Source organism: Dioscorea cayenensis, chromosome 19 (assembly GCF_009730915.1).
Source record: "Dioscorea cayenensis subsp. rotundata cultivar TDr96_F1 chromosome 19, TDr96_F1_v2_PseudoChromosome.rev07_lg8_w22 25.fasta, whole genome shotgun sequence".
NCBI lineage: Eukaryota > Viridiplantae > Streptophyta > Magnoliopsida > Dioscoreales > Dioscoreaceae > Dioscorea > Dioscorea cayenensis.
In genome coordinates this window covers 17,390,991-17,463,079 of record NC_052489.1, presented here as the reverse complement: position 1 = coordinate 17,463,079, position 72,089 = coordinate 17,390,991, and the positions used below count along the sequence as shown (strand labels likewise).

Here is a 72,089-nt window from a genome sequence, read left to right as displayed (position 1 = left end):
TGCCGAATGTGCCAAAGGAGTGCCAAAGGAGGAGGTGAAGAATGTGCCGAATGACGGATTTCTCCAAATGATGCTTCCTCTAGATCTCCACTTGAATGATGTTGCCTTCTTGCCTTGAGAGTCTTGGACCTTGGGCTTGAATGATCTTCTAGCTTCCTTGTCCTTCTTCTCCTTGCCAAGGTCGTCCAAAATCTCCCAAGTGATCTCCCCAAAATCGGCCAAGAAAAGGTCCAGCCAAAAAGTCCCCTTTTTCTGCCCTAAAAGTTGGTATTTATACCCCACGAGGCATACGGGTCGTATGAAGGTCGTATGGGGGTCGTATAGCACCCAAAAACCCTAGACTCATGATCTATACGGGGTGCATACGACCCCCATACTGGGTAGTATAGAAATCTGGGCAGACACTCCAAATCAATCCGCTGCTACAGTGCATACGGCCCCCATACTGGGTAGTATGGGGGTAGTATGAAATTCTTGTTTTCTTCTCTTTTCGCCCAAATTATATCTTCTTGTTCTCCATGGCTTCCTTATGCCCTACAAAGCAAATAATAGATGATTAAGCGCAAGTCGGGCATCAAACCTCACAAAATACATGCAAAGTGAATACGATATATGCATGAAAACATCTACATTTAGACACTCATCAACAAGCACATCTTCAATGATGCCTCTCGGATGTCGCACTGTTCGGTTCTCTAGTTGCAAAGTTATCCGAGTAGGCCTAGGCTCCCCCAAGCCTAGCTTTTGAAAGAAAGTGTATGGCATGACGTTAATACTAGCCCCTGAGTCCGTCAATGCCATTTCTTCACCTAGATTGCCAATATTACACGGAATGATGAAGCTTCCCGGGTCTTTCTTCTTGTTCGGCATGTTCTTTTGCAACACCGCCGAGCATGAAGCATCTAGAATCACAGAAGCACTTTCCTCCAACTTCCTCTAGTTAGTCAACAAGTCTTTCAAGAACTTCGCATACTTAGGCATTTGGGCCAATGCCTCAACAAAAGGAATATTGATGAGGAGTTGCTTGAACAAACTCAGGAACTTGCTACCTAAGGAATATTGATGTGGAGACCGACCACTTTCTTCTTCTCCCTAGCATTCCATTGGTAGCTGTTTAACCCCATTTCTTCAATCAACTGATGGGCCTCATCAGGGGTCTTGCTACCTAAGGTACCTCCTACTGCCGCATCCAAGAGTTGCCTTGTACTCGGGTTCAAACCATTGTAAATGGTTTGAACAATCATCCACTCCGGGAATCCGTGTTGTGGGCACTTTCTCAGGAGCTCCTTCAACCTTTCCCATGTCTCGAATAGAGACTCCAATTCCAACTGAACAAAGGCTGAGATCTCGTTTCTAAGCTTTGTTGATGTTCCGGGAGGGAAATAATGAGCTAGAAAAGCTTCCACCATCTCCTCCCACGTGGTAATTGATGCTCTAGGTAATGAGTGTAGCCATTGCTTCGCTCTCCCCTTCAGGGAAAATGGGAAGGCTCTCAATTTGATGGCATCATCCATCACCTCATTTATCTTCAGCATATCACACACCTCGAGAAAGCTCTCTATGTGACTGTTTGGATCCTCATCGGCCAAACCATTGAATTGTGCGGATTCCTGCAACATGTAGATGAATGCCGGCTTCAACTCAAAGTTCTGAGCTGTAATCGGGGGACGCACAATACTCGATTGTGTCGCCAATACTGAAGGTCTGGCATAATCGGATAATGTTCGCTGTTGTTCATTTTGTTCTGCCATGTTTTCAGATTCTTCTACTTCGAAATCAGCCGGATTAGACTATTCTTGTACAGGATCTTTCCCTTTTCTTCTAAGTGTACGTTCAAGCTCAGGATCTCCTTCAATCAATGTTGAGGGATTCCCTCGAGTCATAACCTGGAGCTGCACCAAAAAAGAAGGAAAAAGAAATCAGAACGATGATAGAATAAGAAGATAGGAAACAGAAAGTATGGTGAAATAGCTAAGAAAACAAAGTGCAAAGTATCTCTAAACGCTTATTCCCCGGCAATGGCGCCAAAAACTTGACAAGGTCCCCTTGCGTATATCCCGCAAGTGCACGGGTTTGTCGAAGTAATAATCCCGGATGAGCGGGTATCGAATCCACAGGGAATAGGGAATAAAAATACTTAATTCGATTCTTAGCTATATGAAAGATCAATGATGATAAGTGTGACAATGATTCAATTCTCAACAATAAAAACAACAAGTAAGAGAGTAAAAGTAAAGAACGGGGTAAGGCAATCGATAAAGATGGGGTACCCAGATAATGCTCCGCCTAGGATAATTGTTTCAAGTGCAAGAACAATCTATTATGCTTCCTAATCAATGCAATGGTGAGTCGTGGAAATCCTTAATTACATAGTCCCAAATCTAAGGTCAACTATACCTAACTCTATACATGTCCCAGAGGAGAGATTGGATAACCTCTCAACCTCACACTCGCATAGAGTTGCAATGAGCTCTAGGGATTCCAAGTGATAAATCTCTTCCTAATTATAGACCTAACCATTTGGTCCAGGTGGAAGGTCCCTAACCACGATTAAGCCCTAAATACTATGATCACCTAAACGCTTCACTCCGTTGCACGCGCAACTAAGCCCCAGCGAAAGTTCATCCCTTAGACATTCACTCTATTATGGCCGCAAAGAACTCGAGGAACGGAGGTAGAATCTATCACGTCGGAGGGGAAAGGGGACGCTCCTGTACCTCTCGACTCACCCTCTCAACCCTCTCCAACCTAGCTTTGTCTAACGCTCATGGTGTGTCACTCACTCACAATGTTACAAATGAGAACTCTCAACCCTAGTGTCACTCTAGGGGAAATGTTCATACAATCAAGCATTCAAGGTGGGAACTCACAATAAACATCAATTAATTGAAAGCATAATAAAGAGATTCAATGAAACGAATACATCCTAGGGTTCACAAATACCCAAGTACCCACTAGGGGTTTAGCTCTCCATGGAGCTAAGTACAATCAAAGAAATAGAATATAAAAGCAATGAATCCATAAAGAAACCCCCTCGATAGTTGTGTCGATGGTCTTGTGGAAAGTCCTCTACTCGTCGTCCAAGGATTCCCTCGTCCGGTATAGGATACGCCTCGACGGAAGCTCCCCTACCAACCTTCTTCCTAAGGAATGACGATGTCAGAGCCGTAGAACCTCTCCAAAACCTTGGCCAATACCCCTCAAAACCCTAGCCGAAGCCCTCTCTCAAGTTGGGGAAAGATGGAGAAAAGAATAGTAAAATCGGGGCTGATTCGGCTTTAAATATGGCTGGAATCGGGTGACTACACGGGAGTGGATGCTTCATGCGCCCATGCGGAATTTCCACACGGGCGTGGATAATTTCCACACGCCCGTGTGGATTCTCCGAACTGCTGTTTTCTCGGCTGGCTATGAACAGTGCTGCTACAGTACTAGCTACCGTATCGCTACGGTGCTCCGCTACAGTATTCGTCCTGAATAGCTTCCTGAATCCATACTTTCATCGGAGTAACGCAAACAGGCACATGTTCACGTCGTGGATCATTTGCTTCTTCAATGATAGGCAAGTTGGTGGAGCTCTTGTTCTATGTGCATAAGTCGGAATGCTCGAGTGTGACTGCCTTTGTGCCCCTCCAAATGGATGTGCCAAACTCGAATACGAGGAGGTTGGCACACACTCTAGCATCTCACATCCGACCTATGTCTTCGCGTTTGAACCTTAGCAAGATTTCCTCCAAAATCGGTGTATTGTGATCCACATTGGCTTCTTTCCTTCATACTCAGCCTCACAACCTTACCTGCACGAAAGTAACATAAAAACAAACATATTAGTGTAAAAACCTGAGAAAAGTAATGCTCAACATAAGGAATGAACGCTTTGCATTCATATCGCACAAGCACTTATCACACACCACGAGCGTTAGACAAACCTAGGTTGGAGAGGGTTGAGAGGGTGAGTCGTGAGGTACAGGAGCGTCCTCTTTCCCCTCCGATGTGATAGATTCTACCTCCGTTCCTCGATATCTTTGCAGCCATAATAGAGTGAATGGTCTAAGGGATGACCCTCGGCTGGGGCTTAGTTGCGTGTGCAACGGAGTGAAGCGTTGAGGTGATCTTAGTATCTACGGCTTAATCGTGGTTAGGGACCTTCCACCTGGACCAAAGGGTTAGGTTTATAATTAGGAAGAGATTTATCACTTGGAATCCCTAGAGCTCATTGCAACTCTATTCGAGTGTGAGGTTGAGAGGTTATCTAATCTCTCCTCCGGGACATGTACAGAATTATGCATAGTTGACCTTAGATTTGGGACTATGTATTTAAGGATTTCATGACTCACCATTGCATTGATTAGGAAGCATAATAGAGGGTTCTTGCACTTGAAACGATTGTCCTAGGCGGAGCATTATCCGAGTACTCCATCTTTATCGATTGCCTTACCTCCTCCTTTACTCGTGCTTTCTTACTTGTTGTTTTTACTTTTGAGAATTTAATCATTGTCACACTTATCACTACTGATCTTTCACATAGCTAAGAAGCGGATTAAGTGTTTTTATTCCCTACTCCATGTGGATTAAATACCCGCTCATCCGGGATTATTACTTCGACAAACCCGTGCACTTGCGGGATATATGCAAGGGGACCTTATCAAATTACTTCAACACTTCACTCTGTTGCTTGCACAACTAAGACCCAGTGACTTTTGTCTTTTAGCACTTCACTATATCATGACCGCAAAGAACTCTTGGAATGTGGAGGTAGGTTAAACTACATCGGAAGGGAAATGGGGTGTTTCGCTACCTCTCGACTCACACTCTCAACCCTCTCCAACCTTGCTTTGTTTGATCCTAGTGGAGTGTCAGTCATCCACAAGGATTACCTATATGGATTCTCAACTCTAATGTCACTCTAAGGGAAAATCAATACAACAAGTATTTAAAGATGGAACTCAATTAAAACATCAATTAAAGAAGCATAATAAAGGTCAATGAAACAAAATCATCCTAGGGTTTACAAGTCCAAGCACCCACTAGGGATTTAGCTCTTCATGGAGCAATACACAATCAACAATGAAATCAATAGTGAAATCATACAATCCATTTATAAAACCCCCTTGTAGTCTGTATCGATGGTCTTGTGGAGTCACCGCATCTTCTAAAAAAGTTCCCTTGCCGATGAAAGCTCCCTCAATAATGCGATGTCGAAAGCTATAGAACCACTCCAAAAACCCAGGCAAAGCCTCTCCAAACCCTAGCAGTGAGCGCCTCCCAAGATGGGCAAAAGATGGGAAAAAGATCCTTCAAAACGTCTCAAGTCGTGGTATTTATAGGGGCTGGAATCGGGTATCCACACGGGCGTGTGGAATTTCCACACAGCCATGCGGATTTCCAGAATTTGGTTTCCTGCGAGCTATGAATAGTAACCACTACAGTGATTTTACTACATCGATTTACTACAGAAAACTGCTACAGTGCTTCGCCAAAGTGCTCCTAAATCCACTCTTTTCACTAAGGCCATATGAATGGGCACACATCCACATAGTAGATCGCATCACATCTTTAATGAAACCACATTGACGAAGCTCTTGCTAATATTGCACAAGTCGAAATATATAAGTGTGACTACCTTTGTGCTCCTTCTTGTTATGTATTCACTTGAGCACAATAGAGGTTGGCACACACCCACATGTCGTTGTGCACAACTTGTGTCTTCACGTTTTTTCAACCATAGAACTTCATCAACAATTTCATCCACAATCTACTTTTGCTTTCTTTCATCCAACTTTGTCTCCACAACCCTGCATGCACAAAAAAACACAAATACACACGAATAAGAGATAAAATCTGATAAAAGTGATGCTCAATGTAAGAAAAAAATACTTCGTATTACTTATACACAAGTACTCGTCAAAAACATACATTGCTTTATAGGAAATATAGTTTATGAGAGTTATAAGGTCATAGATGAGGCCAAAAAGCACATCTAAAGGTTTTGAGAAGAGAGTAATCAGATTTAGTACCAAAAAGTTTCTCCAAAGGAGTAGAATTGTTGATGACACGACTTGGTAAATGGTTAATAAGGTAGCACGTTGTTTGAATGGTTTCATTCCAGAATTTGATAGGTATTAAGGCTTGAGCTAGTAGTGCTAGACCAACCTCAACTTTATGCATGTGTTTCCTTTTAGCAAAGTCATTTGGTTGATGTGTGTGTGGACAAGAGACCTTATGCTCAATACTATGATGTTGAAAAATTTGTGAAGATTTTGATATTTACCACCCCCATCAATTTGTATTCTTCTACTTTTCTTTCTAATAATACGTTCAACATGACTCACTACAAATACGAACATAAATAAAACCAAACCATTGCCATTGATCTTGGTAGGCACATAAGTACTCAAGGTGTTAGCATCTTCGTTTATTCTTTTTATGTGTTGAGTTCATTGAGGATATATAACTTTTTTTAAATATAATTTTTTTTTTTTTACATTACAAAGATTTTGTTTTGTGAGATTTGGTAAATATCTATTTAATTTTAATTTTAATTTTTAAAATTTTTCTCTAATAATAAAAATCTTAGGTATGATCTAAATTAAAGGCATTTTTCTAAGCATTATAATATAAATTTTGAGTATCTGATAAATTATAATTTCAAAAACCTTTAAATTTTATTGAAAATTACTTAAAACACATAATATTTTTTAAAATAAAATCCATCCACAAATCTTCGGATTGGGTAGGAAAAATAGACTTTTTTATATTTTATTAAGAATATAATGTTAACAACCACATATACTAATTTATAGAAGACAATATATGATTATTTATATTTTTATGACGGCAATCAGTAAACACTACATGTTTGGATTTTTTTTTTAAATCCAAAATTGTTGATACAAAAAAATAAGATACATATAATTGTGATAGATATTACATCGTCGCAATTGAAATTTTAATGGTGGAAAAATAATTAGACATCACAACTAATCCAAACTATAGTGATAATTAACTTTTTATCATAAAAAACCTAATAACATGGTTAAGAAACTTGATTTTTGTGATCATATTCAGAAGGCACTAAATGGTTAATTTTTTGTGACAAAATTGTTGTAATAAAAAAAAGATGTTGGGTGACGGAAAACGGTTTCACCACAACAAATGGAAAATTATAGTGATGACAATATATCTTATCACAATTACAAACCGTTCTCATCAAGAAATTTTTGACAGTAAAGTTTATATGCATTTGGTGACAAACATTAGACATAAAAGAAATTTTGCCACTATTAATACTTTAATAGTGATGACATAATTGTGACATATACTATATTGTCATAATTATTATTATAATAGTGACAAAAATATAAGTTATCGCAATTAATCTAAACAATAGTGTCAATTAACTTTTTTGACATAAAATACCTAATATTTGTGTCAAAATAACGTGGAGACACAAAAAAATTGTCACCAAAAGTCGTAACTCTTGTAGTGACTTTGAAACTGTATGGAAACATGGATAACATCTGATTTGCAAGTTAGAATATAAACCCATGTAAACTTGCTAAAGTTATCTATGAAACTAATATAATATTTGTATCCTCCAGCAAATTGAGGTGCTAGACTCCAAACATTGGAAAATATATGGGGGTGTTTGTTTGCAAGGAGTTGAATTGAGAAGGAATGAGATAGGAATGAGAATAAGTGGGAATGAATTATGAATGGAAGGAAAACCATATTTGGTTGGAGGGTATGAGAGAGTAATTCATTGGGAATGGGAAAAGTAAAAAGAAGAAATACGTGGGAAATGTCATTTATGCCCTTATAGAGTACATATTAAATAAATAAGTATATTAGCCAATAATATTATTTTATTTATAAATTGTTATCATTATTGTTATAATTTAATATTTTAATTTTTATAATTAATTTTAAAATTTTTACAAAAACTATCAAAAAATACTTATTATTATTATTATTCAGTTTTTCTTCCAATACAAAAATAAATGCTAATTATTATTATTATTATTATTATTATTATTATTATTATTATTATTATAAAAAGGAGAAAACCTGGATGGAAAAAAAACAATTTAAGCCAGGGGTAAAATGGTCATTTCAAGTTCAGGGTTTGCCCTCATCTCATTACTCAAAGAATTCTACCGTCTATGCCTACCAACCAAATAAGGACCCATTCCCAATCCATTCGTAGTCCACTCCTTGCAAACAAACAACGCTTAAGCCTAAAAGGTATAAGGAAATATGATTTGAAGTGGAATATGGCATTTGACGACTCTTTGCCTTTTGACAAGCATCACAAACAAAAGCATCTTTATTTTTGAAAGAGGGTAGTTTATTCAAATGAAGGACAAATTAAACTTTAGGATTGGAGGGAGGAGCAAGTCTTTTGTGCCACTAGTCTTAACTAACTTTCTTACTGAGCAATGCACCTTTTGAAGATGTAATGTTGGTAGGATTGATTAAATACATGACTCGTTCATATTTGCCTTGGAGGAGTTTTCTTTTTGTAGCTTGATCCTTAAAAATAGATCAATTTGAGTGAAATTCAATAATACAATATTGTCCATAGCAAGTTTATTGAAAGAGCTAAGATTTTTTATTTTTATTTTTGGAACATGTAGGACACTTTAAAGAATTAAAGAGTTTGTAGGTGTAATGATTATAGAGTGACCACATGGTGAATTGACAAACCTACACCATTGCCAACTTAAACCTATTTGCCACCATTATATTTCTCCTTGGCTATGTGTCTCTCAAGATCACTAGTGATATGATCAGTAGCACCAGTATTCGTGTACTGATTTGGATCAATTCGGTCTGATGGAGGTGTAGTAAGGGCAACAAAGTGATTTTCTTCAAGTTGACAAAAATGATCAAAATGATAGTTACACCTAAGAGTTGAATGTCCAAATTTTCCACATACTTGACAAACAGGACCTGATCTTTCATTTGAATAATTTGACCTCCCTCCATAAGAAAGATCACCTTGAGAGGGATTTCTTCTACTAGGATTTGTCCTACAACGCTCACAATTTCTTCCTTTTTGGCTAGAGTTTCCTCCTCAATTGTTTTTATTGCGTATTACAACATTGGCAGCATATCTTGTTGGAGAAACCTGAAAATTAGCATTATGGTGTTTCATTTATTGTTCATAACTCAACACATAGGCATACAAATCATTCAATGGAATAGGTTACATCTTTGTGAAGATGGACATGACAAGAGGATCATACTCTGATTCAAGTCCTAAGAGCATATAGGATACAACCTTTTCTTCTTGTAGTGGTTGGCCAGTTACAGATAGAGTATCTGCAAGGCCCTTGGTAATGGAAGTAGTTTATGATTAAAGATCCTTTTGTTTTTTGCAAAGTGGAGAATTGGAGATTAATATACATTGCTCTGGCTCTTGATCATTAGTAAAACATGCATTCCATGGCTAACCAAACTTCATAAGATGTCAAGAAGAACAAAACATGAGAAAATATCTCTTCAGAGAGCGAAAGTATGGCACTAAGAACTAATTGGTCATGCTAAACTAACTGAGATAAACTAGGTTGGACACTTGAACTACACTTGTCGAGGTAGCTTTAATAATTGTCTTTTGTGGGGGTGGGGGTGGGGGTGGGAGGGGGGAGGGAGCAATAGTTCCATCAACATATATAAGAAGTTGTGTTCAATTCTCAAATATGGTATGAACTATACCTTCCTAATTAGATAGTTCTTACCGGTGTCATTTAACATTGATCAAGTAGTTGAAAGGTGGTGTAGGAAGTAAAGCAAGAAAATAAAATGAGAATGCAGTAATGGTGGAGAAGGAAAACATTGTGAAGTTTGTCATTAGTCTTTGATACCATGTAAAAAAACAATGTAAATGGCGGAAAGAAAACCCTAAAAGTTATTATTTTTTTTATTAAAAAACAGAACACCATCAGAGATATACGAAAGTAAGAATAGAATTGCGAAATCAACTAATTATTTTCATAAACACTGATAAGTGCTTGTGTGTTAGTAATACGAAGTATTCTTTTTTTGCAATGAGCATTACTTTTCTCAGATTTTATCGCTCATACATGTGTATTTGTGTTATTTTTGTGCATGTAGGGTTGTGGAGATAAGTACAGAAGAAAGAAGAAAAAGCAGATCGTGAGTACACGTTGTTGATGAAATCTTGGGGTGAACAAATGTGAAAACACATGTTGTGCTCAAAAACATATGATTGTATGCCAACCTCGTTTGTGCTCGAGTGAACATGTAAATTGGAGGGGCACAAAGGCAGTCACACTTATGTGTTCCAACTTGTGTAATGCTAGCAAGATTGTTGTTAAATTTTATTTTATTGAAGATACAACGCGATCGACCGCATGGATGTGTGCTCATTCATGTGGCGTCGATGAAAGTGCGGATTCGAGAGTAGTTTGGCAGAGTGCTGTAGCAAGTTAATGTAGCAAATCACTATAGCAGTTACTGTTCATAGGCCGTTGAAAAATCAATTTCTCTAGATTCATACGAGTGTGTGAAAATTCCACAAGCCTGTGTGGATGCCCGATTCTAGCCTATTTAAAGCCGTGACTTCAACTCGTTTTGGAATCCTTTTCCCCATCTTTTTCTCATTTTTTTCTCCATCTTTGGAGGCACTCGTGGCTAGGATTTGGAGATGCTTTGGCAAGGTTTTTGGAGTGGTTCTACGGCCTTCAACATCGTGTTTCTTTGGAAGATAGTTATTGGGAGAGCTTTCGTAGGCATAGATTCGGTAAGGTGTGCCCTAGGCTTGAAGAGGGAACCTTTGGAGAAGACGCGGCCACTCCACAAGACCATCGGCACGAATACAAAGGGGGTTTTACTTATGAATTGCATGTTCTTACTTTCGATTTCATTATTGATTGTATCTTACTTCATGGAGAGCTAAACCCCTAGTGGGTACTTGTACTTGTAAACCCTAGGATGATATTATTTCTTTGACCTTTCTATTATGTTTCTTTAATTGATGTCTTTAATTGAGTTCCACTCTTGAATGCTTATTGAATGGGTTTTCCCTTAGAGTGACACTAGGATTAAGTGCCTACATTGGTAATCTTTGTGAGTGAGTGACACATAATGAGGTTAGACAAAGCAAGATTAGAGAGGGTCGAGAGGGTGAGTCGAGAGGTAGCGGAACTCCCCTTTTCTCCTCTGGTGTGATTTATCCTACCTCCACATTCGAATACTTTTTTGCGGTCACAATAGAGTAAAGTGCTAAGAGACAAACTCCGCTGGGGCTTAGTTACACAAGCAACAGAGTAAAACGTTGAAGTAAACCTCAGTATCTGGGGCTTAATTATTACTAGGGATCTTTCGCCTAGACCAAAGGGTTAGATCTTTGTTAGGGAATAGGGTTTATCACTTGGAGTCCCTAGAGCTTTAAGCAACTATGCACAGCGTGACGTGTTGAGACTGAGCGATTTCTACATCGGAGCATAGTATACAGTTAGTCACGGTTGAACTTAGATTTGGGATGGTGTATTTTAGGATTTCCATGACTCATTAAGCATCAGTTAGGAGAGATAATAGTTGGTTTTGCACTTGAAGCAATAGTCCTAGTGGGAGCAATGTCCGAGTGCCCCACTTTCTATCGATTGCCATTCCTCTTATTTTTTATAGCGCCTCTCTTTCTTGTTCTTTTTATTTCTTTTCATATTGACATTGTTCACACCACTATCGATCCATCTTCACTATAGTTAAATAGCAATCCTTGTCTTTCTGATTACTATTCCCTGTGGATACGACTAGCCACTTACCAGGGTATTATTACTTCGACAAACCCATGCACTTGCGGTACATACGCAAAAGACGGTTTGTCAAACACACTAATTTATTTAAAACATCTAAAAGAATTACCTATAAATGTTCCAAAGCCTTTTCCATTGATGTGTTAAATTTGTCTCTTAGGTTATCGTAGATCTTCCAGTGCCAAACGAAAATCTCACGCCTCTAGATCACAAGTCAGAATTTTGAAATAGACTCCTCTTCTTTTCCAAACAGTAGTTAGGGTTAGAAATGGGAAGAGAGATTGGGGATTTATCTCACCATAGAATCAATTGATATCTTCTATGGTTAGAGAGGAGTCAAATTTTTAAAAATTTCACAAAACATGACAAATATTATCCTATTATGAAGTTTTATTAGAAATATGAGCCATAATGTAACTAAAACTACTTTTATCTTCAAGTCCTTAAAATTTTTTATTTATTATTTGACTCCATAAAACTTTAATCAAAATTTAAATTTAAGACAAAAACCCTAGACTAATTTACAATTTCATTCATCCTATGAACTAAAATTATAAATTGATAATTTTACCCCTACACTCAAAAAGAGACTGACTCTTAATTCTTTTAACCGTGACCCTCTAGGTTTGTTTTGATTGGCAATGGAGGATACCAAAGGATGTAGATGACACCTAGCCAACCCTATAGAAAATGTCATAACCCAATTGAACAAGAATGAGTAGATCATTGTGAACCTTTTTTATTATTATCATTATATGTGTATAAACCCTTCATTCTTGTATCAGAACTAAGTGAGATCCATGATATTAGTCAAACTCACTAAACTCGATCATATGCAAATAACCATAGTAGAGTAAGATTACCAAACTACCCTTCATTTCCCACGTTATTAGTTTGACTACTTGGCCAAGTTCTTCTAATCTCACATACTTATAATCTCCTTGGATACTAACTTATTTACTTCAGAGAGAACAAATTTCTTCTTTGTGATTAGTCACAATGGCTACTTGCCCAACATAGCCACACTTCAAGGCCAGCTCTACCAAAGGGTAAACTGAGCCTAACGACTCTAGTAACAGACTAGACATCACAAGTACATCGTGATGATGATACTTCAGGTCTAAATTCCACTCATATGATCATAACCAAAAAATCCCAATCATTGACAATCAAAGAGTATAACCCATGTGATTAGGTTATTGTGAGTTATGTTCGATTAACCAATACTCTCATTGATGTATTTCTGATATGTGCTCCCACTCTTCTATAATGTTCAAGTAGCATTTTTTTGTCAAAGTATATGTCTTACAAATCCTTATGAATATTTATTGCCTAATTAAAGGTTCTCTAATTTGTGAAGTATTCAAGAGCATAGGTAGTAATCCCTTCTAGTGACTTCCTCCTTATCCTATAAAGAGAAGATGATCTAACTTAATACTACACAGACTTGCCCATTTCTTTAAGGGGTCATGGGCTTCTCACTACTACACACATCTTGAACAAATGTCCCTCCAAGTCCATCCCTAAGACCCCGCATGAAATGTGGAGGAAAAGGAAACCAAGTTTTAAACACATTAAAATTTGGGAATGTCCGGCTTATGTCAAGAACACTAAGATGGAAAAGTTGGAGGCTAGATCCATAAAAAAATGTTTTGCTAGTTACCCAAAGAATTCGATGGGATACTCCTTCTACCTGCATAATGATCAATAGATACTTGTAGCTTTGTAAGCCCTTTACTTGGAAGATGAGTTTATTCGAGAAGATGAAGTGAGTAGGATGATTATTCTCAATGAACAAAACAAAACACCTGAGGAACCTACAGTTCAAGAAAAATGAACCCAACCTATTGTGACGCAACCACTATTGTGATGATCTAGCAGAGTATCTCAACCGCAAGAGAGATATGGTTATCTACCACAAGAAAAGCATAATTTGTATGTTGTAATGGAAGGGAACCATGGAGAGGATCCCTCTACTTATGAAAAAGCAATAATGGATACGGACTATGCTATGTGGCAAGATGCTATGCAAGCAGAGATGGATTCGATGTATTCAAACTAATTTGGACTCTAGTAGATTGGCCCAAAGAGATAGTTCCTACTAGTTCAGGTGGATCTACAAGATAAAGATTGGTTCAGATGGCAACATGAATACCGATAAGGCCCGACTAGTGGCGAAGGGGCGTAGTAAAAAAAGACATTGACTATGATAAAACCTTTTCTCTAGTAGCTATGATCAAATCCATCAGAATTTTACTCTCGATAGCCATATATCTAGATTTTGAGATTTGGTAGATGGATGTGAAGACTACATTCCAAAATAGTACCTTAATCAGGAAATCTATATAGAATAGAGATAAGTAGTAAATTATAGTAAATTTTTAATGGATTTAGGTTTCATTTCTTAGTCAATTATGCATTTTTTCTTGTACTTTTAATTGAATTTTACTCTTCTAGTTCAAGTTATGACTCTTTATCAATTTACATGCAGATAAGTGGAGTTTGGTCTTTATTTGAAATGTGGGTGACCTGTGAAAACTACCACACGCATGGATCATGGTGCAGAAATTCAAAAGACTAAAACTCTAAAAGAAGCATAACCTGCCAGTACTAGCTAACTATGCATGGAGGATCAAGAGTTTCTTCTTTGTTTTCTTTGATTTATGTCATGTTTTGATCTATGATTTATATGAACCTTTTAGCTTATAAATCAAACATGAGTGAGTAGATCTTTTCTTTAAGGATTGGGATTAGCCCAATATTTAGATAATTGATGATGTATTAACGTTTATTTTCTTACTAATGTTTATTTGCTTTTGATTCAATTTTATGGTGCTTAATGATTGTGAATGAGTTGGACCCCTCATATTTGCATGATTTTAGACACTAAAAGAAGGACTGCAAGGTGAACTAAGGTGTTGGAAACCCTGCATTTGAACAAGGAATCCTAGATTATGATTTTTTTAGGATTATTGGATGTTATAGAACTTAAAAGATCTAATTAAATTCAATTATCACAAAAGTAGAAGCTGTTCTCAGTTAGATATCTCACTATATTATGAAAGAAAATAGTGAGCATCCTAGGATCCACCTTTAAAGCAATTAAACATAACTAAAAAAGAGTCAATACAATGGCTTATATCTATCATTGTTGTGAATCTTAATCCTAGAAGCCCTTCCAATCTAAATTAATCACCAGAGCCACTGGTAGCCTTAATTTTATCAGTTTTAGTTTTCATTACTTATTATTCCTGCAATTTATATACATATCATCTTATACAAAGGACTTTTCTTTGGCTTTTTTCCAAGCTTTGGGTGTGCTCGGTAGGGTTTTGTTTGGTTTGGGAGTTCTTAGTTATAGAATAGACTTTGTAATATGCTTGCTACACAGATTGTTCAAATCCACATAGCCTATGCCATTTCTAGCATAGAATGCTTTTGTTGTGATAAAATCCACACAATCTATGCGAAACAGCATAGCCTGTGTGAATCGGCACAACTTGTGTCAATGCCAACCATAAACCTTTCATTGAGTCAAGCTCCACATGACTATGCAAAACAGGATAGCTGATGAGGAATCTTTCTAGCACATTTCTTTCTTGTTGTCACAAGGGCATTCTTATCATTTTCAAACCCTAAACCCTTTTTAATCCTTCTTCTTCTCTCCTTGGTCTCATTTTATTGGCACCTTCATCTCCATCTTTCCTTCTAGATTGAAGCTCCATTCCTCATCATTTTTTATCCTTTGAAGCTAGTAAGGTGAGTACTCCCATTACTTTGTTTTTGTCTTTGTTTTTCTTCTTGATGTTCCAACTTGGATGATAGAACTAAGGTTTTGATTGTTGTTGTTGTATCCTTAATTATGAGATGATAGGATTATTGAGGGAAGTTAGATCCTCCCAATCTTCTTGTTTTCTTCTTGCCATTAGCATTTGAATGATAGATCTAGGGTATTAATTGTTGAGCTAGGGAGCTTGCCCTTGGTTTCCATTCTTGTATATTTAGTGCTAGGAGTGGTTGGGAAGTGTGTAATCCTTTGTATCCTTCAATCTTGTTAAACTCTTGAGTAGCTTTCATCCTTGAGAAACCAAAAATTGTAAGGTTTGGTATTAAAACCACATTGGTCCTTGTTTTAGTTCAATTGGATGTCTTTTGATTCCAATCAAGCTACTTTCACGTGTGAAGATAGTAACACACGTATTAGTAGGTTTATTTTGTTTCATTGTGAATGTTTCTCCCAATTTTCCTTTCATGTGCCTGATAGGTGGTGAATTCTCTGAGACAGGGAAGGAAGAGGTGGGAGAGTAAACCCCGCCAAGAGGATTCTGTGTTGTACTGTGAGTGGTGCTTTTGTTAAATATATGAGTGCTAGAGTATTTTGTAACATAGTATGGCTTATATATATGTTAAATTTCTCTTTCTATCAAAAGTATTGAATGGTTTTCTTATGTAACTTAAAACTCGTATTATGGCCATTTATGCGTTATGTTTCATAAGTGATTATATGTCAATTTTCCTTTTGCTATTTATGAGTAAAATGCTTTCAAAGTATGTTTGTTTTTACTAAGACTTGAAGATGAAAGTGATCCTTTATCCTGAAAATAGTTTCATGAGCTTATTTGAATTTGATGGTGATAGCAGACTACAGCCAGCAACCATTAGACCCAAAAAAGTGGACAGGGTCCATCATTACCGTGTAGGGGTCTTCTTGGTCTAGCCTATGTAAAGGTGGCATGTTTGACACTGGGATTTTTTTATGCAAGAGGTGTTGTGGAGCTCATGATTAGTGTGATTGTGAGCGACCTAGAATCACTGCCAAGGGACCTCAACGGCTAATGGAAGGGGTTTTTCTTGTTCTATTTTCAAATCCATTACTTCCAAACACTAGTTGAGGCCATAACTAAAATGGGATAGTTTTTATGGCAAAAAATAAAACTACTATTTGTATTTCTAGCATTGATTGATTTACAAATGGATTTTTTTATAAAAAATGTTTTTTTTACTTGATGCTAAGTAAAATATTATTAATTTTTTTTTAATTTGTGAATTGCTTAAGTACTCTATTTATCTATGCAGTCACCCCTCACTAAGTAATCTTGTTACTCATCTTTTCATTTCTTCATCTTGGCAAAGGTCATGGTGTGATTGATCATCATGTTGTACGGGTTTAGTGTCGAGTTCAGCATCTTTTAGTCTGGGGTTGTCTGCATTTTGAGATTTAGACCAATCTATTGGTCTTTTTGTATATTTTATCTTTGGTTGTGTGTACTAGATCAACTTGTATTGTACGAACAATGGGTATCAAGGGAGTGTTATATGTACCCCAAATCTACTGTTATGAGCTTGTGATATGTGTGTTTTCATTTTCTTTTTTCTTTCTTTTTTGTTTATTTCAGTATTATTCAAAACCACGATGCCTTGCCTTAACTTGAGAGTGGGGTATGACTCATCCCTTCTCAAGTTATCATGGCGATTGTCATGGGCCTATCCTGTGGGATGGCGAGTGACATATCAGTTCCCCTAAATGACCCTAATTGAAAAAAAAATGGTAGTTGGCAACAAAGTCCTCATGGGAATGGGATTTTATTTACTACTTGAATCATCCATGCGATTGTGGGTTATGACATATCGGTTTCTCTAAATGACCCTAATTGCAAAAAATTGGTAGTTAGGAACAAAATCCTATTGGGAACGAGATTTTATTTACTATTTGAATAATCTGTGTGCTTGTGGTAGCATTAAGTTTTTAGCATCATTGTCGAGGACTTTGCTTGTTGATATTGATTAAAACTGTAATTTCGTCAGATTAGAAATCTATTTTTTTAGTTCTATTCTCTCTTATTAGTTGCATAATTTTACTTTATTTTTTTACTTTCAGATCAATAGTTTAGTTTATATGAAGATCTGAAGGTTTGGTAACACTTGCAAAACCAGACTTAGAAACATAAAAGCTTTTTGTATTCAGTATCAGAGAAAGAAGAAAGCTCAAGAATCACAACCCTTAATCATGGATGACAATAATAGAACTTTAAGGGACTTTACCACACCAAATCCATTTGAGTTGCATTTAAGTATTGCAAGACCCAGCATGGAGGGAAATAATTATGAATTTAAGCTATCCCTAGTCTCCATGGTTCAATAGAATCAATTTGGAGGATCACAATTAGAAAACCCAACTCTTCACCTTTTTATAAGTGCTTGTGTATATTTTTTTCTTACATTGAGCATCACTTTTATCAAATTTTGTCACTTATGCATGTGTATTTGTGTTCTTTTGTGCATTTAGGGTTGTGGAGATAATTTTGGAAGAAAAGGAAGCAAAAGTGGATCGTGGATGTGAATGTTGATGAAGTTCTTGGATTGAACAAAGGTGAAGACACAAGTTGTGTTCAAAGACATATGGGGGTGTGCCAACCTCCATTGTGCTCAAGAGAATATACAAAGTGGAGGGGCACAAAGGCAGTCAAACTCATTTGTTCCGTCTTGTGGAATACTAGCAAGAGCTTCGACAATGTGGCTTCTTTAAAGACACGACGCGATCTACAGCATGAATGTGTGCCCATTCATGCGGGCTCGATGAAAAGAGTAGAATCGGGAGCATTTTGGTGAAGTAGTGTAGCACTTTACTGTAGTAAAATCATTGTAACAGTTACTATTCATAGCTCACAGAAAACCAATTTCTGGAAATCCACACGCCTGTGTCAAAATTTCACATGCTCGTGTGGGTGCTCGTTTTTAGCCCCTATAAATAAAGCATTTTGAGAGTTATTAAAGTGCCTTTTTCCTATCTTTTGTCCATCTTTGGAGGCGTTCGCGGCTAGGGTTTTGAAAGGCTTTGCCTAGGTTTTTGACGTCGGCGTGGTGTGCCCTAGGCTTGAAAAGGGAACCCTTGTAGAAGACGAGGCGGCTCCACAAGACTATCGATACGGACTACAAGGGGTTTTTATCTATGGATAGCATGCTTTTACTTTTGATTATTGTTAATTGTGTATTGCTCCATGGAGAGCTAAACCCCATGTGGGTGCTTGGACTTGTAAACCCTAGGATGATTTTGTTTCATTGACTCGTGTTTTGCTTCTTTAATTGATGTTTTAATTGAGTTTCAATCTTGAATGCTTGTTGTATTGATTTTCACTTAGAGTGACACTAGGGTTGACAATCTATCTTGGTAATCCTTATGGATGAGTGACACTCCATTAGGGTTAGACAAAGCAAGGTTGGAGAGGGTCGAGAGGGTGAGTCAAGAGGTAGCGGAACATCCCCTTTTCCTTCCGACGTGATTTACCCTACCTCCATGTTCCAAGAGTTCTTTGCGGCCATGATAGAGTGAAGTGCTAAGAGACAAACTCCACTGGGGCTTAGTTGCGCAAGTAATAGAGTGAAGTGTTAAAGTAATCCTTAGTGTTGGGGCTTAATTGTGACTAGGGTTCTTTCGCCTGGACCAAAGGGTTAGATCTATACTAGGGAATAGGGTTTATCACTTGGAGTCCCTTAAGCATTATGGATCCCCGCACAGTGTGAGGTGTTGAGAACATCCCTTTCCGCTGAGGCATAGTGTAAGGGTTAGTCATGGTTGACCTTAGGTTTGGGACCTTGTGTCTTAGGATTTTCACGAGTCATTAAACTTCAATTAGGATGCATAATTAGTAGTCTTGCACTTGAAATAATAGTCCTAGGGTGAGCAATGTCTGGGTACCCCTTTTTCTTATTAATTACCTCTCCTTATCTCTATTGCGCTTCTTTTCTTTTCTTTACTTTTATTTGCATTGATATTGTTCACACAACTCCTCAATCGGTTTCACTATAGTTAAATAGAAATTCTTGTGTTCCTGAGCACTATTCCCTGTGGATATAACTACCCACTTACTGGGATACTCTATTACTTCGACAACCCATACACTTCTCCTGAGCCTTCTCCTGAGCCAGAGCACATGGAATTTGCCATCCCTGAACATCATGTTTGGTTTGAGCAGTTGTAAAAGTTGAAGTTTAGACAATCTCATTTCCTATATTTAAGCAGTTTGAGAGAGATACAGTGGGGAGATGAGATGGTGGACGAGGTAGAAGAGTTGCTTGCTGTGGGGAGTCGGCGATGTCGACTCTCTATCAAAGAGCTAGCCATTTGCATGCTGACTTTAGAGGTGCTTGCATCATTCGAGTTTGATCACTCATACAGTAGTTTCTCTGGCATCGATACTATACAATTTAGAGCATTTGGACAGTACCACAATATGAGCATCATACAGTTCTCGGTCAAACTTGGTTTGTATAACGAGGCCTACACCGATACTGAGGAGTACGAGCGGTTACCTACCGATTATCAGGGTAGTTTGACTTCTCAGCGAGCGTACAGGACATTATGAGGCCAGGGTCAGTATGAGCCAGGGGTCTCCAAGGCTACGTGCGTCTCTCATCTAGCTTACCGTTATATCTATGTCGTTCTGAGCAGACCAGTGAATGGACAAGGTGATAGTACTGGAGTCCTCAGTCGCAAGGAGTTACTGTATTTGTATTACATGGCAAAGCGTGAGCCAATCAATCCAGGGCACATCATGGTAGAGTACTTGAGGCAATAAGGTTAGTATGACAGGGGTTGGAGTGCTCTTCTCAGGCCCGTACATCACTCGGCTTATCATCGAGATGGGTTTACTAGATGCTATTAGAGGAGCCGAGAAGATGATTGTACCATCTCTCCTCAGCTTGGAGACCATACGACTTATGGGGATGATCTGTAAATACAGAGACAGAGTCTACGTGATGATCATGCCCCCACTCGAGACAGTCGAGAGAGAGGGAGGGGCATCAGGGGGTTCTCAGCCCGCTCCCGAGCTGCAGTAGGAGCATATCAAGACCGACGCACCTCCCATAGCATAGGAGGCACATCTAGTGCATGTTTTCTCTACATCTCAAGCCCTTGATTGCTTTGAGAGGCTTAAGAGTGCTATGAGGGTACTCCAAACTGACTTCACTGAGGTTTGCGCTATATAGGCAACGAATCACACAGAGGTGCTGGCATGTCTCGATATTTACAGTAGTTACTCGAGCGAGGCACGACCTCTTCTTTGTGATAAGACCTTGAACTGCACCGACTCCTCCATCATCTCCTTTATCACCAGCATCACTTGGACGTTCTCATGTATTCTTAAGTTGAGGAGAATTTTTAACATTGGACGTTCTCATATTCTAGTTTTACTTGAATTTTTAGGAATTTTTTCTCGATTGACACTTGTTGCACTACTCATTCATTAAGCCTTGTGGAAACTCAAGTTCGATGTTTAAGGGACTGTTTTTAGTTTGTTCTTGTTTTAATTTCTGTGGGAAAAAATGTGTTTGCTTGTTTGTGCATTGGGGGTGGACAGAGCTACCACCTATTAAGTATGAAGCTACTCTCATAAGTCAGATACTAGTTATGCCCTAATGAGAGAACGAGCTATCTCATGGGATGAGTGAAAGCTACTACCCCAGTAGAAAGAGCTACCAGCTCAAAAGTGTGAAGCCACCTTGGCGACAGCCTAGGAAAAGGCTACCTTAGAGGATGTGTGAAGCTACTACCTTCTCTTTTTTTTGTACATAAATAAGTCTCTCTCAATTAGAGCTTTGAGGAGTATACGTTGGGTTGACTTGACTGAGTTACACACACTTCACAGTATCGGGTTTGTTGTCCTTTTTTATTCAAGTTTTTAGCTAGAGCATTAATTTTTCTTATTCGGTGTTGGAATTTTTTTTTTACTTGTAAAATGCTTCTTTTGCATGCTTTTGGTGAACCTAAGGCCAAGCACTTTCAATTTTCCTTATTATATGCTTCAATGTTTTATTTTTTGCTTAAGAACAAGCAAAGGCTTAAGTGTGGGGGAGTTTGATAAGGGCTTGTGTATAAGTAATATGAAGTATTCTTTTCTAACATTGAGCATCACATTTATCAGATTTTATCGCTTATGCATGTGTATTTGTGTTATTTTGTGCATTTAGGGTTGTGGGGATAATTTTTGAAGAAAATGAAGCGAAAGTAGATCTTGGATGTGAATGTTGATGAAGTTCTTGGATTGAACAAAGGTGAATACACAAGTTGTGCTCAAAGACATGTCTGTGTGTGCCAACCTCCATTGTCCTCAATAGAATATACAAAGTGGAGGGGCACAAAGGGAGTCACACTCTTTTGTTCCAAGTTGTTCAATATTAGCAAGAGCTTCGTCAATGTGGTTTCATTGAAAATGCGACGTGATCTACCATATGAATGTGTGCTCATTCATGTGGCCTCGATGAAAAGAGTGCAATCGAGCGCATTTTGGTGAAGTACTATCGTAATTTACTGTAGCAAAATCACTATAACAGTTACTGTTCATAGCTCACAGATAACCGATTTCTGAAAATCCACTCCGTCGTGTGGAAATTTGACACATCCCGAATTGCTAAGGTGGCTTTCACACTTTCAAGGTGGTATCTCTTTCTACCGGGGTAGTATCTTTCACTCATCCCATGAGATAGCTCTTTCTCTCATTAGGGCATAACTAGTATCTGACTTATGAGAGTAGCTTCATACTTCATAGGTGGTAGCTCTTTCCACCCCAAATGCACAACTAAAACAAGAATTTTTTTTTCTTTTCATTTTTTTCCATCAAAATTAACACAAGAAAACATAACTAACTAGTCCCTTAAACATCGAACTTGAGTTTCCAAGAAGGGGTTAATGAGCGAGTAATGCAACAATTGTTAATCAGGAAAAAAATCCTAGAAATTCAAGTAAAAACTACAGCATGCGAACATTCAATGTTAAAAATTCCCCTAAACTTAGGAAAACAATCAGTGCAACTAAGGTGAACCACTATTGGCTACGTGAGCATGTATTTCAGTCAAAACTTATGTAATGAACATGTGTAATGTGAACTCCCCCCCCCCTCCACACACACACACACACACACTTAAGATGTACATTGGCTTCAATGTACGCAAGCAAGCACAATAGGATATAAATCAAACAAAAGCATATGTGGAAGTGGGCAATTGAAACAATACTCCCTTAAACTCCGAATGGTACATTTGATGGAGCTAGAATCATTGAGAGTTGAGTCTCAATGGGTTGTGGAGCACACACGGCCATAAGACCGTGTCCATGACTAGGTCCTCAAATTCCACACTCACAAGACCATGTGCACGTATACACAAGGAGGCTCAATGAAGCTCAACAAAAACAAAAACAACTCGAGTATATAAGGATAAGGCAATGAAATACAACTCGAACAAAAATAGAAGATAAACTCAGAAGGAAGATTCTTTCTGAGGTGTACAAGTCCAAAATAAAATACACAAATGAAATACAAAAAATACGAAACGAAAAGAAAAGTAAAGACGCATCAAACGTCAGTATCGTGCTCTGTCGGCTCTACTGCTGCTGGTGCTAAGTCAAAAGGTGCCAGTGGATCTGGTGATGGTGATGCTTGTGGAACCTAAGGTGTATGTGGTCTCATAATAAATGGTGAGGCGGCGTCTCGCTCTAGTAGCTGCTGTAGGAAATCAAGATGCACCATAACTTCCGTGTCGTTGGCGGCCTGTATCACGCGAACCTTGGTAATCTCGGTCCAGAGCACCCCTACAGCACTGTCGAGCCTCTCAAAACGATCATAGGCTCGAGATGGAGAGAACATATGCATTGGTAGTGGCTCCTATACTGTAGGAGGTGCCTCGGTCTCTGTATGCTCTAGCGAAGGCTCCTGCACTAGCTGAGATCCCTTTGTAGTAACTCCCTCGGCCTCTAATGGCCCTAGTGGGAACATGTTCGACACATACACCCGTCTCTATACCTGTGGATCATGCCCATCAGTCGCATGGTCTCCAGGCCAAGGGGTGCAGGTATGATTGTCTTTTCAGCCTCTCTGATGGCTTCTAGTAGATCCATCCCGATGATGAGTCTAGTAATGTATGGGTCTGAGAAAATAACTCTAATCCTGGCGTACTTACCCTGGTACCTCAGGTACTCCACTACAATGTGCCAAAGATAGAGTAGCATGCTCTAAACCATTGAATAGAGGTATAACAGCTCCAGCCGGCTCAGGATGCCGGTACTATCACCAAGGTCGTTCACCGACATGCTCAGGATGGCATGAATGTAGTGGTACATAGGTCAGGAAAGGCACATGGCCTTAGACACCTCGGGCTCACACTGTCCCTGTCCACACAACGCTATGTATGCGCGCTGCGGCGTCAAGCTGCCGGGGTAGTCTGTAGGCAGCGACTTGTAATCCTCTATGTCAGTGAATGCATTGTCATAGAGTCTGAGTCTGATTGAAAACTGAGTGACACTCATACTATAATGATAGCCAAACGCTCTGAACTATATAGCGTTAATGCTATCAAATCAGTAATATGATCGATCGAAATCAAATGAAGCTAGCACCTCCAAAGTGAGAAGCTGAATAGCTGGCTCTCAAATCGATAATAACCTCCTCCAGCAACCCATAGAAAGCAGCTCCTCCACCTCGTCAGCCATATCATCAGCTAACTGCACCTCCCTGAGTGAACTCATGGCTAGGGCTCGCGTCTGCCCAAACTTGAGCATTAATAATTGCTCAAACCGAGCCAGGCGCTCGGGAATGGCGAACTCCATACTCTCCTGCTCAGGTGATGTCTCACGTGGGTGCTTCCCGGCAGCTTTCATAGTCCTGGGTGCTATATCTGCCAGTATTGAAAAGAAAATTGATCAAATAAACTTACAAAACAATACTGCAGGAATCCTAACGGTCGTGTGGAAATTCCACATGCCCGTGTGGATCCACGGGGCGTATAAGCCACACGGTTTCTATGTAATATACTCAAAAATACATCATAAACTCATTTTAGAATGCTTATAAAACATGAATCTATCATTTAGATATCAAAACGAAGCACATTCACTAAATTCAATTGAATAAAATAAAGTATGGCGAAGAAAAGAGATAAAAAGTGTTTACCAACAAGATGAAGATAGAAAACTTAAAATTGGCTAGCAAACTCGTGTAAAATCCCTCTAAAATGATGGTGTGAAGTCGGGAGAGTACGAGAGAGCATTCTTTCAATGTAGAGAAGTGTAAAAGTGAAAAGGAGAACAAGATTTATAAAAAAAAAACTCGCGCCCTTTGGCGTTCTGTTCGACACAGGCGTGTGAAAATTACACACGCCCTTGTGACTCCACAGGAAAGCCTCACAAGGGCAGACACACGCCCCTATGTGCTATTGGGATAGCACATTTTGTCTTTGAACGCATCCACATGGCCATGTGGAAATTTTCCACGCCCGTGTGCCAGACCCATATGGGCATCAACAAGCCCCTGTGGCTTCCCTATCTAATCGAGAAAAATTCTAAGTGTTCCACATGCCTCTCTAGAAATTCCACACGGGTGTGTGGATATTCACAGTGTACTCACAGGGGCATTCACACGCCCTTCTATGTTCTCGGGATGGCGAGGTCTTTTTTTCAGGAAATCACACGGGCGTGTCGAAAATACTCACACCCATGTGTAATGCACATGGTTAGACATAGGGGCAGATACACACCCTTGTGTCTTCTTGAGATAAAGCTCTGAACGTCTGTAGAGAAACACAAGCCCATGTTGAAGTTCCACATGGGCGTGTGACCGTCACAAGGTCGTTCATAGGGTCAGACACACGCCCCTGTGCCCTCTCGGGATGAGCTCTGAACAAAAACACATGCCCGTATTTAAACTCCACATGGCCGTGTGTTTTCTCTGGATAGCTAAGAAAAATCTGCAGGCTCGGCAGAAAATTTTCAAACATGTATACATACTCAGAGCCTGCCTCTACAATGCAAAATTAACTAGAGAATCATGAAAAACAAGCTCAAACGACCAAGAAACTTCGTCACACATAATTAAGCACATGATAACATCAATGATCCACAAGAAAAACACAACAATTTGCATGTATAAATCAAGACACCAACACTCAAAGCCTTATTCATGCAATTACTAACTAAAAGCTGGAAAAAAGTAAAGACTTGGGTTGACTCCCAAGAAGCGCTTGTTTAACGTCACTAAGCTTGACGTACCTCTTCTTACCTCACGGGATTCATAGATGAAGGTTTCCCTCTTACCTATAACCTGAAATCATGATGAACATAATCTTTTAATGGTAGAGGAAGAGTTATCGAGCATGTTACCACATGAGGGTTTATCACCCTCACTCCATTTTTGTACATCCCCATTAGCCTTGCGGCATTTCTTGTGGCATTTCCTTGCTTGTTTCATCTTTTGGAGCACCTTCTTCATGATCCTCGGGGTAGATGGCTCCTATTCCTCTAGACCAAAAATCAAGACTTCTGCATCCTCCACTCCTTGTTCTAGCAACCTTTCATACAGGTTCGGATTCATCATTTCCTGCACATATTCATCAATTAGTTCATCGGTAGTGTTAAGAAAGTAAAGAGTATCATCAAAATCAAGAGAATGTCGTACGGCTTCGGTAAGGCGGTAAGTCAACTTGTCATCGCCAAACCTCAGTGTCAACTTCATACCGTCCATGTCGATAACTGCAAAGTGTGTAAGAATGGCCTCCCAAGTATGAAAGGAATATCTACATCCTCGTCGACATCCAACACTACAAAGTCCACAGGAAACATGTACTTGTCAACTGATTACTTCCGTACAAGTGTACGGGATGGCCAAGTAATACCTCGTGTAAAGACACGAGGATCGTATTCCACAGGGCTAAGGATTTCTATTACTCATTCTCAGCTTATGATCTAGCCTAACATCTTAAATGAAGGGATTTACTCTACTAGATGCAATTAAAACTACATACAAGTTTAATAACAAATTAGAGAGAACAAGCAATGAGCAAGCAAGAATGTTGATAGGAAAGGCCTATGGATGCAGATCCCCTTGAGGGGTCATCATGACACATAGATGAAGAACAAAAGTTGCAAGGGTAATTTGGACTGAGAGATTTCAAGATTAGAAGAACCCCAATTTCTCAGCAAATGAACCCTAATCCCATACGAATGTTGATAGGAAGTTCTTCCAATTCCACATTCCTACGATTGCATAAGAACAAGGAAGTCTCAAAATAGGGACAAACTCATCCTAAGTTTACCGCTAAAACACGAAGGGCTACCAACACCCAATTTCTCGGCTTGTTGATACAAGTATCCCCATCTAATCCATTCACGATCTAATACATGCGAGTAGGTCACATCTACACGCATAACTCATAAAAGAACCATGGATTTCCCCTTAGTGTAGCTCTTACCATGAAAACAATGGATTAAATGTCAAAATAACCAAAGCATGGAATTAACAAACAATCATCCAAAATATATGATAAAACCCCCCAAGGTTCACCGGCATCCAGTGGGTCCAGTGTCTAATCATACCACAACAAGCAACAAAATCAAGTAAAACACAAAGCAAACTCATAAATGACACTCACTAGATGAAATGGTGAAAGAAGAGGTAGAAAATATGCCGAATGACGCTTCCCCAGACAAAAGAATGCTGAATAACACTTCCTATAGGCGCGGGTCTCCTTCCTTTAAATAGTTGTTGATTTCCCCTTTGAATGATGATGTCTTCTTGCCTTGAGAGCCCTTGACTTTGCCCTAGGATGATCTCCTCGTTCCCTTGCCCTTCTTCTTCTTCCCAAGGTCGCCCAAGGTCTTCCAAGAAGTCTCCAAGAAGCCCTCTCCAAATATGTCCAAAAAGTTACTCATTCTGCCCTAGAAATTTGGATTTATAACCTTCACAGCATACGGGCCGTATGGGGACCGTATGTCACTCAAAACCTTGATTTTTGCATCATGCGGGGGTGCATATGGCCTACATACGGCCTCCATACGGGCTGTATGGGGTCGGCATGAAGTTCGGGACAGGCTACTTCAAACAATCCCGCTACTACAGTGTTTGCTACAGTAACTCTGCTATAGTAATTTTTGGACTATATTTTTTATTTTTCACCCAAATGATATCCTCGTGTTCTCCATAGCTTCCCCGTACCCTACAAAGCAAATAGTATATGATTAAGCATAAAACAAGTATCAATCCTCAATAAAATTCATGCAAAGTGTATAAATTACATATAAGCAAATACCTACATTTAGACACTTATCATGAACCGTCACAAGTACATCTTCAATGATACCCCTCAGATGCCTAACCGTTTTTGGTATGCTGATAAGTGCGTGTATATTAGTAATATGACGTATTCTTTTCTTATGATGAGCATTACTTTTATCAGATTTTAGCGCTAATACATGTGTAATTGTGAACTTTCGTTGTTGAAGGGTTGTGGAGCCAAATAATGAAAGAAAGAAGCAAAAGTAGATTGCGATTGTACTTTATTGATGAAGTCTTGGAGTGAACAAATGTGAAGACACAAGTTATGATCGAAGATACGTGAATGTGTGCCAACCTCTATGCGCTCAAGCAATTACATGGTTTGCAGGAGCACAAAGGCAGTCGTGTTTGCGTATTCTGACTTGTGCAATGTTAGCAAGATCTTCACCAATATAGCATTTTATTGAAGAAGCAATGTGATCTACGACATAGACGTGTGCCCATTTATGTCGCCTCGATGAAAAGTGTGGATTCGGGAGTATTTTGTTTGGAGTGTTGTAGCAGGTAATGTAGCAAAATCACTGTAGCAATTTATGTAGTAGTTACTGTTCACAGCCCGTTGAAAATCAGATTTCGAGAAATCCACACGGGCATGTGGAAATTACCCATGCCCGTGTAGATGTCCGATTCCAGACCATTATAATGCCGCGACTTGTACCTATTTGGGGATCTATCTTTCATTCTTCTTTCCATCTTTTCTCCATCTTTTGAGAGGTTTGCGGCAAGGGTTTAGAGGGGCTTTTGCAATGGTTTTGGAGTGGTTCTTCAGCTTCGACACCGCATTTCTCTTGGAAGATAGTTATTGGGGGAGCTTTCATCGGCACCGATTCGGCAAGGTCTGCCCTAGGCTTGACAAGATGACCTTTGGAAAGGATGAGGCTACTCCACAGGACCATCGACACGAATACCGATGTGGTTTTCTTATAGATTACATGCTTTTACTTTCAATTTCATTATTGATTGTATTTTGCTCCATAGGGAGCTAAACCCCCTTGGACTTGTAAACCCTAGGATGTTATTATTTCATTGACCTTTTATTATGCTTTCCTTAAATTGATGTCTTTAATTGAGTTCCAATCTTGAATGCTTGTTGAATGATTTCTCTCTTAGATTGACACTAGGGTTGAGAGTCCATCTTGGTAGGCTTGGTGGATGAGTAACACACCATGAGTATTAGATAATGCTAGATTGGAGAGGGTTGAGAGGGTGAGTCGAGAGATAGCGGTGTGTCCCCTTTCCCCTCCGGTGCAATTTATCCTACCTCCATATTCCTGGAGATCTTTGCGGTCACAATAGAGTGAAGTGCTAAGAGAGAAACTCCGCTGGGGCTTAGTTGCATGAGCAAGAGACTAAAGCGTTGAAGTAATCCTTAGTATCTGAGGCTTAATTGTGACAAGGGATCTTTCTCTTGAGCCAAAGGGTTAGATCTATATACAGCCAATAAGCATAATAAAAATACCCTGTCTCACCCCTAACATGTCTGTGCTATGTAAGTAAATCTTTTATCTCATTTGCCCTGATCTAATCTAGCCTAAGGACATCAATCAGTACAGCTCTAGATGCTAATCACTCTACATACAAAGAATACTAAGTCTTAAACTACTAAGTGCTATTTCAATGGCCAGGTAAGATCCTTCTAATTCTTTAGCTTGAAACTGAATCCTCTTTCTTATCAAAACCTCTGGTAGGTACTCAAAAAGATCACTAGGGTTTTTATTTTCATTTCAACATTCATTTTTTTCACATTTATTTTTTTCATTTTTTTTTATTTTTTTCTCGAGTCCGACTAACGTAGACTACAACAAAATCATTTTGAAATCTTTTTGGAGGGTGCACATAATGGTTAGGCACAAGAGCCACCCAACTACTCTATTATAGTAGAATGATGATGGAGGGCTCACCAAGCTTCTTTAATGCCCTGCAAGGCATAAAGGGGACATCATCATTCTACAAAAATTTAAAAATACGAACACAAAGAAGAACCTAGGGAGTATTCAACAAAACAACATAGATGCAAAAGGGAGAAAGTTCTACACCATGGTTGGTAGGGCAAGAACCGTGCCAACTCATTAAAATAACAAGCACACAAAACAAAACAAACTAAAGAAAATAACAAGTGCCCATGCTCAGGAGGGCTGCTACTCATCACAGACAGGTGCAGTTGGTCTCAAAAGTACTCAAGACCTCCAAAGTTAGATGGCAAAAGGATGGTCCATCAATTACAAATAAATTTTTCCCAACAATTATGCGATAACCATCCTTTGACTTGGTTTTCCATCCCAAAACTTTCCACAAGACCCCAATCAATATAGCGCACCATTCCAAATGGTTGTCTTCAAAATATTGTATTTATCTTGATGATGTGCCAACTTGAAGACAGATTCCTCGAGTGTAGGTGACGGTGTGGTGTTTCTTAGATGTTTGGAGGCGAGCCTTCTAGTATTAGGCATCCCTAAAACAAAGATAAACCTTTATCAAGCCTAGAGGGATTAAAAAAAAATCAAATCATGATGCAAGAGATGGGGAAAATGGTGAAAATTCAAGGTTTAGTGGTCATAAGCCCGTATGCTCACTATTCATACAGCAAGAGTTTCCCCATATTCCTGAAATAGAAATTTTTTTACATAAATTCAAATGGAAATCCAACCATGAAATTCACATCATCCAAACCAAGCAAAATGTTTGAAAAATTCCACACAAAAGCCCCAAGAATGCAAAAATAATGAAAAAGAAAAAAAAAACTGGGGCATCAAAGAGCATACCGACGAAATCCTAAGAAAACTTGCGTTAAACTCGAGAAAAAACACTAGATCAACATCTCCAAAGGATGAGGAGAAGTTTTAAGAGAAAAAATGGGAAGATTTGACCAAGAAATGGGTGAGAACGAAGAGAAAAATTCTGTAGAAAAAGAGAGAAAAGAAGAGAATGGAAGAGAGAGAAGAGAGAGATGGTTAAATGGGCAAGAACCGGGCCATGCGTCTCCCATGCGGCCCATATGAGGGCCGCATGGCCCGAGAGGATTCTCTCGGTGTTCTGGATGAGGGGGCAGATGGCCCCTATGCGGCCCCGTATGAGGCTCACCCGAGCCTCTGTTTGGTGCACCAAATGGCACAGACGGCCTCCATACGGGTTGTGGATGGCCGTATGACTAAATTATGCTCTCTAAACCCTGAAATCCTGCTCCAAATGATGAAATAATGATGCAACAAGCTTGAAACTTCTCCAAAAATGAATGAAACGAATAAAACTATGATCTTGCGCATGAAATAACACAAAAACATGAGTTTCTCAAGAAGTTGCATGATTAATCCACAATAAAATCAATGAGAACAATGTGCAAAGTGTGTGAGCATGAACTTCTTCAAAAACAAACAAGCTTAAGATATACAAAAATAGAAATGAACTAAGCCCTAGAATACAAAAAAATGCAAGAAAATACCTCCGAATGCTTGAGTTCTCTCCCAAGAAGCGCTTGTTTGGCGTCACGAGCCTGACATACCTCATCACATACCTCACAGGGGTTCAAAGAGTTTCAAGCACCCCCGGTTGCCTTTGGAATGTTATTATTGAAGTATAATTTCAATCATTGCCCATTTACCTTAAAAGTGCTGCTTTTCGGGTGGGTTATCTCAACTACACCATGTGGGAAGACTTATGTAACCGTGTATGGACCTGACCAACGTGATTTGAGCTTCCTTGGAAATAATTTCAACCTGGAGTTGAACAATAGCACTTGATCTCCCTCGTGAAATTGTTTAGGGTGCTTGATATGCCTGTCATGATACTTCTTAACTTTTTCTTTGTAAAGCTTCGAGTTCTCATATGCTGAGGAGTGCCACTAATCAAGCTCATTCAGTTGGAGCTTTCTCTTGTTACCTGCAAGAGTAGAATCAAGATTTAGAAACTTAATAGCCCAATAAGCTTTATGCTCAAGTTCAACAGGTAAGTGGCAAGCTTTTCCATGGACTAGCCTATACGGGGTAATTCTAATAGGAGTCTTGTAGGCAGATCTGTACGCCCATAGGGCGTCATCTAGATGTTGTGCCCAATATTTTCTGCTTTGGGACACTGTTTTCTCCAAAATTTGCTTTAAGTCACTGTTGGACACTTCCACTTGCCCGTTAGTTTGTGTATAGTACGGTGTTGCCATTTTGTGTGACACGCCATAGAGCTTCAAAATTTTTGCAAACTGGGCGTTACAAAAATGAGTGCCTCTATTGCTAATGATTACATGTGGCGCTCCAAATCTAGAAAACAATTTCTTTAAGAATTTTACCACCGCTCTCGGATCATTTGTTTGTAAGGCCTGGGCCTCCACCCATTTAGATACATAGTCGACTGCTATGAGTATGAACCTGTATCCACGGGAGCATGGGAAGGGTCCCATAAAATAAATCCCCCAAATATAAAAAACTTCTCAAGCTTGGTTCTAGTTATAGGGCATCTCATCCTGGCGAGAAATGTTCCCTACCCGCTGACATCTATCACAAGCTTGAATGAATTTCTGTGTGTCTTGGAATAATGATGGCCAATAGAAACCTGCACCAAGAATCTTCTTTGTTGTTCTATTTGCATCATAATGTCCTCCAGTGGGTTCTGAGTGGTAGTGCTCCAAAATACTTAGATCCTCTACCCTAGAAACACATCTTCGAGCAACCTGATAAGAATAAACTTGGCATAAGTACGGATTCTCCCATATTTAGTGCTTAAGGTCAGAAAAAAATTTCTTCCTTTGTTTATATGTAAACCATTTTGGGATGACCCTTCCAACCAAATAGTTGGCATAATCGGCAAATAATGGTGGCTTCTTCTCTTCTACTACCTGGATGTTATACAAGTGTTCTTCAGGGAATGAGTCATTAATGTCCTTCTCTCTCAGAACTTTAGTACCAAGGCTCTCTAAAAGGACAAATGATCTGCTTAAAGATTCTCTCCTCCCCACTTGTCCTTGATCCCAAGATCAAACTCTTGAAGCAATAAGACCAACCTAATCAGTCACGGTTTGGCATCTGATTTGCTAAATAAGTACCGCAAAGCTGAATGATCCATATACACCACTACTTTGGAAAGAACCAAATATGACCTGAATTTATCAAAGGCAAATACCATGGCAAGTAGTTCTTTTTCGGTTGTAGTGTAATATATAGGATGGAAATGTTTGTCTCGCCGCTGACCAAGCACTGCTCCTACTGCAAAATCACTTGCATCACACATCAATTCGAATGGGGAGTCTTTGTCTGGAGCTACCATGATAGGTGCTTGAATTAATTTCTCCTTGAGTGTAATAAAGGCATCCATGCAATCCTTATCGAACTCGAATGGGACATCCTTCTCTAACAACCTTGTTATGGGTCTAGCTATTTTAGAAAAATCTTTGATAAACCTTCTATAGAACCTCTTATGTCCCAAAAAACTTCTAATGGGCTTTACTTAATTTGGAGGTTGTAATTTTTATATGGTGTAGATCTTTGCCTTGTCCACCTCAATTCCCTCTTTTGAGATTTTGTGACACAAGACTGTTCCCTCTTGGACCATGAAATGGCATTTATCCCAACTTAGCACAAGGTTATTTTCTTCACATTGGGTGAAGACCCGTTCTAGATTCTTGAGGCATACTTTGAATGAGTCACCAAAGATGGAGAAGTCATACATAAACACTTCCATAAAATCTTCTACCATGTCCTCAAAAATTACTGTCATGCATCTCTGAAAGGTAGCCGGGGCGTTGCATAACTCGAAAGGCATATGGCAATACGCAAATGTGCCATATGGACAAGTGAACGTGGTCTTCTCCTGATCTTCTAGTGCAATAGGAATTTGGAAATAACCGGAGAACCCATCGAAAAAACAATAGTAAGTATGTCCTGCTAGTCGCTCAAGCATATAATTGATGAATGGTAGAGGAAATTGATCCTTTCGGGTGGCATCATTCAATTTTCTATGGTCAATGCATACCCTCCACCCGGTAGTTGTTCGAGTTGGGATAAACTCATTTTTGTCATTGGTGATCACAGTCATCCCCCCTTCTTTCGAACTATTTGAATAGGGCTTACCCATTGCGTATGTCACACAAGTGCACGGGTTTATCGAAGTAATAAATCCCAGATGAGTGGGTATCGTATCTATAGAGAGTAGGGAATAAAAAAACTTAAATTGTTTCTTAACTAAACGAAAATTGAATAGTGATTTGTGTGACAAAATGTGATGTAACAAAAGTAAATGAAATAAAAGAAAGAGTGCAAGTAAATGGGAGGTAAGGCAATCGATATAAGTGGGGTACTCGGATATTGTTCCGCCTAGGATAATCGTTTCAAGTGCCAAATCCCTCTATTATGCTTTCTAACTAATGCATTAATGAGTCATGGAGATCCTTAAATGCATGGTCCCAAATCTAAGGTCAACCATGCCTAACTCTATTCATGTCCTGGAGGAGAAATTGAATAACCTCTCAACCTCGCACTCGTATAGAATCGCAATGAGTTCTATGGATTCCAAGTGATAAATCCTCTTCCTAGATGTAGACCTAACCCTTTGGTCCAGGTGGAAGGTCCCTAGCCACAATTAAGCCCTAGGTGCTAAAATCACTACAACACTTCACTCCATTGCCCCTGCAACTAAACACCAGCGGAAGGTCATCCCTTAGCCCATTCACTCTACTATCACTGCAAAGAGCTCGAGGAAATAGAGGTAGAATAAATCACACTGGAGGGGAAAGGGGACGCTCTGCTACCTCTCCACTCACCCTCTCAACCCTCTCCAATCTAGCTCTGTCAAACTCTCGTGGTGTGTCACTCACTCACAAAAGTTACCTTCAAGAACTCTCAACCATAGTGTCACTCTAAGGGAGTATTCACACAATCAAGCATACAAGATTGGAACTCAAATAAAGCATCAATTAATTGAAAGCATAATGAAAAGGTTCAATGAAATGAATACATCCTAGGGTTCACCAATATCCAAGTACCAACTAGGGGTTTAGCTCTCCATAGAGCTAATTACAATCAATGATATCAAATGTAAAAGCAAAGAATCCATAGAAAACCCCATCGATAGTTGTGGCGATGGTCTTGTGGAGAGTCCTCTACTCGTCTAAGGGTCCCTTTGTCCGGCCTAGGATATACCTCGCCTGATCGGTGCCGATGAAAGCTCTCCCACTAACCTTCTTTCAAATGGAGCATGATGTCATAGCTGTAAAACCTCTAAAAATCCCTAGCCAATACTACTCAAAACCCTAGCCGCGGCACTCTCTCAAGAGGGGGAAAAGATGAAGAAAAGAATGCTGAAATCGGGGCTGAAATCAACCCTAAATAGGGCTGGAATCGGGAATCCACACGCCCATGTGGGCGCCCTTGTGGATTTTTTGCTCGGCGTGTGGAATTTCCCACACGCCCTTGTGGATTCTCTGTTTTACTCCTTCTTTGGCCGGCTATGAACAATACCTACAATAGTGTTTGCTACAGTGTTTGTTACAGTACCGGTCGAAAACACTCCCGAATCCATGTTTTCATCGAGGTAACATAAAACGGGCACGCATTCACACCGTAGATAGCTTTGCTTCTTCAATAAATGGACACGTTGGTGGGGATCTTGCTATACATGCACAAGCCAGAATGCATGAAGGTGACTGCCCTTGTGCCCCTCCAAATCGTTGTGCTAACTTGAATACAAGGAGGTTGGCACGCATTCTCGCATCTTGAACCCGACTTATATCTTCGCGTTTGAACCTTCTTGAGACTTCCTCCAAATGGTGTATTCATGATCTACATTGGCTTCTTTCTCTAACATTCTGTTTCACAACCCTATATGCATGAAAGTAACATAAATACACACATATTGGCGTTAAAACCCGACAAAAGTAATGCTTATCATAAGGAAAGAACACTTCGCATACTCACTTGATAAGCTAGAATCCCTTGATAGCTGAAACGTGTATAAATGATTGTCTGGAGGCTGTGAAAAATGCTGCTGAGTTTGCCAATTAATCCAACCTTCTAATCTGTGTATAGAGCTTTCTAACAAAAAGTTCAGATTTGCCATGTTGCACTCTCAAGATGAACTGTACAAGAAGAAATAGAAAGTGAATTAAATTAATGCTAATATACTACAAAAGAAATGAGTAGAAAAGTAAATGAATGGTAGCAAGTTAAGATCAAGAGAAAAGAAAAGAAAAGAAACAATAAAATGAGTAAATAATGAAATGGCTAGAGTAATAATCTAAAAGTTTCCTAGAATTCCTTAAAGGTCCCCGGCAATGACGCCAAAAACTTGATTGCTTCCGCGCAAGTGTACAGGATCACCAAGTAATACCTTGTGTAAAGACATGAGCATCATATTCCATGAGGCTAAGGATCACCTATTACTCGTTCTCAGCTTATTATCTAGCCTACCATCTTAAGTGAAGGGATTTACTCTACTAGATGCAATTAAAACTAAATACAAGTTTAATAACAAATTAGAGAGAACAAGCAATGAGTAAGCAAGAATAACAATGAAATACAAAGGCTTATGGATGTAGATCCCCTTGAGGGGTCATCATGACACATGGGTGAAGAACAAAAGTTGCAAGGGTAATTTGGACCGAGAGATTTCAAGATTAGAACAACAACAATTTCTCGGCGATTGAACCCTAATCCCATATGAATGCTGATAGGAAGTTCTTCCAAATCTATATTCCTACGATTGCATTAAGAACAAGGAAATCTCAAAATACGGACAAACTCATCCTATGTTTACCCCTAAAACATGGAGGGCTACCAACACCCAATTTCTCGGTGTGTTGATACAAGTATCCCCTTCTAATATAGTCACGATCTAATATATGCGAGTAGGTCACATCTACATGTATAACTCATAAAAGAACCATGGATTTCTCCTTAGTGTAGCTCTTAGCATGAAAATAATGGATTAAATCTCAAAATAACCCAAGCATGGAATTAACAAACAATCATCCAAAATACATGATAAAACTCCCCAAGGTTCACCGGCATCCGGTGCCCTTGGGGGTCTAGTGTGTCATCATACCACAAGCAACAATGTCAAGTAAAACACAACACAAACTCATAAATGACACTCCTTAGATGAAATGGTGAAAAAGGAGGTACAAAATGTGTCGAATGACGCTTCCCCCACCAAAAGAATGCCGAATGACGCTTCCTCTAGCTGCGGGTCTCCGTTATTCAAATAGTTGTCGATTTTCCTTTTGAATGATGATGTCTTCTTGCCTTGAGAGCCCTTGGATTATCTCCTCATTTCTTTGCCCTTCTTCTTCTTCCCAAGGTCGCCCAAGGTCTCCCAAGAAGTCTCCAAGAAGCCCTCTCCAAATCTGTCCAAAAAGTTGCTCATTTTGGCCTAGAAATCTAGATTTATACCATTCACAACACACGGGCCGTATGGGGGCCGTATGCCACTCAAAACCTAGATTTTCGCTTCATGCGAGGGTGTATACGGCCTCCATACGGGTTGTATGGGGGTCACATGAAGTTCTGGACAGCTTGCTTCAAACAATCCAAATGCAATAGTGTTTGCTACAGTAACTCTGCTATAGTAATTTCAGGACTGTATTTTTCTTCTTTTCGCCCAAATGATATCCTCATGTTCTCCATAGCTTCCTCATACCCTACAAAGTAAATAGTATATGATTAAGCACAAAACGGGTATCAATCCTCAATAAAATGCATGCAAAGTGTATAAAATACATATAAGCAAATACCTACATTTAGACACTTATCATCACCTTCACAAGTGCGTCTTCACTGATACCCCTTGGATGCTTAACCATTTGGTCAACTAATAAGTGCTTGTGTATTAGTAATATGATGTATTCTTTTCTTATGATGAGCATTACTTTTATCAGATTTTAGCGCTAATACATGTGTATTTGTGAACTTTCGTGGATGAAGGGTTGTGGAGCTAAATAATGAAAGAAAGAAGCCAAAGTAGATTGCGATTGTACTTTATTGATGATGTCTTGGAGTGGACAAATGTGAAGACACAAGTAGTGATCGAAGATACGTGAATGTGTGCGAACCTCTATGCGCTCAAGCAATAACATGGTTTGGAGGAGGGGCATAAAGGCAGTCACATTTCCGTATTTTGACTTGTGCAATGTTAGCAAGATCTTCACCAATATGGCATTATATTGAAGAAGCAATGCGATCTACGGCATAGGCGCATGCCTGTTTATGTCGCCTCGATGAAAAGTGTGGATTCGGGAGTATTTTGTTTGGAGTAATGTTAACAGGCCGCAGAAAATCATATTTTGAGAAATCCACATGGGCGTGTGGAAATTACCCACGCCCATATAGATGCCCGATTCCAGCCCTTTATAAAGCCACGACTTCTACTGATTTGGGGATCTATCTTTCATGCTTCTTTCCATCATTTCTCGATCTTTTGAAAGGTTTGCGGCTGGGGTTTAAAGGTGCTTTTGTAAGTGTTTTGCAGTGGTTCTTCAGTTTCAACACTGCGTTTTTCTTGGAAGATAGTTATTGGGTGAGCTTTCATTGGCACCGATCTGGCGAGGTATACCCTAGGCTTGACAAGATGACCCTTGGAAAGGACGAGGCTACTCCACAAGACCATCAACATAAATACCGAGATGGTTTCCTTATGGATTTCATGTTTTTATTTTCGATTTCATTATTGATTGTATCTTGATCCATGGAGAACTAAACCCCCTAGTGGGTACTTGGACTTGTAAACCCTAGGATGTAATTATTTCATTGACCTTTTATTAGGCTTTCTTTAATTGATGTCTTTAATTGAGTCCCAATTTTGAATGCTTGTTGAATGATTTCTCCCTTAGAGTGACACTAGGGTTGAGAGTCCATCTTGGTAGCCTTGGTGGATGAGTGACACACCATGAGGATTAGACAATGCTAGATTGGAGAGGGTTGAGAGGGTGAGTCGAGAGGTAGCGGAGTGTCCACTTTCCCCTCCGGTATGATTTATCCTACCTCCATGTTCTTAGAGTTCTTTGTGCGTTACAATAGAGTGAAGTGCTAATAGAGGAACTCCGCTGGGGCTTAGTTGCGTGAAAAACAGAGTGAAGCGTTGAAGTAATCCTTGGTATCTGAGACTTAATTGTGACTAGGTATCTTTCGCCTAGACCAAAGGGTTAGATCTATATATAGGAATAGGGTCTATCACTTGGAATCCCTAGAGCTTCTTACAATTGTACATAGTGTGTGGTGTTAAGACTGAGTGATTTCTCCACTGGGGCATAGTGTAGAGTTAGTCACGGTTAACCTTAGGTTTGGGGCCGTGTATTTTAGGATCTCCACGACTCGTTAAGCATCAGTTAGGAGACATAATAGTTGGTCTTGCACTTGAAGCAATAGTCTAATGGGTAGCAATGTCCGAGTGCTCCATTTTCTATCAATTCCTTTACTCTTATTTTATCATGCCTCTCTTTCTTATTTTTTTTGGTCTTGTTCACATTTATTTTATCCACGCTATCATTTTTATATCTTCACTTAGTTAAGTAGCAATCGTTGTGTTTCTATTCATTATTCCCTGTGGATACGATAACCCACTCACCTGTGATTTATTACTTCGACAAACCCATGCACTTGCACATCACACGCAAGCGGCGTTGTCAAGTTTTTGGAGCCGTTGCCGGGAATAGGCATTTTGGAAACACTTTGCACTTTGCTACTTTAACTATTTATCATTCATTCTATTTCACACTTTCTTACTCTATCATCATTCTGATTTGTTTTTCTTTCTTTGGTTGCAGCTCTAGGTTAAGACCCAAGTAAACCCTTTGACAATGGTTAAAGGAGATCCAGAACTTGAAAGAACACTTCGTAGAAGGGGTAAAGAACCTATGCAAGAACTGTTAGATCTTACTGGGGTAGAAATTGAAGGGTCAGATAATATGGCAGAACAGAATTAGCAGCAGATGACATTCTTAGATTATGCCAGACCCTCAGTTTTGGGCACATAGTCTAGTATTGTGCAGTCACTAATTACGGCACAGAATTTTGAGCTAAAGCTGGCATTTATCCATATGTCACAACAGTTCACACAGTTTAATGGTTTGTATGGTGAGGATCCAAACAATCACTTAGAGAATTTAGTGGAAGTGTGCGACATGCTTAAAATCAATGGTGTTACAGATGATGCCATCAAGTTGAGAGCTTTCCTATTTTCCTTAAAGGGAAGAGCGGAGCAATGGCTACATTCATTACCTAGAGCATCAATTACTACATGGGAGGAGATGGTAGAAGCTTTTCTTGCTCAATATTTCCCTCCTGGAAAATCTGCATAGCTTAGGAATGAAATATCCTCCTTCATGCAAACGGAATTGGTGTCTCTATTTGAGAAATGGGAGAGGTTCAAGGAGCTCATGCGGAAGTGTCCCCAACATGGGTTCCCCGAGTGGATGATTATTCAGACTTTTTACAATAGGTTGAACCTTAACACAAGGCAATTACTTGATGCAGCAGCAAGAGGCATCTTAGGTAGCAAGACCCCCGGAGAAGCACGACAATTGATTAATGAAATGGGTTTGAAGAGCTACTAACGGAATGCAAGAAAGAAGAAGAAAGTGGCCGGTCTCCATGATATTGATGCGGTTACATCGTTGGCGGCCCATGAAGAGTCATTGAGCAAGAAGTTAGACACTCTAACTTCTCCTAGATTGGCGGTTGTGACAAATTGTAATGAATGTGGAGGAGGCCAGGCTCCATCTGATTACCCAATAGCTATTGGTGGCACATCCTCCATCGAACAAGTTGATTTTGCAGGTAATGCGATGAGGGGCCAAGGAAATCCATATAGTAATACCTACAATCCGGGTTGGAGGAGCCGTCGGAACTTTTTTTGGAATAATCAAAGGCAATAAAAGACCGACTTAGAGAAAGCTTTAACACGATTTGTCCAATCATCGGATACAAGGTTCCAATGGTCGAAGCTACACTTCGCAACCACAACGCATCATTGCACAATCTAGAAAATCAAGTGGGGCAAATTGTGAAGTCATTGTCAGAGAGGCCACAAGGAAGCTAGCGTAGTAACACTAAAACCAATCCGAGAGAACATGTGAAGGCGATCACTTTGAGAAGTTGTCGTGAGGTTGAAGGTAGGCTTCCAAGTGAGAAGACCAATGTTGAAGCACCCTAGGTCGTGGAGGTTGAGGAGAGAGCAAACAAAGAGAAGGAGGTGGCACCACCACCTTACAAGCCAAGAATCCCTTATCCTTCAAGGTTGAAGAACAACCAAAAGAATGACCAATACAAGAAGTTCTTGAGTCTATTCAAGCAATTGCACACCAACATTCTTTTTGTGGAGACATTGTCCCAAATGCCCTGGTACACAAAGTTTATGAAGGATCTTTTGACCAAACAGAGGAATTTGGAGGAAAGTACATCGGTGATCTTAGATACCTAACAACGCCCTTGCGTATATCCCTCAAGTGCACGAGTTTGTCAAAATAATGAAATCCCAGATGAGTGGGGTATCGAATCCACAGGGAGTAGGGAATAAAAACACTTAATTTGTTTATTAACTAAGTGAAAAATGAATAGTGATAGGTGTGACAAGATGTAAAATAACAAAAGTAAAAGAACAAGAAAGAGAGCACAAGTAAAGGAGAAGGTAAGGCGATCGTCGTTTAAAGTGCAAAAATCCTCTATTATGCTTTCTAACTAACGCAATAATGAGTGGTGGAGATCCTTAAATACATGGTCCCAAATCTAAGGTCAACCATGCCTAACTCTATACATGTCCCGGAGGAGAAATTGAATAACCTCTCAACCTCACACTCGTATAGAATCACAATGAGTTCTATGGATTCCAAGTGATAAATCCACTTCCTAGATGTAGAACTAACCCTTTAGTCTAGGTGGAAGGCCCCTAGCCACAATTAAGCCCTTGGTGCTAAAATCACTTCAACGCTTCACTCCGTTGTACCCGCAACTAAGGCCCACCGGAAGGTTATCCTTTAGCCCATTCACTCTACTATGACTGCAAAGAACTTGAGAAAATGGAGGTAGAATAAATCACACTGGAAGGGAAAGGGGACGCTCCACTACCTCTTGACTCGCCCTCTCAACCCTCTCCAACCTATCTTTTCTTAACTCTCATGGTGTGTCACTCACTCACAAGGGTTACTAACAAGAACTCTCAACCTTAGTGTCACTCTAAGGGAGTATTCATACAATCAAGCATTCAAGATTAGAACTCAAATAAAACATCAATTAATTGAAAGCACAATAAAGAGGTTCAATGAAATGAATACATCCTAGGATTTACAAATACCCAAGTACCCACTAGGGGGTTTAGCTCTCCATGGAGCTAATTACAATCAATGAAATCAAATGTAAAAGCAAAGAATCCATAGAAAGACCCTTCGATAGTTGTGGCGATGGTCTTGTGGAGAGTCCTATGTCCAAGGGTCCCTTTGTCCGGCCTAGGATACACCTCGCCGGATCAGTGCCGATGAAAGCCCTCCCACTAAATTTCTTCTAAAAGGAGTGCGATGTCGGAACCGTAGAACCTCTCCCAATCCCTAGCCAATATCTCTCAAAACCCTAGCCGTCGTCCTCTCTCAAGTTATAGAAAAGATGGAGAAAAGGATTCTCAAATCGAGGCAGAAATCGGCATTAAATAGAGCTGGAATTGGGAATCCACACGCCCATGTTGGTGCCCATGTGGATTTTTCACATGGGTGTATGGATTTAATACATGCGCATGTGGATTCTCTGTTTTTATGCTTCTTCGGGCGATTGTGAACAGTATCTACTACAGTGTTTTCCTACAGTGTTTGCTACATTTCCTTGCTATAGTGATGGCCCAAAACACTCCCGAATCCATGCTTTAATTGAGGTAACATAAACGAGCACACGTTTGCGTCGTAGATCATTTTGCTTCTTCAATAACGGACATGTTGGTGGAAATCTTGATAAATATGCACAAGCCAGAACGCGTGAATCTGACTGCCCTTGTGCTCCTCCAAATCGTTGTGCTAACTTGAATATGAGGAGGTTGGCATACATTCCCGCATTTCGGACCCGACTTATGCTTTCGCGTTTGAACCTTCTCAAGACTTCTTCCAAATGGTCCATTCACGATCTACATTGGCTTCTTTCTCTGATATTCGGCCTCACAACCCTATCTGCATGAAAGTAACATAAATATACACATATTAGCGTTAAAACTCGATAAAAGTAATGCTCATTATAAGGAAAGAACACTTCAAATTCTTATCACACAAGCATTTATCAAACTCCCCTACAATTAAGCTTTTGCTTGTCCTCAAGCAAAAATTAAAACATTAAGGCATAGACGAAGGAAATATTGGAAGTGCTTGGCCTTAGGTTCACCAAAGCATACAAAGAGAGCATTCTACAAGTAAGGGAAATTTCAACACTAAATAAGAAAAATCATTTCTCTAGCTAAAAACTTGAATAAAAAAAGACAACAAACCCGAAATCGTGTAAGTGTGTGAACTTACTCAAAACAACCCAAAGTATACTCCTCCAAGTTCTAAATACAAGGGACTTCTTTATCTACAAACAGTAACAAAATTTCAAAGATGGTAGTAGCTGCACACATCCTCTAAGGTAGCCCTGTCCAAAGCGGCCACTAAGCTGGTTTTCACACTTTCAAGGTGGTAGCTCTTTCTACCGGAGTGGTAGCTTTCACTCATCCTATGAGATAGCTCTTTCTCTCATTAGGGCATAACTAGTATCCGACTTATGAGAGTAGCTTCATACTTCATAGACGGTAGCTCTTTCCACCTAACAAGCACAAATAAACAATGAAACAATTTTATTCTTTCTTTTCATTTCATTTTTTTTAGAATTAACAAAGAGAAACACTATACTTAGTCCCATTAACATCAAACTTGAGTTTCCAAAATAGTTTAAAGAGTGAGTAATGCAACAAGTGACAATCTGGCAAAAATTCCTACAAATTCAAGCAAGAACTAGAGCATGAAGACATTCAATGTTAAAAATTCTCCACACTCAAGAATACAATCATTTCAACTAATGTGAACCACCATTGGCTATGTGAGCATGTATATCAATCAAAATTTATATGAAAGAGATGTGTGCACTATGAAACTTCCTCCCCTCCCTCTCTCCCCACACTTAAGTTGTACATTGTCCCAAATGTACACATGCAAGCTCACTCATAATGTATATCAAATGAGAACAAATGTGGGAGAAGCAATCCAAATAATACTCCCTTGACTCCTAGTGTTGTATTTGATGGAGCTAAATCCTTGGGAGTGATGTCCCAACGGGTTATGAAGCACACACGGCCAAGTGCCGAAGCACCTTGGTCGTGTCCAAGACTAGTTCTCAAGTCCCATGTTGACAAGACCATCTGCACGCATACACGAGGGGGTTCAGTAAAGCTCAATAAAAATAAAATAGCTCGAGTATATATAAAAGATAAGGCAATGAATACAACTCGAGACAACAAAATGAAAATAAGCTCAGAAGGAAAGTCCTTTCTGAGTATACAAGTCCAAAATGAATCAAGTGTCGGTGCCGCGCTTTGGTTCCACTGCTGATGTTGGTGGTAGATCAAAGGGTGCTGGTGGAGGTGGTGATGGTGATGCCGGAGGGACCTGAGGAGTCCTCAGCTGCAAGATAAATGACAAGGCAACGTCTCGCTCTAAAATATGCTATAACATGTCGAAGCGTGCCATGAACTCTGTATATTGTGTGGCCTGTGCAGCCCGAATCCCAGCAATCTCTGCTCGGACCATAGCAACCTCTGTCCGTTGCACCCCAAGAACACTCTTGAGCCTCTCAAAGGATCATTGGCTCGAGATGGTGAAAATATGCGTACTGGAGTGGGTCCTCTGCCACTAGAGATGCATCGGTCTCCATCTGTGTCAGCGGAGGATCACGAACAGGCTGCGAAGCCTCGGCATCATCACCCTCCTCCTCAGCTATCTCTGGACCTAGTAGAACCAAGGCATAAACTGCTGTCCAAACTCTACTGATAATACCCATAAATCTCATCGTCTCCAGGCTCAGGGGAGTAGGTATACTCGTCTTCTCAGCCCCGCGAATCGCAGCCAAGAGACCCATTCCCAGAACTAGTCTCGCAATGTAGGGGCCCGAGAAGATCGCTCCTAATCTGGTATACTGGCCCTGATGTCGGATGTACACTGTGATGATATGCCCTAGATGAATCGGCATGCACTTAACCATCGAATATGGGTAAAGAAGCTCCTGTCGGCTCAGGACACTATTGTTATCACCACGGCCATTTACCGACCTACTCAGAATAGCATGTAAATATCGATATACAGGTCTGGAAAGGCACATGGCCTTGGACACCCCCGGCTCATACTGACACTGACCACATAATGCTTTGTAAGCTCTCTGTGGGGTCAAAGCTCCAGGGTAATTTGTCGGTAACTAAGAATACTCCTCAGTATCTGTAAATGCCTCATCGTATAAGCCAAGCCAAATTGAAAACTGAGTAATGCTCATGCTATGGTGATGTCCAAATGCTCTGAACTAAATGGCGTCAACACTGTCAAATCTCACATAAGATCTATCGAACTCAAATGACGATAAGACCTCAAGTGTAAGCTCATGAATGGCTGGCTCCCTAGTCGACAATAACTGCCTCCAACCTCCCACTGAAATGAGATCATCGACCTCATCTGCAAATTCATCTCCCTGCTGTAGATCTCTCAATATGCTCGTGTCCAGGAATCGAGTCTGTCCGAACCGAAGTCTCGACAAACGCTCAAAACGCACCTGGTGCTCGGGAATAGCAAATCTCATACTCTCGGACCGAGGCGCTATAATCTACAAAATTTGAAAGAAATCGATCAAACCAGCTAATTAAGTAATGCTGCCAAAATCCACACGGTCATGTGGAATTTTTGCACTCCCGTGTGGATCCACGGGGCGTGAAAAAGACGTATGGCCGCACCACAAAAATCCTAAAATATACCGTTAGATCGCTTCTAACTTCGTTCTAAACATGCATAATCATTCTAATTGTAGAGATGAAGCATTACTAACTAATTTCATTGATTAAGATCAAGAATTGGTGAAGAAAACAAAACAAAAGCTAGGGCTTACCGACGAGTTGATATTGAAAACCTTGAATCAGTCAGAAAACCAAGTACAAATCCTTCTAAATCGGTAATGCGAGATCGGGAAACGATGCGAGAGTGCTCTCAGATGAATGGAGAATGTTAGGATGAAGAGGAACGGTGATCCTTTTAAAAGGAACTCGTGCCTCTTGGCATTCTGTACATCCGCACGGGCGTGGAGAAATTACCCACGCCTGTGCTCCTCCACAAGTGAGCTTCACAGGGGCAGACGCACACCCCTATGCACTCTCGGGATAACACTAAATCTCTCTTAATGCAACCACATAGCGCGTGAGAAAATACCTATGCCCGCGCGGCCGACCCACAAGGATAGCCTCACGCCCCTGTGGCTTTTTGTCCAGGCGAGAAAAATCGCTAAATGTTTCGTACGCCCGTACTGAAATTCCTCACGGGCGTGGACATTCACAGGCCCAACTCATAGGGGCAAGCACACGCCCCTGTGTCTTCTCGGGATGGAGAGAGCTCTTCTACAGAAATCCACATGGGCGTGTGGAAAATACCCACGCCTGTGTGGTTGTCACAGGTTCGCCAATAAGGGCGAGTCCACGCCCCTGTGTGCTCTCGGGATAATTTGCTTAGTCCTTGCAGGAAAACGCACGCCCTTGAGGAAATTATCCACGGGCGTGGACCATGACAAGGTTGCTCACAGGGGCGTGTCCACGCCCCTGTGTCTTCTTTGGATGAGCTCTGAACAAAAACGCCACTTCAACCTCACGACCACTTCTCACTCGAAAGCCTACCTTCAACCTCACGACCACTTCTCAAAGTGATCGCCTTCACATGCTTTCGATGATTGGTCTCAGTATTACTTGGCAAACTTCCTTGTAGCCTTTCCGATAGAGACTTCGCAATCTACCCCACTTGATTTTCAAGATTGTGCAAAGAGGTGGTGTGGTTGCGAAGTATAGCCTCGACTGATTGAAACCTTGTATCTGATGATTGCACAAACATAGTCAAGGCCTTCTCCAAATCGGTCATTCGAATCTCCAAACCTGAAACTCAGTTTTTCATGTTTGGGGCTTGTTGTTGGAAACCAGGTGGCCCCATGGCCTTTTGTTGACCTTGGTTGCTCCAAGAAAAATTGGGATGATTCTTCCAACCCGGATTGTAGGTGTTGCTATATGGATTCACTTGGTTCCATATTGCATTACCCACAAAATTGACATTCTCAACCGAAGATGCATCACCAATAGAGATCAAGCAATCGGATGGAGCATGTCCTCTACTACACCCGGTGCTAGTAGTCACAGCCGCCACTCCAATGAAGTTACTGCATCTATCTCATGGAGCCCGGCCATCTTTTTCTTCTTCCTAGAATTCCATTGGTAGCTATTTAACCCCATTTCTTCAATTAGTTGACGGGCCTCACCGGGGGTCTTGCTACCTAAGGTACCTCCTGCTGCCACATCCAAGAGTTACCTTATACTTAGATTCAACCCGTTATAAAAGGTCTGAACAATCATCCACTCTGGGAATCCGTGTTGTGGGCACTTTCTCAGGAGCTCCTTGAACATTTCCCACATCTCAAATAGAGACTCCAATTCTGACTGTACAAAGAATGAGATCTAATTCCTAAGCTTTGCAGATTTTCTAGGAGGGAAATAACGATCCAAAAAAGCTTCTACCATCTCCTCCCATGTGGTAATCAATGATTCTACCTTTAAAGAAAATAGGAAGGCTCTCAATTTGATGGCATCATCCGTCACCCTGTCTATCTTAAGCATATCACACACCTCGAGAAAGTTCCCTATATGACTATTTGGATACTCATCTGCTAAACCATTAAACTGTAAGGATTGCTGGAACATGTGGATGAATGGCGGCTTTAGCTTGAAGTTCTGAGCTGTAATCGGGGGACGCACAATACTCGATTTTGTCCCCAATACTGAAGGTCTGGCATTATCGGACAATGTCCGTTGTTGCTCATTTTGTTCTGCCATGTTTACAGATTATTCTACTTCCAAATCAGCTAGATTAGACGGTTCTTACACAAGTTCTTTCCCTTTTCTTCTAAGTGTACGTTTAAGCTTGGGATCTCCTTCAATCAATCTTGAGGGGTTCCCTCGGGTCATAACCTAGAGCTGCACCTAAAGAAAGAAAACAAAATCAGAACGATGATAAAAATGAAGATGTGAAATAGAATGAATGAATAAATAGCTAAGAAAATAAAGTGCAAAGTATCTCTAAACGTCTACTCCTCGGCAACAGCGCCAAAAACTAGACAACGCCCCTTGCGTATGTCACGCAAGTGCACGGGTTTATCGAAGTAATAAAATCCCAGATGAGTGGGATAACGTATCCACTAGGAGTAGGGAATAAAAACACTTAATTTATTTCTTAACTAAGTGAAAAATGAATAGTGATATGTGTGACAAGATGTGAAATAACAAAAGTAAAAGAATAAGAAAGAGAGCACAAGTAAAGGAGAAGGTAAGGCAATCGATATAGATGGGGTACCCAGATATTGTTCCACCTAGGACAATCATTTCAAGTGCAAGAACCCTCTATTATACTTTCTAACTAATACAATAATGAGTCGTGGAGATCCTTAAATGCATGATCCCATATCTAAGGCCAACCATGCCTAACTCTATACATGTCAAGGAGGAGAAATTGAATAACCTCTCAACCTCACACTCGTATAGAATTGCAATGAGTTCTAGAGATTCCAAGTGATAAATCCTCTTCCTAGATGTAGACCTAACCCTTTGGTGGAGGTGGAAGCTCCCTAGCCACAATTAAGCCCTAGATGCTAAAATCATTTCAACGCTTCACTCCGTTGCACCCGCAACTAAGCCCCAACGGAAGGTCATCCTTTAGCCCATTCACTCTACTATGACCACAAAGAACTTGATGAAATGGAGGTAGAATAAATCACACTGGAGGGGAAAGCGACGCTCCACTATCTCTCGACTCATCCTCTCAACCCTCTCCAATCTATCTTTGTCTAACTCTCGTGGTGTGTCACTCACTCACAAGGGTTACCAATAAGAACTCTCAACCATAGTCTCACTCTAAGGGAGTATTCATACAATCAAGCATTCAAGATTGAAACTCAAATAAAACATCAATTAATTGAAATCACAATGAAAAGGTTCAATGAAACAAATACATCCTAGGGTTCACAAATATCCAAGTACCCACTAGGGGGTTTAGCTCTCCATGTAGCTAATTACAATCAATGATATCAAATGTAAAAGCAAAGAATCGATAGAAAACACCCTTGATAGTCATGGCAATGGTCTTGTGGAGAGTCCTTTACTCATCCAAGGGTCACTTTGTCCAACCTAGGATACACCTGGCGGATCGGTGCCAACGAAAACTCTCCCACTAACCTTCTTCCAAGTGGTGTGCGATGGTGGAGCCGTAGAACCTCTCCCAATCCCTAGCCAATATCTCTCAAAACCCTAGCCACCACCCTCTCTCAAGTTAGGGAAAAGATGGAGAAAAGGATTCTCAAATCGGGGTTGAAATCAGCTTTAAATAGGGCTAGAATCAGGAATCCACACGCCTATGTGGGTACCCGTATAGATTTTTCACACAGGCGTATGGATTTAACGCACGCCCGTGTGGATTCTCTGTTTTCATCCTTCTTCAGCCGGTTGTGAACAATACCTACTACAGTATTTTGCTATAGTGTCCTGCTATAGTACTAGCCTGAAACATTCCCGAATCCATGCTTTCATCGAGGTAACGTAAACGGGCACATGTTTACGTTGTAGATCGTTTTGCTTCTTCAATAACGAACATGTTGATGGAAATCTTGATATACATGCACAGGCTGGAACGCTTGAATGTTACTGCCTTTGTGCCCCTCTAAATCGTTGTGCTAACCTGAATACGAGAAGGTTGGCACACATTCCCGCATTTCGGATACGACTTATGTCTTCACGTTTGAACCTTCTCAAGATTTTATCCATTTGGTGCATTTACGATCCACATTGGCTTCTTTCTCTAATATTCCTCCTCATAACCCTATCTGCATGAAAATAACATAAATACAAACATATTAGCGGTAAAACCTGATAAAAGTAATGCTCATCATAAAAGTAATGCTTATCACACAAGCACTTATCAATGCCTCTTGTTCGGCGGTGTTGTAAAAGAATATGGCGAACAAAAAGAAAGAGCCCGAAAGCTTGCTTATTCTGTGTAACATTGGTAACATGGCATTGCCAGATTCATGGGCTAGTATCAATGTTATGTCGTACTCATTCTTTCAGAAGCTAGGCTTGGGAGAGCTTAGGCCCACTCGGATGACATTACAATTGGCAGACCAAATTATGAGACATCCGAGGGGCATCATTGAAGATGTACTTGTCAAGGTTGACAAGTACATATTTCCTGTAGACTTCATAGTGTTGGATGTTGATGTGGATGTAGATGTTCCTTTGATACTTAGGAGGCCATTGTTGTGCACTTCAAAGGCACTTATCAACATGGACAGCGGGGAGTAGACACTGAGGATTGGAGATGACAAGCTTACATACCGCCTCGCCAAAGCCATGTGAAATTCTTTTGACTTTGATGATATTCTTTATTTTCTTGACACTACTGATAAACTAATTGATAAATATGTGCTGGAAATGTTGAATCCGGACCCGTATGAGGGGTTGTTAGACCAAGAAGTGGGAAATGAAGAAGTCTTAATGCTTGGTAAAGAGGAAAAGGTACCATCTACCCCGGGGATCATGAAGAAAGTGCTTTGAAAGATGAAGCGTGCAAGGAGACGTCACAAGAAATGCCCCAAGGCTAATGGGGATGAGAAAGAATGGAGTAAGGGTAATGAAACCTTGTGCGGTAACAAATCCTATAACTCCCCCTCTACCTTCAAAAGACTAAGTTTATCGTGCTTTCAGGTCTTGGCTAAGAGGGAAACGTTCATCTATGAGCCCCCGTGAGGTAAGAAGAGGTACGTCAAGCTTAGTGACGTTAAACAAGCGCTTCTTGGGAGGCAACCCAAGTCTTTACTTTTTTCTATGTTTTAGTTAGTACTTGCATGAATAAGGTTTTGAGTGTTGTTGTCTTGATTTTTTACATGCAAATTGCTGTGTTTTTCATGTGGATCAATGATGTTATCATGTTCCTAATTTCATGTGGCGAAGTTTCTTGGTCGTTTGAGCATATTTTTGTGTTTTTCATAATTCTTTGGTTAATTTTGCATTGTAGAGGTAGGCTTTGAGCATGTATTCATGTTCAAGAATTTTCTGTAGAGCCTGCAGATTTTTCTAACTTAACAAGAGAAGGCACACGCCCGTGTGGAAATTCCACACAGGCGTGTGTTTTCATTCAGAGCTCATCCCAAGAGGACACAGGGCGTGTGTTTACCCCTATGAACGACCTTGTGAAGATCACAAACCAGTGTGAAATTTCCACATGGGCATGTGTTTCTCTACAGAGGTTCAAAGCTCTATCTCGAGAAGACACAGGGGTGTGTGTCTGCCCCTGTGTCTGACCTTGAGCATTGCACATGGGCGTGGGTAATTTCACACGCCCGTGTGATTTCCTGTAGAGAAAACCTTGCCATCCTGAGAAGACACAGGGGCATGTGGATGCCCCTGTGAGTATCCTGTTGATGATCCACGCCTGTGTGGAACACTTAGAAAAATTTTTCGGATGGACAAAGAAGCCACTAGGGCATGTGGATGCCCTATGGGTCAGGCACACGGGCGTGGAGAATTTCTACACGCTTGTGTGAATACGTTCAGAGAAAATAAGTGTCACCCCGAGAAATCACAGGGGTGTGCATTCGCCCCTGTGAAGCTCTCCTATGGAGTCACACTGGCGTGGGTAATTTCCACACGCCCATGTGGATGTACAGAACATCAAGGGGCACGGGTTTCCTTTAAAACCTTTTCACGTTTTCTCATCTACACACTCCCAATCGCTCAGAGAACACACTCATTCACTCTCCCGACCTCGCGCCATTGATCTAGAGAGGTTTTACTCAAGTTTTTTGGCCGTTTTCAAAGTTTTCATCTTTATCCTATCCGTAAACCTTTTTTCTCTCTTCTCTTCACCATGCTTGATTTTAATTGATTAAAATGGTGAATGCTGCTTTGTTTCGATGATTAGATGGTCTATACATGCTTAGAAAGAGTTAGAAATGATTTGATGTTGTATTTTTGAAATTTTGGCACAAAGGCCGTGTAGTTTTCACACCCTGTGGTTAAACACAGGCGTGTGGAATTTCCACACGAACATGTGGATTTCTGCAGTGTTACTCTATGAGCTTCTTTGATCTATTCTTCTTCAATTTTTACATATATGGCACCCCGGTCGAAGAAACAAGCTAACAAGTGTCCACGTGAGCCATCCTCGGAGCCAGAGATATAGAATTCGCTATCCCCGAGCACCAGGTCCTATTTGAGAGGTTATCAAAACTTAGGTTCGAATAGTCTCGCTTCCTAGACATGAGTATATTACGGGAAATATAGTAGGAAGATGAGTTTGCTGATTAGGTTGAGGATCTCGTATCAGTGGGTGGTTGGAGGCAGTTATTGTTGATCAGGGAGCCAGCCATCCGTGCACTTATACTTGAGGTTCTATCATAGTTCGAGTTCGACCGATCCTACGCTAGATTTGATAGTGTTGATGCCATACAATTCAGGGTACTTGGACATCACCATGTTATGAGCGTCACTCAGTTTTCGATCCTGTTGGGCCTATATGACAAGACTTTTATGGCCACTGATGAGTACGAGCACCTTCCGACTGAGTACCCCGGTATGTTGACTCCTAAGAGAGCTTATAACACTTTATTTGACCAGGGACAAAACAAGCTAGGGGTCTCCAAGGCCACATGCCTTTCCCGACTTGCATATCATTATCTTCATGCCATTCTGAACAGGTCATTGAATGGCCATGGTGACAGTATTAGAGTCCTGAGCCGGCAGGAGCTATTGTATCTACATTTGATGGTGCAGCGTTAGCCGATTCATTTGGGGCACATCCTAGTCAAGTATCTGCACCACCAGGGACAGTATTTTAAAGTTGGTGTCATCTTCTTAGGCCCGTACATTACCAGACTCATCATGGGCATGGGTCCGCAGGATACCATATGTGGGGCCAAGAAGATGATTGTTCCTTCACCGCTTGGCCTGAATACCATGAGATTGATGGGGTTGGTGCGCAGATACAAACCTGGAGTGTATATACTGGCTATGCCTACCTCCGAGATAGTTAAGGGAGAAGATGACGCCGCCAAGGGATCTCAGCTAACACAGGAGCCTCAGCAGAGCATACAGAGGCTAAGGCACCCCATGCAGCACAGGATCCTCCTCTAGTGCGCATGTTTTCTCCTTCTCAAGTCTATGATCACTTTGAGAGGCTCGAGAGTGTTGTAGGGGTGTTACGGACTGAGATCGCTGTGGTTCATGTGACACAAGCCACGTAGCATACAGAGGTGATAGCACGTCTTCATATTCTGAAGCAGCTACTTGAGCGCGACGCCGCCTCACCATTCATCATGAGACCCCGGACTTCTCTTGCTCCTCCAGCATCACCATCACCAGATCCACCAGCACCATTCGACTTGGCACCACCACTAGTAGCATAAGAGCAGCAAAAGCGCGACACCGATACTTGATGCGTCTTTCATTTCTTTATGTTTTCATATTTTATTTTTACATCATATTTTGGACATGTATGCTCAGAAAGGATTTTCTTTCTAAGTTTATCTTTTATTTTTGTCTCGAGTTGTATCTCATTGCTTTAGTTTTATATAATTGAGTTATTTTTATTTGTTGAGTTTAACTGAACCCCTTTGTGTATACGTGCAGATGGTCTTGTCTGTATGAAAATTGAGGATTAGTCATAGACACGGTCAATGTGTTTTACACATGGCCATGTGTGCTTCACAACCCGTTGGAAACTCAACTCCCAAGGATTTAGCTCCATGAAACGTAACATAGTGTTTTACTACAGTACTTTGCTACAGTACTTTCACAAAACGCGGTCCAAACACTCTTCTCTTGAGGCCACATGTCCGGGCACACGTCCATGTGGTAGGCTATAAGACTTTTCTTCATCGACGCATCTTTGAAAGGTCTTGCAATCTTTACAAAGAGAAGGAACATGAAGATGTGGCTGCCTTTGTGCCCTTCCAACTAGTGAATTGACTTGAATCATCTTAGAAGTTGGCACACATCTCCACGTTAATGAACTCCTCTCATGTCTTGGTCCTTGAATTGAATAAGAACTCCCAACATTGTGTCTTTATAGCCTATCTTTGCTTCTTTTTTACTCCTCAAGGCATTCACAACCTATATGCATAAAAGAACACCGAATACACAATATAAGACATAAACCATGATAAAAAAATGATGCCAATGCATGTAAAACATATATAAAAATATGCCTACTCAAGCACTTATCAATGCTATACTTATTTGGTTGTGCAATCGGGGCAGAAATAGCTACCACCTATGAAGTATGAAACTACTCTCATAAGTCGGATACTAGTTATGCCCTAATGAGAGAAAGAGTTATCTCATGGGATGAGTGAAAGCTACTACCCCGGTAGAAAGAGCTACCACTTCCAAAGTGTGAAAGCCACCTTAGTGGCCACATTGGTAAGGGCTACCTTAGAGGATGTGTGAAGCTACTACCATCTCTTTGTTTTTTGTTGTTTTGTAGATAAATAAGTCCCTTATACTTGGAACATTGAGGAGTATACTTTGGGTTGACTTAAGTGAGTTTACACACACTTACACGATTTCGGGTTTGTTGTCCTTTTTTATTCGAGTTTGTAACTGGAGCATTGATTTTTCGTATTTTGTGATGAAATTTCCCTTACTTGTAGAATGCTTCCTTTGCATGCTTTGGTGAACCTAAAGCCAAGCACTTTAAATATTTCCTTCTTCTATGCTTCACTGATTTATTTTTGCTTGAGGACAAGCAAAAGCTTAAGTGCTTTGGTGACTAAGCTCTCCATAGAGCTTCTGCCAGTGCAATAGTACCAATCTCACATCACTCATCTTCTCATGAGCGTGTTGTAGATCACTACTCATGGAGGCTAGCATATAACTCCTTACTCGCAATTCATCGTCAAGTCATTCCTCCAAATGGTGCATTCACAATCTACATTGGCTTATTTCTCTAACATTCAGCTTTACAACCCCATATGCATGAAAGTAACATAAATGCACACATATTAGCGCTAAACCCTGATAAAAGTAATGCTCATCATAAGGAAAGAACACTTTGCATTCTTATCACACAAGCACTTATCACACATGGCCGTGTGGTTTCATACAGAAGCATAGAGTGTTTTCACAAGAGCGTATAGGGGCATGCGTCTGCCCCTATGGGTCTCTCCTGTGGAGTCACATAGGCGTGGGTAATTTCCACACGCCCTTGTAAATGTATAGAAACGCAAAAGCCGCGGGTTTTCTCTAAAAGCCCTTTGAGTTTATTCATTCTTACACACCCAATCACTCAGAGAACACTCTCCACTACTCTTCTGATAACGCACCATTGATCTAGATGTGTTTTACTTGAATTTTCGGTCTAATTCGAAGGTTGTCATCTTCAACTTTTAGTAAACCCTCAATTCCTCTTTTCTTTTCCATAAATTGATTTTAATTGTTTAAAATTATGAATGTTGCTTCGTTTCTATGTTTATAAGGTTTATGCATGCTTATAACAAAGTTAGAAATGACAAAAAGGTCTATGTTTGGTTTAGTGGGGCGCGGCAGTGCAGTTTTCACACCATGTGGATCCACACGGGCGTGTGGAAATCTCACACAACCATGTGGAATTCTACAGAATTAATTTTTGAATCCTTTTGATCGATTTTATGTTTTAATTTTGTAGATATGGCCCCCACATCGAAGAAGCATGATGGAAAGCGTCCCCGAGAGTCATCACCTAAGGCTGAACGTATGGATTTTGCGATTCCCAAGCACCAGGCTCGCTTTGAGAGGTTGTCGAAGTTATGATTAGGACTAACGCATTTTCCAAACATAGACACTTTGAGAAAGATCCAGACGACAGGTGATATGGTGGATGAGATAGAGGATATGCTTGCGGTTGGCAGTTGGGGTCGTTTATTGTTGATTAGAGAGCCTGCCATTTGCACATTGACACTCGAGGTTTTAGCATCATTCGAGTTCGATCGCTCATATTCTAGTTTTGACAATATAGGTGCTATACAGTTTCAAGCCCTCAGACAATACCAAAGCTTGAGTGTGACTCAGTTTTGATCTGGATGGGGCTATATGATGCGGCATACACAGAGACTGAGGAGTATAAGCAATTACCCACAGATTATCTAGGGAGTTTGACACCCGCAGCGCGCATACAGTGCATTGTGTGGACAAGGGTAGTATGAGCCCATCGTTTCAAAGGCCACCTGCCTCTCCCAGTCGAGTTATAGATACATTCATGCCATTCTGAGCAGGTCAATGAATGGGCGTGGTGATAGTACTGGTGTGCTTAGCCGACAGGAGCTGCTATAACTATACTCTGTGGTACATAGCTCACCGCTATACTTCGGACACATCCTGGCAGAGTATATACGACATCAGCGGTAGTATGCCATGATCGGTGCCCTCTTCTCTGGTCCTTATATCACAAGGTTAGTCATCGGTATGGGCTTACTTGATGCGATCCGAGTGGCCTAGAAGGTGACTGTACCTGCTCCCCTAGGCATTGAGACTATGTGATTGATGGGGATGGTTCGCAGGTGTCAGTCTGGAGTGTATGCATTGATTACACCTATACCAGAGACAGTAGAGGGCAAAGATGACACAGTGGAGGTTCCTCAGGCTGCTCCCTGGCCATAGTCAGAGCACACAGAGACTGAGGAGACACCTGCAGCACAGGATCCATCCTAGTGCACATGTTTTCTCCATCTCAAGCCTATGATCATTTTGAGAGGCTCGAGAGTGTTGTAGGTGTACTCTGGACTGAGATTGCTGAGGCCCGCACGACACAAGTCGCGCAGCAGACTAAGTTCATTGCGCGTTTTGACATTTTACAGCAGTTGCTAGAGCGAGATGTGAGATCACCATTTGTGCTGTGACACGTGTGTATATGCGTGTAAACCGCTAGTACACGGGTGTTGAAGTAATATTCCCAGATGAGTGGGTATCGTATCCACAGAGAGTAGGGATTAAAGACACTTGAGTTGTTTCTTAACTAATGTGGAAGATAAATAGTGATAAGTGTTACAAAATATGAAATAACGAAAATAAAAACAACAAGATAGAAGCCACAAGTAAAGGAGAATGTAAGGCAATCAATAAAGATGAGGTTCCTGGATATTGATCCGCCTAAGACAATCGTTTCAAGTGCAAGAACCCTCTATTATACTTCCTAATTGATGCAACAATGAGTCGTGGAAATCTTTAATTACATGATCCCAAATCTAAGGTCAACCATTCCTAACTCTATACATGTCCCGGAGGAAAGATTGAATAACCTCTCAACCTCGCACTCGCATAGAATTGCAATGAGCTCTAGGGATTCCAAATGATAAACCCTATTCCTATGTATAGATCTAACCCTTTGGTCAAGGTGAAAGATCCCTAGCCACAATTAAGCCCTAGATGCTAAAATCACTTCAACGCTTCACTCCGTTGTACTCGCAACTAAGCCCCAGTGGAAGGTCATCCCTTAGCCCATTCACTCTACTATGGCCGTAAAAAACTCTTGGAACCTGGAGATAGGATATATCACACCGGAGGGGAAAGGGGACGTTCCGCTAACTCTCAACTCACCTTCTGAACCCTCTCCAATCTAGCTTTGTCTAACTCTCATGGTGTGTCACTCACTCATAATAGTTGCCAAAAAGAACTCTTAACCCTAGTGTTACTATAGGGGAGAATTCATACAATCAAGTCTCCAAGATTGGAACTCACAGCAAACATCAATTAATTGAAAGCATAATAAAGAGGTTCAATGGAACGAATACATCCTAGGGTTCACAAATACCCAAGTACCCACTAGGAGTTTAGCTCTCCATGGGGCTAGTTACAATCAATGAAATCGAATGTAAAAACAAAGCATCCATAGAAAACCCCCTCGTTAGTCTTGGGGATAACCTAGTAGAGAGTCCTCTACTCATTGCAAGGGTTCCTTTGTCTGGCTTAGGATACACCTCACTGGATCGGTGCCGACGAAAGCTCTCCCACTAACCTTCTTCCAAATGGCACGTGATGTCGGAGCCGTAGAACGTCTCCAAAGCTTAGCCAATACCTCTCATAACCCTAGCCACCCTCTCTCAAGTTGGGGAAAAGATAGAGAAAAGAATGCTCAAATCGGGGCTGAAATCAGCTTTTAAAGGGCTGGAATTGGGAATCCACACGCCCGTGTGAGCGCCCCTGTGGATTTTTCACACGGGCGTGTGGAATTTCCACACGCCCGTGTGGATTCTCTAGTTTCCTGTTTTCTCAGCAGGCTATGAACAGTAATGGTACAGTAATCTTGCTACAGTTTTTGTTACAGTACCTACTTTAGGGCCTGCCCAAAATACTCCCGAATCCATGCTTTCATCAAGGTAACACAAACGGGCACACGTTTACGTCGTGGATCGCTTTGCTTCTCCAATAATGGACATGTTGGTGGAGATCTTGTTCTATATGCACATGTCAAAATGCTGCAGAAAGACTGGCCTTGTGCCCCTCCAAATAGTTGTGCTAACTCAAATACGAGGAGGTTGGCACCCATTCCCGCATCTCGAACCTAGCCTATGTCTTCGCGTTTGAACCTTAGCAAGATTTCCTCCAAATTGGTACATTACGACCCATATTGGCTTCTTTCTGTCATAAGCGGTCTCACAACCCTACCTGCATGAAAGTAACATAAATGCACACATATTAGCGTTAAAACCCGAGAAAAGTAATGCTCAACACAAGGAAAGAACACTTCATATTCTTATCGTACAAGCACTTATCAAACTCCCCCACACTTAAGCTTTTGCTTGTCCTCAAGCAAAAATTAAAACATTAAAGCATAAATGAAGGAGACATTGGAAGTGCTTGGCCTTAGGTCCACCAAAGCATACAAAGAGTGCATTCTACAAGTATGGGAAATTTCAACACTAAATACGAAAAAATCAATGCTCTAGCTAAAAACTTGAATCAAAAAGGGCGACCAACCCGAAATCGTGTAAGTATGTGAACTCACTCAAGTCAACCCAAAGTATACTCCTCAAAGTTCTATGTACAAGGGACTTATTTATCTACAAAAGGTGACAAAAATTCAAAAGGGTAGTAGCTTCACACATCCTCTAAGGTAGATCTTTCCAAAGCGGCCGCTAAGGTGGCTTTCACACTTTTGCGGTGGTAGCTCTTTCTACCGAGGTGGTAGCTTTCACACATCCCATGAGATAGTTCTTTCTCTCATTAGGGTAGAACTAGTATCCGACTTATGAGAGTAGCATCATACATCATAGGTGGTAGCTCTTTCCACCCAACAAGAACAACTAAACAACAAAACTTCAAAGAATGAGTAGTGCAACAAGTGTCAATCGGGCAAAAATTCCTAGAAATTCAAGCAAAAACTAGAGCATGAAAACATTCAATGTTAAAAATTCTCCTAAACTCAAGAATATAATCAATGCAACTAAGGTGAACCGCCATTGGCTATGTGAGCATGTATATCAATCAAAACTGCTATAAAAGAGATGTCATCCTCTGGCTCTACTGCTGCTGCTGCTGCTGGTGATGAAGTACATGGTAGGTCATCGGATGCCGGAATAGGGGATGGAGGTGCCGGAGAAGCTGATGGGGCCTAAGGAGTCCTTGGCCGTAGGACAAATGATGAGCCAACATCTCGCTCTAAGATCTATTGTAATGTGTCGAAACGTGCAATGAACTCCATATACTGTGCTTCTTGCGCAGCCTTAATATCGGCAATCTTTGCTCGGGCCTCTGCTACCTATGTTTGTATCACACCCACAACGCTCTCGAGCATCTCAAAGCGATCCTGGGCTCTAGATGGTGAAAACATGTGCACGGGGAGTGGGTCCTCTGTCACTGGAGATGCCTCGGTCTCTATAATTGCTGACTGAGGCTCTGGGACAGGCTGGGAAACCTCGGCATCATCTCCTACCTCCTCGGCTATCTCTGGGATCGGTAGAACCAGAGCATAAACCCCCGTCTGGACACTACAGACCATGCCCATCAATCTCATCTTCTCCAGGCTCAGGGGTACAGGTATACTCGTCTTCTCGGCCCCATGAATCATGCCCAAGAGACCCATACCAAGAGCTAATCTCGTAATGTATAGACCCGAGAAGATTGCTCCCAATCTGGCATACTGGCCTTGATGTCGAATGTACTCAGCGACAATGTGCCCTAGATGGATCGGTATGCGCTGCATCATCTAATATAAGTACAGAAACTCCTGCCAGCTTAGAACGCCAGTGCTATCACCAGGGCCATTCACTGACCTGCTTATGATGGCATGTAGATATCGGTACACAGGTCGGGAAAGGCACGTGGCCTTGGACAACCCTGGCACATACTAGCTCTGACCACATAATGCTCTGTAAGTTCTCTGTGGGGTCAGAGCTCCAGGATAATATGTCAGTAATTGAGAGTACTCCTCAGTGTCTGTAAATGCCTCCTCGTACAAGCCGAGCTAAACTAAAAACTGAGTGATACTCAGAATTTAGTGATGTCCAAGTGCTTTGAACTAAACTACGTCGAGGTCATCGAATCTCGCATAGGATTTGTCGAACTCGAATCATGACAGAACCTCCAGTGTAAGTTCCTAGATGGATGGCTCCCTAATCGACAATAACTCCCTCTAACCACCCACTAAAACGAGAGCCTCTTCCTCCTCTCAAAAGAAACGCTAACAATGCTTATAAAGGGATGAACTCTGGTTTCCCCGCCGGTGGCCTCACTTTCACAAAACTGCCCACGAGGATGGTCATAATACTGCCTGTAAGGAAATCCAGACTTAGATTTTTTCTGAAATTTTCATGTTCGGGGCTGCTACAGTGCCTGTACAGTACCCGGGTCCAAAAATGACGCTTTCGATGTCGATTTCTTCTTACATTCCGTCGTTGAGTTCACCTAGTCCTTTGTACCTGAAACATGAAATAAAATGATTAAACCATAAAAAAGGCATCGAGTTCTCAATAAAATACAATAACACATGCATATTGGTATGTACAAAATACGTACATTTAGACATTTATCATCGTCGAATCTCACAAAGGCTTTGTTGAACTCGAATGACGACAGAACCTCCAGTGTAAGCTCCCAGATGGCTGGCTCTCTAATCGACAATAACTGCCTCTAACCACCCACTGAAATGAGAGCCTTGACCTCATCAATGAACTCATCCCCCTGCTGCAAATCTCTCAATATGCTTGCATCCAAGAATCGAGTCTGTCCGAACCGAAGTCTCAACAGAAGCTCAAATCAAGCCTGATGCTCGGGGATAGTGAATCTCATACTCTCGGACTCAGGAGACGACTCTCGCGGTCACTTATCAGCTTGCTTCTTTAACCTGGATGCCATAGTCTGTAAAAATTAAAAGAGAATTGCTCAAACTAGGTAATTAAACATAGCTGCAAAAATCCACACGGTCGTACGGAATTTCCGCACGCCCGTGTGGATCCACGGGCCGTGAACAAACGCACGGCCACGCTTGAAACTCCACAAATGGACAATTATAACGCTTTTACTTCATTCTAAATATAAATAATTATTCTAATTGAAGAAACGAAGCATTATTGACTAGTTTCATCGATGAAAATCATGAATTTGCGAGCTTACCGTCGAGTTGAGATGAGAAAGCTTTGAAAAATGCCGGAAAACCAAGCAAAATCCTTCCAAATTAGCGATATGAGGTCGGGAAACAATATAGAAGTGCTCTCAAACAACTGAGTATATTAGGGTGAAGAGAAACGATAATCCTTTTAAAAGGACTCATACCTCTTGGAGTTCTGTACATCCGAACGGGTGTGCGGAAATTACACACGGTCGTGTACCTCAATAGGAAAGCTTCACAGGGGCAGGTGTACACCCCTGTGTGCTCTTAATAAAACACTCACTGCCTTTGAACGCAAATACATGGGCGTGTGAGAAATACCCACGCCCATGCGCCCGACCCACAGGGGCAGCCACACACCCCTGTTGCTGCTCTGGACATCTGAGAAAAATTGCTAAGTGTTCCGCACGGGCGAGGGCACTCACAAGCCAAACTCACAAGGGCAAGCGCATGCCCTTGTGACTTCTTGGGATGAAAAGAGCTCCTCTGCAGAGATTCGCACAGGCGTGCAGAAATTACCCACGCCCGTGCGATTTTCACAAGGTCACCCACAGGGGCGAGTCCATGCCCCTGTGTGCTTTCGGGAAAATCTGCCAATCTCTGCAGGAATTCATACGCCCATATGGAAATTACCCACGGGCTTGCAAGGATTACATGGTCGTTCACAGGGGTGAGTGCACGCCCCTGTGCCTTCTCTAGATGAGCTCGTAATACAAAGCCACAGGAGTGTGTTAATTCCACACGCCCGTGTGTTTTCTCTGGATGCCTTAGAAAATTCTGCAGGCTCTGCAGAAAATTTCTGAACATGTTTACACACTTAGAGCCTGCCCCAATATGCAATTTATACCAGTGAAAAACATGAGAAATAGATCAAATGATCAAAACTTTGCCAAATTCACATGAAAACACACGATGAACTTGAAAACCCATGATAAAATCACAGCAGAAATATAAAACATCAAGACACCAACACTCAACAATTTATTCAAGCAACACTAAACTACCAAATTAAAAAAACAATAAACACTTGGGTTGCCTCCCAAGAAGCGCTTGTTTAACGTCACTTAGCTTGACGTACCTTGTCTTACCTCACGGGGGCTCATAGATGAAAGTTTCCCTCTTACCCATGGCTTGCAAACATGATGAGAAAAATCTCTTGAGGGTAGAGGATGAATTGTCGGGCTTGGGACTTCCTAACAATGATTCACCCAATTTGTTCGGTTCACGCACGTCTCCAACAGTCTTGGAGTGTTTCCGGTGGCGTCTCCTAGCCCTCTTCAATTTCCAGAGCACCTTCTTCAAGATCCCTAGGGTAGATGGTACTTCTTCATTGTCCTCCTCTTGGTCGAACAAGCCTTCCAATGGATCTGGATTGAACATTTCTTGCATGTATTCATCAACAATCTCATCAGTAGTGTCTAGAAAATACAAAGTATTATCGAAATCAAGAGAATGCCGCATAGCTTCAGCAAGGCGGTATGTGAGCTTATCATCTCCAACTCTCAAAGTTAGCTCTCCACCGTCCATGTCAATCAATGCCTTGGAAGTCGACAAAAATGGCCTAACAAGTATTAAGGGTACATCCGCATCCTCATTGACGTCGAGCACTATGAAGTCTACAGGAAATATATACTTGTCTATCTTGACAAGCACATCTTCGATGATACACCTAGGATATCTCACCGTTCGATCCGCCAATTGCAAAGTCATCCGAGTAGGCCTAGGCTCGCCCAAGCCTAGCTTTTGAAAGAAGATGTTTGGCATGACATTGATACTGGCCCTGAGTCTGCTAATGCCATTTCTTCACCTAGATCGCCAATATTACATGGAATGATGAAGCTTCCCGGGTCTTTCTTCTTGTTCGGCATGTTCTTTTGCAAAACCGCCGAGCAAGATGCATCTAAAATCACTAAAACACTCTCCTCTAACTTCCTTTTGTTGGTTAACGAGTCTTTCAAGAATTTTGCATACTTAGGCATTTGAGCTAATACCTCAACAAAAGGAATATTAATGTGGAGTTGTTTGAACAAACTTAGAAACTTATTGTACTGTTCATCTCCTTGGTCATTCTTCAATCTAGAGCGATAAGGGATTCTTGGCTTCAGAGGTGGGGTGCCACCTCCTTCTCTTTGCTTGCTCCCTTCTCAACCTCTATAACCTCGGGTGCGTGTTCATTTGGCTTCTCACTCAGAAACTTACCCTCAACCTCACGACCACTTCTTAAAGTGATCACCTTCACATGCTCTCTAGGGTTGGTCTCGGTGTTACTCGGCAAGCTTCCTTGTGGCCTTTCTGATAAGGACTTCGCAATCTGTCCTACTTGATTTTCAAGATTATACAAAGAGGCTGTGTGGTTATGAAGTGTAGCCTCAACTGATTGGAACCTTGTATCAGATGATTGCACAAACCTAGTTAAGGCCTTCTCCAAATCATTCATTCGGGTCTCCAAACCAGAAACTCTATTTTCCATGTTTGGGGCTTGCTGTTATTGTTGGAAGCCCGGTGGCCCCATGGCCTTTTGTGGACCTTCGTTGCTCAATGAGAAATTGGGATGACTCTTCCAACCCAGAATGTAAGCATTGCTATATCGATTTCCTTGATTCCTCATGCCACTACCCATAAAATCGACAATCTCAACTGAGGATGCATCACCAATAGAGATCGGGCAATCGGAGGGAGCATGTCCTCCACCACACCCGGTACAAGTAGTCACGGTCGCCAATCTATTCGAAGTTAGGAGATCTAACTTCTTACTCAATGATTCCACTTGAGCCGCCAATGAGGTTACTGCATCTATCTCATGGAGGCCGACCACTTTCTTCTTCTCCCTAGCATTCCACTGGTAGCTGTTTAACCCTATTTCTTCAATTAATTGATGAGCCTCACCGGGGGTCTTGCTACCTAAGGTACCTCCTACTGCTACATCCAAAAGTTGCTTTGTACTCGGATTCAGACCGTTGTAAAAGGTCTGAACAATCATCCACTCCAGGAATCCGTATTGCAGGCACTTTCTTAGGAGCTCCTTGAACCTTTCCCACGTCTCAAATAGAGACACCAATTCCAATTGTAAAAAGGACGAGATCTTATTCCTAAGCTTTGCGGATTTTTTGGGAGGAAAATATCGGGCAAGAAAAGCTTCTACCATCTCCTCCCATGTGGTAATTGAGGCCTAGGTAATGAGTGTAGCCACTACTTCGCTCTCCCCTTTAAGGATAATGGGAAGGCTCTCAACTTGATTGCATTATCCGTCACCCCATTTATCTTCAGCATATCACACACCTCGAGAAAGTTCTCTATATGACTATTCAGATCCTCATTGAATAAACCATTAAACTGTGCGGATTGCTACAACATGTGAATGAATGCCGGCTTCAGCTCAAAGTTCTGAGCTGTAATCGGAGAACGCACAATACACGATTGTGTCCCCAATATTAAAGGTCTGGCATAATCAAATAATGTCCGCTGCTGCTCATTCTGTTCTACCATATTTTCAGATTCTTCTACTTCCAAATCAGCTAGATTAGACTGTTCTTGCACAGGTTCTTTCCCTTTTCTTCTCAGTATACGTTCAAGCAAGGGATCTCCATCAATCACTATGGAGGGGTTCCCTTGGGTCATAACCTGGAGCTGCACCCAAAATGAAAGAAAAAAAAATTAGAACGATGATAGAATCAGAAAATATGAAATAGAATTAATAAATGAATAGCTAAGAAAACAAAGTGTAAAGTATCTCTAAACACCTACTCCCTGGCACTTCAAACATCCGTATATGCGTGTAAACCGCAAGTGCACAGGTGTCGAAGTAATAATCCAAGAGGAGTTGGTATCGTATCCACAGAGAGTAGGGAATAAAGACACTTGAGTTGTTTCTTAACTAATGTGGAAGATGAATAGTGATAAATGTAACAAAATATGAAATAATGAAAATAAAAACAACAAGATAGAAGGCACAAGTAAAGGAGAAGGTAAGGCAATCGATAAAGATGGGGTACCCAGATATTGATCTGCCTAGAACAATTGTTTCAAGTGCAAGAACACTCTATTATACTTCCTAATTGATGCAACAATGAGTCATGGAAATCCTTAATTACATGATCCCAAATCTAAGGTCAACCGTGCCTAACTCTATGCATGTCCTTGAGGAAAGATTGAATAACCTCTCAACCTCGCACTCGCATAGATTTACAATCAGCTCTAGGAATTCCAAATGATAAACCCTAATCCTATGTATAGACCAAACCCTTTGGTCCAAGTGAAAGATCCCTAGCCACAATTAAGCTCTAAATGCTAAAATCACTTCAACGCTTCACTCAGTTGCATTCACAACTAAGCCCCAGCGGAAGATCATCCCTTAGCCCATTCACTCTACTATGGCCGTAAAGAACTCTTGGAACATAGAGGTAGGATAGATCACATTGGAGGGGAAAGGGGACGCTCCTCTACCACTTCACTCACCCTTTCAACCCTCTCCAATCTAGCTTTGTCTAACTCTCATGGTGTGTCACTCACTCACAAGAGTTGCCAAGAAGAACTCTCAACCCTAGTGTCACTCTAGGGGAGCATTCATACAATCAAGTCTCCAAGATTGGAACTCACAATAAACATCAATTAATTGAAAGTATAATAAAGAGGTTCAATGAAACGAATACATCCTAGGGTTCACAAATACCCAAGTACCAACTAGGTGTTTAGCTCTCCATGGAGCTAGATGCAATCAATGAAATTAAATGTAAAAACAAAGTATCTATAGAAAACCCCCTCGTTAGTCGCGGTGATGGTCTTGTGGAGAGTCCTCTACTCGTCGCAAGGGACCCTTTGTCCGGCCTAGGATACACCTCACCGGATTGGTGCCGACGAAAGCTCTCCCACTAACCTTCTTCCAAATAGCGCTCGATGTTGGAGCCATAGAACTTCTCCAAAGCCCTAGCCAATACCTCTCAAAACCCTAGCTGCCACTCTCTCTCAAGCTGGGAAAAAGATGGAGAAAAGAATGCTGAAATCCGGACTGAAATCGGCTTTTAAAGGGATGGAATCGGGAATCCACACGCCCGTGTAAGCGCCCATGTGGATTCTTCACACGGGCATCTGGAATTTCCACACGCCCGTGTGGATTCTCTATTTTCCTATTTTCTTGCCCGGCTGTGAGCAGTGTTGGTACATTATTCTTGCTACAGTACCCTACTATAGTACCTGCCAGAAATACTCCCAAATCCATGCTTTCATCAAGGTAATGCAAACGGGCACACGTTTACGTCACGGATCGCTTAGCTTTTTCAATAATGGATATGCTGGTGGAGATTATGTTCTATATGCACAAGTCGGAATGCTTGAATATGACTGCCCTTGTGCCCCTCTAAATAGTTATGCTAACTCGAATACGAGCAGGTTGGCACACATTCCCGCATCTCGAACCCGACCTATGTCTTCGCGTTTGAACCTTAGCAAGATTTCCTCCAAATTGGTGCATTACGACCCACATAGGCTTCTTTCTCTCATAATCGGTCTCACAAACCTACCCGAATGAAAGTAACATAAATACACACATATTAGCATTAAAACCAGAGAAAGGTAATGATAAACCAAGGAAGGAACACTTCGTATTCTTATCGCACAAGCACTTATTGACAAGGTCCCCTTGCTTATATCCCGCTAGTGCACGGGTTCGTCGAAGTAATAATCCCGGATGAGTGGGTATCGTATCCACAGGGAGTAGGGAATAAAAATACTTAATTCGCTTCTTAACTATGTGAAAAGTAAATAGTGATATATGTGACAATGATTCAATTCTCAAAAGTAAAAACAACAAGTAAGAGAGCACAAGTAAAGGAGAAGGTAAGACAATCGATAAAGATGGGGAACCCAGATATTGCTCCACCTAGGACAATAATTTCAAGTGCAAGAACCCTCTATTATGCTTCCTAATCAATGCAAGTGAGTCGTGGAAATCCTTAATTATATAGTCCCAAATCTAAGGTCAACTTGCCTAACTCTATACATGTCCCAGAGGAGAGATTGAATAACCTCTCAACCTCACACTCGCATAGAATTGCAATAAGTTCTAGGGATTCCAAGTGATAAATCTCTTTCTAATTCTAGACCTAACCCTTTTGGTCTAGGTGGAAGGTCCTTAACCACAATAAGCACTAGATACTAAGATCACTTCTGCGTTTCACTCCATTGCACCCGAAACTAAGCCCCAACGAAAGGTCATCCCTTAGACCATTCCCTCTATTGTGGCCGCAAAGAACTCGACGAACAGAGGTAGAATCTAACACATCGGAGGAGAAAGGGGACGCTCCTGTACCTCTCGACTCACCCTCTCAACCTCTCCAACCTAGCTTTGTCTAACACTCGTGGTGTGTCACTCACTCACAAGGTTACCAACAAGAACTCTCAACCCTACTGTCACTCTATGGGAGTATTCACACAATCAATCATTCAAGGTTGGAACTCATAATAAACATCAATTACTTGAAAGCATAATAAAGAGATTCAAAGAAATGAATACATCCAAGGGTTCATGACAAGATCCACTTGCTTATATCCCGCAAGTGCACGGGTTTGTCGAAGTAATAATCCTGGGTGAGCGGGGTCGAATCCACAGGGAGTAGGGAATGAAAATACTTAATTTGGTTCTTAGCTATGTGGAAGATCAATAGTGATTAGTGTGAAATTGATTCAATTCTCAATAATAAAAGAAACAAGTGAGAGAGCAAGAATAAAGAAAAGGGTAAGGCAATTGATAAAGATGGGGTACTCGGATGATGCTTCACCTAGGAAAATCGTTTCAAGTGCAAGAACTCTCTATTATGTTTCCTAATCAATGCAATGGTGAGTCGTGGAAATCCTTACATACATAGTCCCAAATCTAAGGTCAACTATGCCTAACTCTATTCATGTCCCGGAGGAGAGATTAAATAACCTCTCAACCTCATACTCGAATAAAGTTGCAATGAGCTCTAGGGATTCCAAGTGATAAATCGCTTCCTAATTATAGACCTAACCCTTTGATCCAGGCGGAAGGTCCCTAGCCACAATTAAGCCCTAGATACTAAGATCCCCTCAACGCTTCACTCCATTGCACGCGCAACTAGGCCCCAGCGGAGGTTCATCCCTTAGACCATTCACTTTATTATGGCCGCAAAGAACTTAAGGAATGGAGGTAGAATCTATCACGTTGGAGGGGAAAGTGGGCGCTCCTGTATCTCTCGACTCACCCTCTTAACCCTCTCCAACCTAGCTTTGTCTAATGCTCGTGGTGTGTCACTCACTCACAAGGTTACAAACAAGAACTCTCAACCCTAGTGTCACTCTAGGGGAAATGTTCATACAATCAAGCATTCAAGGTTGGAACTCACAATAAACATCAATTTATTGAAAGGATAATAAAGAAGTTCAATGAAACGAGTACATCCTAGGGTTCACAATCACCCAAGTACCCACTAGGGGTTTAGCTCTCCATGGAGCTAAGTACAATCAAAGAAATCGAATGTAAAAGCAATAAATCCATAAAGTAACCCCCTCGATGGTCGTGTCGATGGTCTTGTGGAAAGTCCTCTACTCATCGTCCAAGAATTCCTTCGTCCGGTATAGGATACGCCGTGATCGAAGCTCCCCTACCAACCTTCTTCCTAATGGAATCACGATGTCAGAGCTGTAGAACCTCTCCAAAACCTTGGCCAATAGCCCTCGAAACCCTAGCCGAAGCCCTCTCACAAGTTGGGGAAAAGATGGAGAAAAGAATCCTGAAATCGGGGCTAAAATCGGCTTTAAATAAAGCTGGAATCGGGAGACTACACGGGCGTGTATGATGTCACACGCCCTTGTGGAATTTCCACACGGGCGTGGATAATTTCCCCACGCCCGTGTGGATTCTCTGTTTCTCTGATTTCTCGACAGGCTGTGAACAGTGCTGCTACAGTACTTGATACATTTCTCTGCTACAGTACCTACTACAGTACTCTGCCGGAAATACTCCTGAATTCCATACTTTCATTGGGGTAACGCAAACGAGCACACGTTTACGTCGTGAATCACTTGCTTTTTCAATGATGTACATGTTGGTGGATCTCTTGTTCTTATATGCACAACTCAGAATGCTCGAGTGTGACTGCCTTTGTGCCCCTCCAAATGAATGTGCTTACTCGAATACGAGGAGGTTGGCACACACTCTAGCATCTCACACCTGACCTATGTCTTCGCGTTTGAACCTTAGCAAGATCTCCTCCAAAATAGATGCATTATGATCCACATTGGCCTATTTCCTTCATACTCTGCCTCACAACCCTACCTGCATACAAGTAACATAAAAACACACATATTAATGTAAAAACCTGAGAAAAGTAATGCTCAACATAAGGAATGAACGCTTTGCATTCATATCGCACAAGCTCTTATCAAACTCCCCCACACTTAAGCTTTTGCTTGTCCTCAAGCAAACATTAAAACATTCTGTGCATCAATGAAGAAAATGTTGAAAGTGCTTGGCCTTAGGTTCACCAAATTATACAAAGATAGCATTCTACAAGTAAGGAAAATTTCAACACAAAATACGAAAAATCAATGCTCTAGCTAGAAACTTGAATCAAAAAGGATAACAAATCCGAATTTTGTGTAAGTGTGTGAACTCACTCAAAACACCCCAAGTTATACTCCTCAAAGTTCTAAGTGCAAGGGACTTATTTATCTACACAAGTGATAAAAATTTTAAAAGATGGTAGTAGCTTCACATATCCTCTAAGGTAGCCCTTTCCAAAGCGGCCGCTAAGGTGGCTTTCACACTTTCGAGGTGGTAGCTCTTTCTACCCGGGTGGTAGCTTTCACTCGTCCTATGAGATAGCTCTTTCTCTCATTAGGGCATAACTAGTATCCGACTTGTGAGAGTAGCTTCATTCTTCATAGGTGGTAGCTCTTTCCACCCAACAAGCACAATAAAACTATTTTTGTTTCTTTTTTTCTTTGCATTTTTCCATTTTTCAGAATTTGCACAAAAAAACTATAACTAGTCCCTTTAACATCAAACTTGAGTTTCCAATAGAGTTTAAAAGAGTGAGTAGTGTAACAAGTATAAATCGGGTAAAAAAATTCCTAGAAATTCAAGCAAGAACTAGAGCATGAAAAACATTCAATGTTAGAAATTCTCCTAAACTCAAGAATACAATGCTTGCAACTAAGGTGAACCGCCATTGGCTATGTGAGCATATAACAATCAAGAACAATAGAAAAGATGTGTGCACTATAAAACTCCCCCCACACTTAAGTTGTACATTGTCCTCAATGTACACATGCAAGCCCACTCGTAATGTATATCAATGAAGAATATATGTGGGGGAAGCAATCAAAACAATACTCCCCTGGCTCCTAGTGTTGCGTTTGATAGAGTTAAGTCCTTGGGCGTAATGTTCCGATGGGTTGTGAAGCTCACAGGGGTAAGTGCTGAAGCAACTTGGCCGTGCCCATGACAAAGTCTCAATTCCCATGATGACAAGACCATCTGCACGCATACACGAGGGGGTTCAGTGAAGCTCAATAAAAACAAAAACAACTCGAGTATACAAAAGATAGGGCAATGAATACAACTCGAGACAACAAAATGAAAATAAACTCAGAAGGAAAATCCTTTCTGAGTATACAATTCCAAAATAAAATGCAGAAAATAAAATGTGAAAGATAAGAACAAAGAAAGTAAAGACGCCTCAAGTGTCGGTGTCAATAGCTAGTACATCTGTTTCCGTTGCTGGTGAAGATGACGCTGGTGCTGCAAAATAAATGAAGATTGGCAAAGAAAAGAGAAAGAGAAGCTTACCGACAAAATGAGAATGAAAGACTAGAAAACGGCCAGAAAACTCAATTAACAACCCTCTAAAACGACGGTGAGAGGTCAGGAGAGAGCAAGGATATGTTCTCAAAACGTATGAGGGTGAAAAGATGAAGAAACCCGAAAAGATTTTAAAGAAAACCTGCGGTTCTTGCATATCTGTAAATCCACACGGGCGTGTGGAAATTACCCACGCCCGTGTGCCCGACCGACAGGGGCAGACGCACGCCCCTGTGGACTCTCCATGTAACCGAGAAAATTTCTCTAAGACCCACGCCCGTGCGAAAATTCCACACGGGCGTGGACATTCACAGGCCCAACTCACAAGGGCAAACGCACGCCCCTGTGTCTTCTCGGGATGGAGAGATCATTTGCAGAGATTCGCACGGGCGTGCGAAAATTACCCACGCCCGTGTGTGGTTCACAAGGTCACCCACAGGGGAGAGTCCACGCCCCTGTGTGCTCTCGGGATAAACTGCCCAACTCTGCAGGAATTCACACGCCCGTGCAAAAATTACCCATGGGCGTGTGACAGTCTCATGGTCGTTCACAGGGGCAGCCGC

General features: G+C 41.0%; 4 non-coding genes across 4 annotated transcripts; 3 read left to right on the top strand and 1 right to left on the bottom strand.

Annotated features, from left to right (window-relative positions):
- The first annotated feature begins 1,254 nt into the window (after positions 1 to 1,254).
- Positions 1,255 to 1,361, top strand: LOC120250750. The gene has a single exon (XR_005533089.1). It is a non-coding gene; the product is annotated as a small nucleolar RNA R71 (small nucleolar RNA).
- A 38,788-nt stretch (positions 1,362 to 40,149) lies between these two features.
- LOC120250925 lies at positions 40,150 to 40,255 on the bottom strand. The gene has a single exon (XR_005533254.1). It is a non-coding gene; the product is annotated as a small nucleolar RNA R71 (small nucleolar RNA).
- Positions 40,256 to 47,450: 7,195 nt separating this feature from the next.
- On the top strand, positions 47,451 to 47,557 carry LOC120250813. The gene has a single exon (XR_005533149.1). It is a non-coding gene; the product is annotated as a small nucleolar RNA R71 (small nucleolar RNA).
- Positions 47,558 to 64,699: 17,142 nt separating this feature from the next.
- On the top strand, positions 64,700 to 64,806 carry LOC120250900. The gene has a single exon (XR_005533231.1). It is a non-coding gene; the product is annotated as a small nucleolar RNA R71 (small nucleolar RNA).
- The last annotated feature ends 7,283 nt before the right edge of the window (positions 64,807 to 72,089 follow it).